Genomic DNA, 72,089 nt, shown 5'->3' with positions numbered 1-72,089 from the left:
TTGAAAATCACTACGGATTTGAGTTGAGAAAAATGTTGTGTTGAGAAATATGTTGGAGTTGAGATTTGCAAATACATATTAAAGTGCTTTTTACAGGTTTTCTAAAAAACTGTTTTATCCAAAATACAGAGGGCACTCTGCCAAAATTTTTACAGAAATTCCAAATAATTCAAATGTGTCAATTCTATCACTTCAGTTCAGAAAGGTTTTAACACCTGTAAATAGTGCTCACCACTGTAAAAGAAGTAAGAAAAGTTTTGAAAATCCCTTGTAGTGTATTTAATGGGTTATCAGTAGACGGAGTTGGTAATTCATTAGGTATACTACGGGATCATGTTATGCCTTACAGAGGGGTAGGGTGTGACAAGAATTGTGATCATAGAAATGATCAAATGAATGTATAAATTATAATTGAAATTTATCATGAAATAATGAAGTCATAAAACACAATATATTAATATTTAATGATATTATGTGCCCTTGTATTGCCTAGACATGTGTGTCAGATTGGATAGTTTAGCATGCCAATAGGGTATTGTTTTAGCAGTACTGCGAAAGGCTTTATGCTTGTATTCATGGTTTTATGCTCGTATTCATGGCTTTATGCTCGCACTCATGGCTTAATGCCCGATTATGTGATATCATGGCTTTTTAGCCATATTGACTGCATACGTGGTTGACGTTCTGTGTCCCATGGTATGACTGCCTGAGGCACCGTAGTGTCCAGTGCCAACGAACCATTATCCAGTTCAGTCAGCCTATCGTAGGTTACTTGAGCAGTCTAATTTATTAAAATAAGTTACGAATATTAGCAAATAAAAATGCTAGAAAGTAAATAAATGAGTAGAAGTTCTAAAATAAATTAGATTAGCTCCAAAAATTTGTTCTTTAGAATGATCTGAATAAAATTAAATTAGTTCTAAAAATTTTAAATATTACAAAATGATTGTAAATAACTTAGAAAGTATAAAGGAAGTGATAAAAAGACTAGTAGAAGAATTATAACTTAAATAATATTACAAATGTGACTTTCATAAGAATATAAGTATAAGTATAAATTTTAGATTTATTTGTACATTATATAAATGATTATAGTAAACTTATGACAAAAGAGATTCTAGAGAGCAACATAAATGACAAAAAATATACTGTATGGCAAATTTCATATGAACCCAGTAAAATTCTTGAGTATAAAAAATATGCTCCAATTATTTTTATTTGTATACATTATTTCTTGTTATATTATTGCACCACTAAGCAGCAATCCTTAGCGCGATGGATTTGTTTCCTCGCACAGGTACTGAAGTTAAAGCCCAGCGAATACTAACCAGAGATTTTGGAGTTTTGATCTGTAGAGTGTTCAAGGTTGTCGCCTCCTTAGCAATGCATGTAGATAGGGCCCATATATATCATATTATATATTTTGTACATTATAATTAGTTATTATTTGTAATATAAACTATGAATTGTATGTTGAAATATAGATTATGGAACTGTAATTAATTTGTAGATCATGTAAATTATGAATTTATGTAATCATTATGTAAATCATGTAAATTAATGAAACTTGAGAATTTATATATATAAATTGTGCATGAATGGAAATGCATGGAAATGAATATGAAATTGAGATATATGAATGCGATGGGAATTATGAGATGATTATAAGAATAATTGATGAGATTTTTATTATAAAATATTATTGAAAATTTCAAGCAGGTGAATAGTAAAGTACGCCAACTAATAATAAAAAAGGAGAAACTCTGCTGGTTTCTCCGTCTAAAAATAATTGACATTAAAATATAACAAGAACAAAATTTTTAAAGAAATAAAGTAAGATAAGTTAGGGTGCTCCGGCACCGAATATAGCACACTTTGCTCGGTTACACTGTAGTCGGGTGAGGAGTGTTACAGTAAAAGGTTTTAAAATTGGTCAAAAGTGCTCACTACTGTAAAAAGACATATGAAATTGTTTAAAATCCCTTGTAGTGTATTTAATGGGTTATCAGTAGGTGAAGTTTGATAATTCATTATGTATACTATGGGAACATGTTATGCCTTACGGAGGGGTAAGGTGTAACACCAGCGCCAAATGTGGCACTTCTTGCTCGGCTATACAGTAGACGGGTAAGGGGCGTCATAAGACTCCTGATTACTGCACATCAGATTACTGATTTCTCTCGGCTAATGGCAGCGGTTCTGAATGTGGAGAGAGTTAGGGAAAGTGAGCATACCAGGAGAAATAGGCAACATAAGAGAGGACTTAGATAGGGATAGTCTAGTATGCCAGTTTTTAGTATTAAGAAGCCCAAGGGTTCTCAGAGCCAGACGCAAGACCAGGGCTGGGGACAGAGCTTTCGGTCTACTTCTAGGGGAGGCTAGTCTGGGGTGTCTGCGGCCAGTTCTTCAGGCACAGCAGTAAGGGGATCAACCTCAGTGCCAACCTGTACACATTGTGGTAGGAGTCATAGAGGAGAATGTTGATTATTGACTGGAGGCCGTTTCCGTTATGGAGCTACAGACCACCAATTGCAGGATTATCCATAGAAGAATGCTTCCACTGCTCCACTATAGATTGAGAGGACTGCCCCAACAGCCTAGAGGGGTAGAAGACCTGCTAGGCTAAAGGCAGCTGGTACATCACAAAAGGGTGCTTCAAAGACAGCTGAGAGACCTGAAGCCAGAGTAGCACCACATGCATATGCCATGTAGGCTCGGAAGGAGCCAGATCCAGCAGATGTCATCAGGGGTACGTTTTCTCTCTATGACATGTCTGTATATGCATTAATAGTGTTAATAGTATGCCCTAGAGCATATCATTTTGTATGTATCATGTACATGTTTTATTAATAAAAAGGTATTTTCACTTTTCTGTTTACATAATATATTTATGTGTAATAGAAAAGGTCCATTGATATTTTCTTAGAAATTCTATTCTTAAGTTGTTAAGAATATGAGTGATAGTATTTCTAGCACAAAATATCATAAATTGGTTCACAATAGAGGATACTTCACAATAAGGACATGACTTATCTAGAAAGGTTGTAATCATGTTTGTTCCCAAGTTATTTATATGAGAAGTAAATAAGATGGAATGGTGAGTCTCATGCCATATAACAAACATGATAGGCACTTATGCATGATAAGTAGGCCGAACCAGTGACACTTATGACAAGCATGTGGAGTTTACTTTTGTCAATGCATTGCCATAAATCATATCAGTGCATATAATCTTTAGACCTGAGATAGTATAGTTATCTTATATACAGGTGGTTTGAGTTTGATATTGCTTTCATACTTGTACTGTGTATGGGTATATGGGCATGTGTTGGCTCCTACTAGTTATATATGGAGGTAGCTATTGATCAAGATAGAATCTATTACCCTAAGTAAATAGGGATAAAATCCTATGTTCATTTAATTGTTCTTGATGTTTCAAGTTCCTGGCTAGGATAGATAAATTTAATCAGAAAAGAGTTTCTGATGAGAAAATCTTTTTAGTCAAGAATTATAATTAAAAAAGAACATAATATTCATAGCAAATGAAGTTTGACATAAACCATGACTCCAGCTCAAATTGGGATTTTGTAACAGAGAGAATCTAGTGCATGGTAACATATGATTAAAGGTTCATTTAAGGTATTCCTTATTACTGAATGGGTGGCCATGGCATGCTATGCTAGGTGTTAACCATGGTCTATGAGGTGTCTAAAATGATTTAGAGAAATCATTTATGGTAAGGAAGAGTTCTGATTATATTAAGAATTAATATCATATCTCATTGCCAATTAGTGATGAGCTAAGTGAGTCACACACATACACAAGTAATCGCCAAGTTAAATGTGATTTAATTAATTAGTTAAAGAGTTTAATTGATTAATTAAATAGATTTGGTTTGCAATTAGATTGCAAAGTCCCTAGCATGGCTTGAAAGCAAATCTAGATTATTGGATGTATAGTATAAGTTAAATTTATATTTAAAGTGTTTAAATATGAATTTAATTATGAGAAATTAATTAATATAGATTAATTAATTAATTTATATTTGATATAAATTGATTAGAAGAGGATAAATAATTATTTTAGGTTGAGAACTCAAAATTACAGCACAAGGGTAATTTGGTCATTTCATAGGGTGACATGTGGCACCATGAGATGGTGACACATGGCACCATATAAGCTTGCCATTTGTCTTCCAATCATTTAAGATGATCAAAGTCAAGATTAAATCTAGCTTTAACACTTGGCTTAATGTGATTAGGTCAATTAAAATTATGAACCAATCAGAAGGTGACATATGGCAAGGGTTTTAAGTGATGACCTAATTATATAATGTGATGTTATGAAAGAATGAAAGAACATTCCGATTTTATCAAAAGTGTACCACCACCCTTCAAGCCTTCTTCCTCTCTTCTTCTTCTTCTTTCATCAATTCAATGAGAATTGCCCATATTCTCTTGAATTAAAATTGCTAGAAATCATTTATAGTGTCCTGTATAAATATACAACCTCTCTAAAGGTAAATCCCTATTTTCTAATTTGTTGGCAAGGCTTTAGAAGCTGTTCAAGGGGCTTCCATTGGTGATCTTGGTGTGGACAATCTAGAGGGACAACATTTGGGGTCCTAGGTGCTTCCCAATGGTACCAAACACATCTACAATGCATCAAAAGGCTAGTGCACATGTTCTTGAATTAATCTAGGGTTCTAATGAATTAATATGTTAATTCAAAAATCTTAAATGGCAAATGTAGATCCAAATACATATTAAAATTGTTTTAATATGCTATTGAACATTGAAATCAATAAGTAAATAATGAATCTTGCATGATGCATGAGTCCCTAGAAGAAAATTTTTGAATTCAATGTTCTAATCTAATAATTTTCATACTTCTGTTTCTTCAATTGGCATCAGAGCCACTATATTTGCCATTTAAATTGTTTAATATCTGATTTAATTGTGTGATTTGATCAAAAGTTGATTGATTCATTGCTGGTTGCAAAGAATAGGTGGCGGTATAATGATGAGCACCATTGGTGCGCATGGTTTGGTTCATTCAACCATGCGCATGGATGTTGGGCTTGAATGTGGGCTTGTTTTCAAGGCCCATAATTAGGGCCATAACTAATTAAAATGTTTAATTAGGAGTTTTAATCACACAATTAAATTTTGATTGAAATCTGAATTTTTAAATTTGTTTGAATGTGATTCAAATATGAATTTTTAAAATTGTTTGAATCATATTCAAATCTGGATTTTTAAGTTGAATATGAGATATTCAATTTCATTTTAGTATGTATATTTTATTTAATTGTTAAATGGTGATATGCATGATAGATGATCATGGACAACAAAAGACCAATGTGATTGGATTTATTTCTTTTATGTTTCTTTGGGTTGTAAATTAATTAATTTATTTTAGTGGCATGTATTATAAATGTTGTAATATTTTTGGGTTGTAATTTCATTTATTTGGCTCTTTTAAATTCGCCTTGGTATGCCAAAGATTACTATGTAATTGGATTACAAGCAGATCAAGGAGGTCAAGAGCATTAGTGGGACTAGTGGGAGGAATTCAAGATCAAGTATTGATTATGTACTCCTTCAGCAACTCTTGTAATATGAATGAATGAAATGCACCTAGGAATATCCTGATTCAATTCTTGGTGGCTTAGAATTAAATCCCTTAGAAAGTCCACGATCATACCATATTTATATGTTTATCCATGAATGCATGAGATGTATAGGAATGTATGCAAGTAAATGATATATGCATGCTAATTAGATAATGTGCAAAGTGAGACCATAATAGTAATTAGGCCAACCAAAAAATCTTTCAAACAAATGATTAAGTTGGAAATGGTATAATTAAAGGTAATTATATCATGGGCCCTCCATTGAGGCAATTATTTTATGAAATTTTAAATACTTGCATATGATGCAATTAATTTAAGAGATTTACTTAAGAAAAATTGTTAAGCATGAGATGTTTTAAATATGTAAATGGTTTGGTGGCCAATAATGGATGTGCCTGAGGACATTAAAATTATTTCCACGTTTATTGGCTCAATGGGATCAACTTAACTAATGCAAGATAAGTCAATAATGGATGTGCCTGAGATTTTGAGTATTAGGGGCTAGGTAATAGGATTGAACCTCACATGAGATGTAATGGGCAAGGAGTTGCTCACTTACAGTTTATTGTAATTCCAATAATAGATGTGCCTGAGGACGATCAATAAGACTATAAGAATTCAATCACCTCCTAGAAATCCATCCAACTAGGATTTTCGTTTTCTACTTTGGAAGTGTAGGATTCGCTAAGTTAGTGGGAAGACCAATTTGATTAAAAGACCATAATCATTTTGGTTAAATACATGATACATTTACTAATTAATCTAGTTATTTTTTGCAGTTAATTTTCTGATAATAATGAGCACACCACAACCACCATCATCCAATATCCTTGCGTGCATACTTGATCACAATAGGTTGACAGGACCTAATCTTTCTGATTGGCTAAGAAAATTGAAACTTATCCTTAACCTTGAACATATAATATATGTTCTAGACTCACAGGTTCCTTGTCCCTTACCTCTAGAGGCCACTCAAGAGGAACATGAAACTTTGGACAAGTGGAAGGAGCATGATATGAGAGCTAAGGGTTACATGCTTGCTTCTATGAGTAATGAGTTATAGAAGCAACATGAGAACATGCAATATGCAAGTGAGATCCTCCTTCACCTACAAGAGTTATATGGTGAACATAGCACAAATGTCAGGTATGAGATATCTAGACAGTTATTTTGCATGAGGATGCCTGAGGGACAAAATGTTAGGGATCATGTCCACAAGATGATTTGGCTGATTGAGCAGTTGGAACATCTTGACTTTCACATGGGTTTCCAACTACAGACAGATTTGATCCTTCACTCCCTTCCTGAGTCATTTGGGAAAATTGTGACAAATTTCCATATGACTAAGCAGGAATACACGTTGGCTGGTTAACTTAATATGCCAGTTATTGCCCCAAAGAATATGCCGGGTAATAAAGGAAAAGAGGTAGCTTTGATTGCATCTTTTTCTGTTGGAAGGTCCAATAAGAATAAGGGCAATAAGAAAAAGAAACCTCAAATTCATGGTCCTAATAAGATAACTAAACAAAAAAGGGAAGATCAAAGCTGACAAAGGCAAAGAAAAGCGTTTTCACTGCTAGAAGGATGGGCACTGGAATAGAAACTGCCTAGTGTATAGTAAGTAGTAGCAGTTTGCAGTAACGAGATATTAGACTCCGGGTTGGCAATGGCTCAACTGTTGAAGCTTTAGCCATAGGATCTAAATCTTTATATATGTTTGGACATGTTTTGTGTTTAAATAAGGTTTTGCATGTACCTGATGCTTTTAAGAACATCATTTCTATATCTAGTTTGACAGGTTATGAATTTCAGTTCATAAATGATGTTTTCAATATTTATTTTGGAAATAAATATATTAGTTCGGGCTATATGCATGATGGACTTTATTATTTAGATAATAATGTTAAATACAAATCTAATGCAAGCAATCTAAAATAATGCAATTCCATGGTGAAAATCAACTCAAGTTCAAAATATATTTGGCACTTAAGATTAGGTCATGTTACAGAAGATAGGATTGCAAAATTGGAGAAAATGGGGATTCTATCCTCATTGGGTTTTGAACCTACTCCAACTTGTGAATCCTGCCTTCAGGGCAAAATTATCAGATCACCCTTTGTTGGACAAAGGCTAAGAGCTGAAAATATTTTGGAGCTAATACATAGTAATGTATGTGGTCCATTTCAAGAAATGGCTAGAGGTGGTTTTCATTACTTTATTACCTTTATTGATGATAAATCAAAGTTTAGGTATTTGTATTTGATGAAATACAAACATGAATCCTTTGAGAAGTTCAATGAATTTAAATCTGAAGTAGAAAATCAAACAGGAAAAAATATTAAAGCTCTTCGATCAGATAGTGGAGGTGAATACTTGAGTACTAAATTTGATAACTACTTGTGTGACACCCCTTATCCGTCTACAATGTAGCCGAGCAAGATATGCCACCCAGTGTGCCAAAGCAGCATATCTTATTTCATAACAATTTACCCTCCTTAATTTATTTATTTATTATTTACCAAGTGTAAAAATTCACCATTATATCATTTATTTGCAAATTGATTAATCTTAATTTTCTATAAATTTTTATAGAAAATCCGGTAGAGTGCCGACTGTAAATTGAAAAATAGTTCTTCTAAACCTGTTTAAAAGACACTTCTAAAATAGTTCTTCTATGAATATTTCCCAACATTTCATTTTTTAACATAACATACAGAAAATTTCAATAACATGAAATTTCATATATTTACATTATCACATAATTTCAAGAGTTTGTAATTACAACCAAAACTAATACAAAATGCAAAATACAAAATACAACCCAGAATCCTAATGTCCTACCAAGCGCAATACAGATATGAGGTGACTCTAGACTCTTTGCAGAATGATACTTCACCCAGTCTGAGGTCTATTGGACTCCCCAGCTATGTCTCCAGTACCTGCACATGGCAAAAGCGACGCATTAAGCAATTTTGCTTAGTGGTGCCAATATAAAATAAAATAACTAAAATAAAATAAATATGTATAATGTATGTTTACTTTTTATGTAGACTTAATTTCTGGCATTTATTGCAGTATTATTCGATTAAAATTTGGTAAGATTTATTTTAATTGCCCAAGTAACCTATACTAATCGACTGGACTGGATAAATGGATAAACTGGCACTAGGTATGTGACACCCCTTACCCGACTACAATGTAGCCGAACAAGTTATGCCACTCAGTGTGCCGGAGCACTCTATTTTATCTTAATTCATTTTTATCATAGTTTTGAAAATAACTTGTGAAATATAATTCATTTATTGAAATTGTAATTTATTTGAGGTTCCGAAAATTTTATAGAAAATCCGGCGGAGTACCGGCTAAAAATGGAGAAAATAGTTCTTCGGAACCTGTGAAAAACACTTCCTATGATCATATTCAATCATCTCATCCCTCTCAAACTTCAATATCAAAATCTCAACATTTTTCACCATTCATTTCTCAATCATTCATCTCATGTGATAATCATGTACAAGTCACAGTTATGTATTCACTTTTCCTTTCACAAACACAATTTTCTTAACAATTCCTCTATTTGTCATTCATTCATTTCACATCATCATTAGACTCAAATCATAAATAAATTCTCACATGTGATTTATAATCACAATTTACAAGTACTTATATTAATACAAAATTATATTACATTTGTTTCAAATACACATGATAAAATAAGAGTTTAATTACAAAATTTACAAAAACCTCAAAATACAAAATGGGACCTAGTGTCCTACCAATGCACTGTGGATGGTGAGGTGACACGGACACTATGCGAGCGTGAACCGCCTTATCGAATCTGTGGTCTCTGGGCCTCTGTCCAAATCTTCAGTACCTACGCGTTGCAAAAGCGACGCGCTAAGCATAAAGCTTAGTGGTACCAATAATACAAGAAAATATAATATGCAAATAAAATAATAATTTCCTTGCTATTGTGTTCATAAGAAATGAATAATTACTAACTTATTGTTTAGTCGAGGGCTAATCATGTTTTATGATATTAACTTCTTCATGCATTTCGTTAATTATTTTCTTCATGATCTTGAGCTTCTTTGTATTTTTGCAATCATTCCTGATACTTAATTTTCGTATTTTCTTTAATAATCAGTTCAATCACAGTTATACTTTTCCATGCCCAAGTAATCTATCTTTGGGCCTGGATCGGATAACGGTCGTTAACCGACACCGCGGTGCCTCGGGCAGTCATACCATGGGACGCAGAACGTCAACCATGTATGCAGTCAGTATGGCTAAAAAGCCATGATAACAAATAATCGGGCATAAAAGCTATGCATACGGGCATAAAAGCCATGAATATGGGCATAAAGCCATGAATATAGGCATAAAGCCTTTTGCAGTACTGCTAAAACAATACCCTATTGGCATGCCAATCTATCCAAACCAATCACATTAGGCCTACTAGGGCATTTTGCACTTTTAAGTTTCACAATTTTTGAATTTCAAGTCTTGGTGTCACTATTCACTTCATTGGTCAACAAAAAGTTGACTTTAGCATAGAAAATAGTTGCATTGGTTTTAACACTTCCAATGTACCACATTTTGCATTTTAAACTTGTTGGCATTAAGCATTAATACCATTTCTAAGCTTAAACCAAGAGAAGCAAAATTTTCAGTTTTTGAAGCTTAAATTTACTATTCCATTAAGCACTGTTACAGTGGGAATTTGAGGAAATGGTAAACATGAAACTTGTTCCTTATTTTGTCTAGTTGAATTTCCTTTTTTGAATCACTCCATTTGGAGTTTTGTAGCTCAAGTTATGGCCAAAATAAGTTTACTGTTCACGCAATCGCTCATGCCTTGAGATTTTGGGTCTGGCAGATTTTTGGTCCAACTTTGGTCAGTAATTTGATCAAGTTAAGTTCATAATTTGGTCTAACTTTCTTCCTATGAAATGTTCTACCATACCTTAGGTTTCCATCGGTTCAAGAATCGCCTAAATCCGAGTTTTCTACAGAGAGTTATAGCCATCCAAACATTACTGCTCAAGTGAAAATCTGCAGAGTTGCAGGTTTGATAACTTAACTTTGACCAATAATTTGAATGGGTTAATGGCATAATTTGGGGTGATGTTCTTCATGAAAGTTGTTTGTCTATATCATGTCTTGTTGCTGTAAAAATTGCAGGTCAATTTGACCATTCTACAGTGAGTTATGGCCAAATGAACAGTTACTGTTTATTTGGTCATTCTACAGGGGCTGTTTGCAGGGTATCCAGATTGGGACCAACTTTTGGTCCTCTTGCTTTGGTCTTTTGGGCATGGTTTCTTCAGCAAAAATGTGCCATTATAAGCCTAGTTTCATATACAATTGGCCAAACACCAATTGGACCAACACAGCCCAAGATATGGCAGTCCAAGTGGACTGAAATTTCAGTCACTCTGCTGCTGTCCTTAGGCAGCCTACACATTCACTTTGCCATGCTATATTTCAGTCCAAATTGTGGTCAACTTACCTAAAATGGTCACTAATTGACCCTTATAATCTTCTTTCACAATTTCATAAGCTAAATCCAAGTTTCACACCTCAAAACCCTAATTTCCATTATAAATTTTCACAACTACCTTAATTAATCACTTTCATTCCTTACATATATATATATATATATATATATATATTTTTTAAACATACTCTCTAGTTCACTCTAAGTCCATCAAGACACTCAATCATGTTCCTTCTTTAGGGCTGCCAAAAATCATGGTGGACATACACATAACTTTTATTCATTTAAGTTACAAATTCATACTTGTTTCAAGTCTCTAGCATGGGATTAAAGAGTTTTAAGTATATATGTGCACTAACCTCTTGTAGGGCAGAATTTTCCCAAGTTAATCTTCACTTTCTTTCCCTTTCTAGGCTGCCAAACACTTCCCAAGAGGTAGAGACAAGTTTTTAGTGAAGGGACTTAGGGTTTTATAGTGCAAATTCATGGGAAAATGGAAGTAATTAAAGAAAACTTCCATGGAGGGTTATGGAGGAGAGGATCACGTTTTGAAGAAGAAGATGGCTGCTTGTTTTTGGTCTTCCTTGGTCTTTATTTATCTCTTTTATTAATTAGTCAAATGGTTACTTAATTGTGATTGGTTATGGCTTTTAAATGACATCATCAAGATATCATAAATTGCTTTTTATTTCATTTTCCTTTTCTTTTATCCACTACTCATTTCCAATTTCATTTTTAGTAATGTTTATTCATATTTTATGTCATATTAATTATTTACTTAACTGGACAAGTCGGCCAAAAATCACCTCTGAAGGCGAAATGACCAAAATGCCCTCCGTTTGGCTTAACGGGTCAAAATTGTCTGTACCGATTGAAAAATTTTTCTAGGTATTTTCTTGGCATTCTAATGCCATAGGAACCTCAATGACCCTTCTCTGAAGTCCCAAAAATTATTTTATGAATTTTTTCCCGGGTCTAGGGCTCCTCGTTGAGAGAACCGCAACTTACCTCTGGTTACCCATCGCTTGGGCACCGGCTCGTTTGACTTAGTTGCATTTTATTTCTAAAATTTTTACTAAATTTTTCTTGTCAATATTTGAGTTATTTATGGTTTCTCGCTTTAGTTTAAATATTTTTCCGGACGTTCTAGCTGTCCGGACCGACACCGATCACCGGAACAGTAGAATGTACGGAGTGCTACCGGGAGGATGTTACAACTCTTCCCCTCTTATTTAAATTTCGTCCTCGAAATTTACCCAGGGTAAATAGCCGAGGAGCTACTACCTCTTTATTTCTTCATCTTTCCGTGTTATCCTACTTCACTTTCTCCTTAGTCTCAATCCTATCCTCAAACAGTTATGTACTCATCCTTTTTCATCTTAAATACAGTCTCCTTCTCATCTCCATTCGCTATCTCATTGTCTCTTTACTCTCTTATTCCATACCTTAACTTAAAATAAACAGGAAATACAGATCTGCAATAGTGTCACCTCGACTCTTATGAATGCAATGCATGATATGCAGTCTATCTAGGTCCAGAAACGCCTAAACCGCTCTCTGATACCACTAAATGTGACACCCCTTACCCGACTACAGTGTAGCCGAGCAAGTTATGCCACTCAGTGTGCCGGAGCACTCTATTTTATCTTAATTCATTTTTATCATAGTTTTGAAAATAACTTGTGAAATATAATTCATTTATTGAAATTGTAATTTATTTGAGGTTCCGAAAATTTTATAGAAAATTCGGCGGAGTACCGACTAAAAATGGAGAAAACAGTTCTTCGGAACCTGTGAAAAACACTTCCTATGATCATATTCAATCATCTCATCACTCTCAAACTTCAATATCAAAATCTCAACATTTTTCACCATTCATTTCTCAATCATTCATCTCATGTGATAATCATGTATAAGTCACAGTTATGTATTCACTTTTCCTTTCACAAACACAATTTTCTTAACAATTCCTCTATTTGTCATTCATTCATTTCACATCATCATTAGACTCAAATCATAAATAAATTCTCACATGTGATTTATAATCACAATTTACAAGTACTTACATTAATACAAAATTATATTACATTTGTTTCAAATACACATGATAAAATAAGAGTTTAATTACAAAATTTACAAAAACCTCAAAATACAAAATGGGACCTAGTGTCCTACCAATGCACTGTGGATGGTGAGGTGACACGGACACTATGCAGAACTGTGAACTGCCTTATCGAATCTGTGGTCTACTGGGCCCTCTGTCCAAATCTTCAGTACCTACGCGTTGCAAAAGCGACGCGCTAAGCATAAAGCTTAGTGGTACCAATAATACAAGAAAATATAATATGCAAATAAAATAATAATTTCCTTGCTATTGTGTTCATAAGAAATGAATAATTACTAACTTATTGTTTAGTCGAGGGCTAATCATGTTTTATGATATTAACTTCTTCATGCATTTCGTTAATTATTTTCTTCATGATCTTGAGCTTCTTTGTATTTTTGTAATAATTCCTTATACTTAATTTTCGTATTTTCTTTAATAATCAGTTCAATCACAGTTATACTTTTCCATGCCCAAGTAACCTATACTGGATGACTGGACTGGATAACGGGTCGTTGGCACTGGACACCGCGGTGCCTCGGGCCGTCATACCATGGGACGCAGAACGTCAACCATGTATGCAGTCAGTATGGCTAAAAAGCCATGATATCACATAATCGGGCATAAAAGCCATGCATACGGGCATAAAAGCCATGAATACGGGCATAAAGCCATGAATACAGGCATAAAGTCTTTCGCAGTACTGCTAAAACAATACCCTATTGGCATGCCAATCTATCCAAACCAATCACATTAGGCCTACTAGGGCATTTTGCACTTTTAAGTTTCACAATTTTTGAATTTCAAGTCTTGGTGTCACTATTCACTTCATTGGTCAACAAAAAGTTGACTTTTGCTTAGAAAATAGTTTCATTGGTTTTAACACTTCCAATGTACCACATTTTGCATTTAAAACTTGTTGGCATTAAGCATTAATACCATTTCTAAGCTTAAACCAAGAGAAGCAAAATTTTCAGTTTTTGAAGCTTAAATTTACTATTCCATTAAGCACTGTTACAGTGGGAATTTGAGGAAATGGTAAACATGAAAGTTGGTCCTTATTTTGTCTAGTTGAATTTTCTTTTTTGAATCACTCCATTTGGAGTTTTGTAGCTCAAGTTATGGCCAAAATAATTTTACTGTTCACGCAATCGCTCATGCCTTGAGATTTTGGGTCCGCGATTTTTGGTCCAACTTTGGTCAGTAATTTGATCAAGTTAAGTTCATAATTTGGTCTAACTTTCTTCTTATGAAATGTTCTACCATACCTTAGGTTTCCATCGGTTCAAGAATCGCCTAAATCCGAGTTTTCTACAGAGAGTTATAGCCATCCAAACATTACTGCTCAAGTGAAAATCTGCAGAGTTGCAGGTTTGATAACTTAACTTTGCCCAATAATTTGAATGGGTTAATGGCATAATTTGGGGTGTTGTTCTTCATAAAAGTTGTTTTTCTATATCATATCTTGTTGCTGTCAAAATTTCAGGTCAATTTGACCATTCTACAGTGAGTTATGGCCAAATGAACAGTTACTGTTCATTTGGCCATTCTACAGGGGCTGTTTGCACGGTATCCGGATTGGGACCAACTTTTGGTCCTCTTGCTTTGGTCTTTTGGGCATGGTTTCTTCAGCAAAAATGTGCCATTATAAGCCTAGTTTCATGTCCAATTGGCCAAACACCAATTGGACCAACACAGCCCAAGATATGGCAGTCCAAGTGGACTGAAATTTCAGTCACTCTGCTGCTGTCCTTAGGCAGCCTACACATTCACTTTGCCATGCTATATTTCAGTCCAAATTGTGGTCAACTTACCTAAAATGGTCACTAATTGATCCTTATAATCTTCTTTCACAATTTCATAAGCTAAATCCAAGTTTCACACCTCAAAACCCTAATTTCCATTATAAATTTTCACAACTACCTTAATTAATCACTTTCATTCCTTACATATATATATATATATATATATTTTTTAAACATACTCTCTAGTTCACTCTAAGTCCATCAAGACACTCAATCATGTTCCTTCTTTAGGGCTGCCAAAAATCATGGTGGACATACACATAACTTTTATTCATTTAAGTTACAAATTCATACTTGTTTCAAGTCTCTAGCATGGGATTAAAGAGTTTTAAGTATATATGTGCACTAACCTCTTGTAGGGCAGAATTTTCCCAAGTTAATCTTCACTTTCTTTCCCTTTCTAGGCTGCCAAACACTTCCCAAGAGGTAGAGACAAGTTTTTAGTGAAGGGACTTAGGGTTTTATAGTGCAAATTCATGGGAAAATGGAAGTAATTAAAGAAAACTTCCATGGAGGGTTATGGAGGAGAGGATCACGTTTTGAAGAAGAAGATGGCTGCTTGTTTTTGGTCTTCCTTGGTCTTTATTTATCTCTGTTATTAATTAGTCAAATGGTTACTTAATTGTGATTGGTTATGGCTTTTAAATGACATCATCAAGATGTCATAAATTGCTTTTTATTTCATTTTCCTTTTCTTTTATCCACTACTCATTTCCAATTTCATTTTTAGTAATGTTTATTCATATTTTATGTCATATTAATTATTTACTTAACTGGACAAGTCGGCCAAAAATCACCTCTGAAGGCGAAATGACCAAAATGCCCTCCGTTTGGCTTAACGGGTCAAAATTGTCTGTACCGATTGAAAAATTTTTCTAGGTATTTTCTTGGCATTCTAATGCCATAGGAACCTCAATGACCCTTCTCTGAAGTCCCAAAAATTATTTTATGAATTTTTTCCCGGGTCTAGGGCTCCTCGTTGAGAGAACCGCAACTTACCTCTGGTTACCCATCGCTTGGGCACCGGCTCGTTTGACTTAGTTGCATTTTATTTCTAAAATTTTTACTAAATTTTTCTTGTCAATATTTGAGTTATTTATGGTTTCTCGCTTTAGTTTAAATATTTTTCCGGACGTTCTAGCTGTCCGGACCGACACCGGTCACCGGAATAGTAGAATGTACAGAGTGCTACCGGGAGGATGTTACAAGGTACTAAGTACCTCGAGCCATCACACCATTAGTCACATTGTGTCTCCCGGTGTGCAACAGAACAACTAATAAGCTGTAATAAACATTGGGCATAAGGCTAAGTATCACACAGATATCAGAATGGATAAAAGCCATAAAATCACAGAATGGCATAATGTCATGTGCAGTACTACTAACTGAACCCTATTGGCATGCCAACCTATCCAAACCAATCTTACTAGGTGTACTAGGGCATGTTATACTTTTAAATTTTACAATTCTTGAAATTGAAGTTTAAGTGTTACTGTTCATTTCATTAGTCAACTAAAATATTGACTGTAGCATAGACAATAGGTACATTGGTTCTAATATTTCCAACATCCCACATTTTGCATTCTAATATTGTTGGTATTGGTTGCTAATACCATTTCTAAGCTTAGTGTTAGTTATTCACAATTTTTAGATTTCAAGCATTATGTTTACTATTCCATTAGTCATTTGTAAAATAGGAATTTGGCAAAGTTGTCTTCATGAAAATTGTTCCTTATTGTGTCTAGTTACATTTCTTTTTTTGAATCGCTCCATTTGGAGTTTTTTAGCTCATGTTATAGCCGAAACACCATAACTGGCCGGATTGCAAACTTTCCAGATTTTCTGGACAGAACCAAATCTACAATGTTTGTACAATGAATGCAGGTCTATTTTTGAACATGTTATGATCAGATTTTGCGTTTGGTTTCTTCATAAAAGTTGTAGGTCTATGTCTCAGCTTTCTGTTGGTAAAATTTTAGGTCAATTGGACCTTTCTACACTGAGTTATGACTAATTGAATAAATACTATTCATTTGATCATTTTGCCCAGGTAGAATGCAGGTCACCCAGATTAGAACAATCTTTAGGTCAACTTAGTTTGGTTTTCTGAGCAGGGTTTCTTCACCAAAGTTGTGCCATTTTGTGTATAGTTTCATGTCTAATTATCCTTGCACCAATTGAACCTACACAACTCCAGTTATACTGCCCAAACCTGCTAGACTCAAACCCAATCCTGCAGGTCACCAAGGGCAGCATACCTAGCTTCAATTCTCATGACACAAACCACTTCATTTCTTAATCACACATAGCCAAATGGTCAGTAATTGACCATTAAAACTCTCTTTCACCAAATACATGAACAAAGTCTCAAATTTGGGTCCAAACCCTAGCCCTACCATTTTAGATTTTTGCATTCACTTGCACTTCACTATCTTAATCAATAGATTAGTGTTAAGGGCAGCTAGAGCACCACTTTCATTCAAAGAAATCTTCAAAACCCTACCTATCCAAAAGTTATCGAAATTTTAAGAAAGGCATACACATGATATTTTTTCAATTTCTTTGTAAATTTGCATTCCACTCCACTCCTTCAACATTAATTAAAAGAGAAAGAGTAAGTTTGGTCACTAACTTCTAATGGAGTCGCTTCCAAACTTGTAAGAACTCTTCCTTTTTACTTCTTTTTGCTCCCAAAAGCTTCACTAGGATGAAAGAATAAGATTTTGTGTTGACAACTTAGGATTTAGTTGGTGAAAAACCAAGGAATTCAAGCTTTGGTAAGCTTGGCTATGGAGGAGAAGGAAGATGAAGTGGTGCGGCTTGGAGAGGTGAATGAGGGCTACTAGTTCTTTCTAGATTTTTTACTTCTTTTCTTTATTTTTAATGTATTTTAATTGTGTTTCTTCATTTTGGTTGGCCAAAAGATTTAATTAGCTCATGCTTGCATAAGCATTATGTAATAATTCCAATTTATTTTTATTTTCTTTTCTTCCTCTTGCTATCCTTTTTTAATAAAATTTTCATCAATATTTGTTCATATTTTATGTCATATAATTCATTTACATAAATGGACAAGTTCGTTAAAAATCATCTATGAAGACGAAACTGTTAGTAGTATGCCCTAGAGCATATCATTTAGCATGTATCTTGTACATGTTTTATTAATAAAAGGCATTTTCACTTTTCCATTTATATAATATATTTATGTGTGATAGAAAGGTCCATTGATATTTTGTTAGAAATTCTATTCTTAAGTTGTTAAGAATATGAATGATAGTTTTTCTAGCACAAAGTATTATAAATAGGTTCACAATCTAGGATACTTCACAATAAGGACATGACTTATCCAGAAAGATTATAATCATGTTTGTTCCCAAGTTATTTATATGAGATGTAAATAAGATGGAATGGTGAGTCTTATGCCATATAACAAACATGATAGGCACTTATACATGATAAGTAGGTCGAACTAGTGACATTTATGACAAGTACATGGTGTTTACTCTTATCAACATATTGTCATAAATCATATCAATGCATATAATCTTTAGACCTGAGATAGCCCAATTATCTTGTATATAGGTAGTTTGAGTTTAATACTGCTTTCATACTTGTATTGTGTATGGGTATATGGGCATGCATTGGCTCTTACTAGTTATATATGGAGGTAGGTGTTGATCAAGATGGAATCTGTTCCTCTAAGTAAATAGGGATAAAATCCTATGTTCATTTAATTATTCTTGATGTTTCAAGTTACTGGCCAAGACTGATAGATTTAATCAGAAAACAGTTTCTGATGAGAAAATCCTTTCAATCAATAACTAGAATTAAAAGAGAACATAATATTCATAGCAAATAGGGTTTGACATAAACCATGACTCCAGCTCAAATTGGGATTTTATAACAGAGAGATTCTAATACATGGTAACATATGATTATAGGTTCATTTAAGGTAAACCTTATTATTGATTGGGTGGCCATGGCATGCTATGCTAGGTGTTAACCATGGTCTATGAGGTGCATAAAATGATTTAGAGAAATCATTTATGGTAAGAAAGAGTTCTAATGATATTAAGAGTTGATATCATGTCTCATTGGCAATTAGTGATGAGCCTAGTAAGTCACACACATACACAAGTAATCACCAAATTAAATATGATTTAATTAATTAATTAAAGAGTTTAATTGATTAATTAAATAGGTTTGGCTTTCAATTAGATTGCAAAGTCTCTAGCATGGCTTGAAACCAAATCTAGGTTATTGGATGTATAGTATAAGTTAAATTTATATTTAAAGTGTTTAAATATAAATTTAATTAATGAGAAATTAATTAAAGAGATTAATTAATTAATTTATATTTGATATAAATTGATTAGAAGAAGAGAAACAATTATTTTTGGTTGAGAACTCAAAATTAAGACACAGGGGTATTTTGGTCATTTCACAATATGAGGTACCATGAGATGGTGACACATGGCGCTACACATAAGCTTGCCATATGTCTTTTAATCATGTAAGATGATTAAAATCAAGATTAAATATAGGTTTGACACTTGGCACAATGCGATTGGGTCAATTAAACCTAGAGCCAATCAGAAGGTGACATGTGGCAAGGATTTTAAGTGATGACCTAGCTATATATGTGTTGTTATAAAAGAGTAAAAGGTGTGGGCTATTATTCTCTCTTTGTGCCGCCACCCTTGGCTGCCCTCTCCCCTCTTCTTCTTCATCTCTCATCAATTCAAAGAGATTTGCAAACAATCTCTAGAATTAAAAATACTAGAAATTGTTTCTAGTGTCCTGTTTACATTTGTAATCGCTCAAAAGGCAAAACTTGATTTTCTAATTCATAGAAAAAGCTTTAGAAGTTGTTCAAGGGCTGCCATAGGTGATCTTGGTGTAGACAAGCTAGAGGGACAACATCTGGTGTCCTAAAGACGCATCTCAAAGGTGCCAAACACACTGCAGTGCATCAAAAGGTTAGTGCACTTGTTCTTGATCTAATCTAGGGCTTTAATGGATTAATCTGTTAATTCTAAAATCATAAATGGCAAATATAGATCCAAAAATATATTAAAAGAGTTTTAATATGCTATTTATCATTGAAATCAAATAGATAAAAATAAATCTTGCATGATGCATATGACCCTAGATGAAAATTTTGAATTTCAATGATCTAAATTTATGTTTTTCATGCTTCTGCTCCTTCAGAAATGACCAAAATGCCCTCCGTTAGGCTTAACGAGCTAAAATTGTGTGTACCGATTGATTAAATTTTCCGTGTATTTTCTTAACATTTTATTATCATTGGAACCCCAATAATCCTTCCCTAAGGTCCCAAAAATTATTATATGAAGTTTTCCCTGGGTCTAGGGTTGCTAATGGCCTTCACCGTCACTTCCCCTCGGGTTACTCATCACTGCGGTTGTGGCTCACTTAACCTTAGTGCATTTCACTCATAAAAATTTTCTTTGATTTTTCTGATCATTATTTGGTTTATTTATAACTCCTCACTCTAGTCTAATTATGATTCTAAATATTCTAGCTGCCCGGATTGACATTGCTCAACGGAACAGTAGAACATACGGATTAGCTAAAGTGAGGATGTTACAGCTCTTCCCCTCTAATAAAAAAATTCAACCTTGAAATTTACCTAATGCAAATAGTTGAGCGATGTAACACCCCTAAGTTCGGTAGTGCGTTCTACTGCTCCGGTGACCAGTGTTGTCCGGACAGCTAGGATGCCTAGAACTACACTTTGACATGAGGAAGGAGACATAAAATAATGAAATACAAGAAAAGAAAATACAAGAAAAACAAAGGAAAAATAATAGCAAAGAAATGTGATCAAGTTAAGCGAGCCGGGAAACCTAACGATGGGTGACCGCACCGGGAAGTCACGGCGTGGACCGTTGACTAGCCTTGGACTGCGGGGAACCCTGGAAAACATTTTTAGAACTTAAATAGACCCTTATTGAAGAATAAATATCATTAGAAAGATCAAAGAAAAATTAAATAATTAGTACAAAGAAAAGTGAGAAATCGAAAAACAGACAAAACCCGGTGTTACCGAAAAATCGGGAATGCAACCCGAACAGGGGCATTATGGTCATTTGACATCCCGAATTGTCTTTTGACCTAAATGTACATTAAAAATAAATAATATTACACTTAGAAAATAAAATGAAAAATTAAATTGGGGGTACCTAATACAAATAACCAAAAATGGAGTGAAAAATGTGTAAATAACACATTTAGGCTTATTATATGATTAAATGGAGTGAGTGGGCCACTAAAAGAATAAATTAAACACAAAATGAGGCTAATGTAAGTCCACTATATCCAGCAGCAACTTCATCTTCTTCATTTATCATCCAAGCCGAATTGAAGGAGAAGAGAAAACCTCCATTTCCATTTTCATGCAAGCTCCATCAACCCCTCCATTTCAACTCCATTCACTTAGGTTCCTTCATGAAAAATGGTCTACACATCACAAGGAAGAGTTTGATACCAAATTTGAGAAGTTTAATCAAGGTTTGGCAAGTTCCAACCATAAGGTAAGTTTACATTTTTGAACTTTGCTTTGTTAAACCTTGTGTACATGTTATGGGTGTTGGATTTATGAAGAAAATTTGCAAGTTTGAAGAGTTATTGAAATGTCCATTTTGGACAGCCATGGAGTCATGTATTTAATGATTTATTATACATATATTTGATGAGAAATGATGTTGGTTATGGTGATTTAATATCCTAGTAAAATATTTCATATGTATAAGGTGATTTTTGTACTTGGATGAAAATTGATGATTGTAGGACACTTGGGTATTGAGGAAGATTTTCGGCAGCCTTGGAACTCTTGGATAAGTTTATGTGTTCATGAAGATATAGGCAGAATTGTAGTATTAAGGATTGATGGATATGTATATGAAATTATTGTGTAAAGTGTATGTAAAAACTAGTAATGTTTATGTGTATGTGTAATTGTATTTGGACTTTGGAAATTAGAATTTTATTTGGTGTGTTGAGGATAATTGTAATCTGCCCAAAGTAATGTTAATGTAAAGTGGAATATGTTTTTGGTAATGTACCAAAACAGATTTGGTAGGGAAGTAAACATATTGCAAGGTAAGTGTGTGATTGATGTGTGTTTAAGCAAGGTAACTAAGGGCAGTGTACATTTTAGCCAATAAGTTTAAATGTGTAACCTCAATTGGTATGAGACCAATTGGAGGTGAAACTAGGCACAAAATGTGCCAACTTTCATTGAGAAAGCATACCAAAATTCTGCTTGCAAGGTGACCTAAGAAAATGACCAATTCGGATTAGGTACAATTAGGACCTGAAAAATGTCCAATTGGGCAGCAGTGAGTGTTTAGGCCATAACTCACTCAAAACAGGTCCAATTGACCTGAAATTTTAACCATGAATAGTTAAGACCCATACCTACAAGTCTTATGAAGACAACAAAGCCCAGAAATGACCATAAGTAAGTCAAAAAGCTTGCAAAAGTTCGGGTCCAAAAACTGGCCGAACCAAAGTTGACCAAATTGACCTAAAATTGACCTAATTTGATGCCATTTGACCAGCAATAGTATAATGACCATAACTTGGTCTACTTAACTCGGATTGACCTGAAATTTTGTCCCGCGTGCAATAAGACATAGATCTACAAGTTTTTAGTTTTGACCGAAACCCGAAAACCGAGGGAACTAGGTCGTCCGGTTAGGTCAAACTAGTATCCCGAAATCCAGCAATTTGCAATGAATTGCAAGAAAATGCACTAAACAAGGAAATGAGTTTGGTAAAACGTACCAACCCTAAAACCCTATCGAATGTGACATATTAAGGACACCAAAACCTAATTTACCTTAAACGCATCGAGGGTCGATATATTAGGTGATTAAGCAAATAAAGGTATTCAGTGAATAATTGAGTTCAGTGGATTACTTATCGAACATTATCGTTAGAGACAGTTTAATTTAGTACTGAAACACTTCAAATTGTGTTTCTCAGTTACCAAAGACTCAGGAAAAGGGAAGGAAACACTGAGTCCAGACCAGGAGACAATTATCAGAGGTTTGTGCACAACTAGTTTTCAACTGATTTTACTCTGAATAAGATTTCATATGATTAATTGTATGTTATTGATTTAAATTGTGTTTGTGCACAACAACTATTTCTTTTGAATTATTTTCAATTGAAATAATTATTGACTATTTGTATATTATTGTTTTAAATTGTGGAAATGGGTTTGAATGGATATTTATTGCTTGAAAAGCATTGTAAATGATTTGATGGATACTATTGATTGAAAAGCACTGTAAATGGTTTTTGTGCAAATTAAAGATAATTATGAATTGTGTTGCCATTTTGTGAATGAAATTATAACTTTGGAAATTTATTGGATTCTCACGAATCATTTGAATAAAATGTTTGGAATTGATTTTGTGTTCACACTTAGCATGACAGTATCATATCATTCCTTCTCCATTTATGGGGTTGTGATCGTTTATTTTCCTTCTCCATTTATGGAGTCATGATCGTTTATTTTTCTCCCTCTCTGGTTTACCAGTTGAGGTGATCGGATGAGTGCTCATTATACAGCTAGCTCCCTTCCTCATTGATTTCGATTAGTGGGGTTGTGATTGCTTTGTCGTGGTGTACAATGCGGCATTGATCGGAAATTTGTGTCATGGCTTAAGTTGTGAATGAATTGGCAACACTGTATTCTTAACTTATTCGATTAAATTGTGTTGTTATGCGATTTGATAATTTGTGAAATGAAGTTAAATTCTTATTGACATTTACTGTCTTTCGAATTTAACTGTGTTCTGATTATTGAGATTTATTGTGAGATTGTGAAATGAATTTAAACTCTTATGGACATATACTGTCTTTTGAATTCAACCATGATCTGACTTACTGAAATTTATTGTGATATTGAGAAATAGAGTTTCAATTCTGGTTGACAATTATTGTCTTGAAATTAACTATGGTTTTAAGTATCCACTATTTATTTGAATTATGAATTGTGATTTAAATTGTATTTGGTTAATGTTGTGCACCACTGAGACATTGTCTCAGCGATAGCTTTATTCTTTGCCGCAGTAGACAGACAGAGCAGTCTGAGACTAGGCTGCTAGTACCTCCAGCGAGAGACTACCGGGTATAATGAGTATACCAATATTTTGTATTTTGTAATGTAATGTATGTTCACTGTATGTACATATTGTTGTTGGTTTTGAGCAGTTGTAAATTAAAATTGTACATTGAAGTTGTAAAGTAAATTATGAGTTATTTTGACTTGTAAAAATTGTATTATATTTCTTTTATCTCAGTCTTTGAAAAATCATTGTGGATTTGAGTTGAGAAATATGTTGTGTTGAGAAAATATGTTGGAGTTGAGATTTGGGAATCTATTGAAGTGCTTTTTACAGGTTTTCTGAAGAACTGTTTTATCCAAAATACAGATGGCACTCTGCCAAAATTTTTACAGAAATTCCAAATAAGTCAAATGTGTTAGTTCTATCACTTCAGTTCACAAAGTTTTTAATACCTGTAAATAGTGCTCACCACTGTGAAAGAAGTAAGAAAAGTTTTTAAAATCCCTTGTAGTGTATTTAGTGGATTATCAGTAGACGGAGTTGATAATTCATTAGGTATACTACGGGATCATGTAATGCCCTACAGAGGGGTAGGGTGTGACAAGCGAACTGTTGCCTCATCATCTCTTCCCTTTCCCAAGTTACCTCCTTAGTATTATGGTGCCTCCAAAGTACTTTCACCAGTGGAATTTGTTTATTTCTCAGTTCCTTCACTTCCCGAGCCAGTATCTGTATAGGTTCTTCTACATATGTCAAGTCCGGTTGGATTTTAATCTCTTCCATAGAGATGACATGTGAAGGGTCCGAGCGGTATCTTCTTAGCATAGACACATGGAATACATTATGGATATTATCCAGTTCTGGTGGTAAAGCTAGCCGATAGGCCAGTGGTCTGACACGTTCAATAACTTCATATGGGCCAATGAACCTAGGGCTTAACTTGCCCTTTCTTCCAAACCTCAGTACCTTCTTCCATGGTGAGACTTTGAGAACCACTTTGTTGCCAACTGCATACTCTATCTCTTTTATCTTCAAGTCGACATAAGATTTTTATCTATCTGAGGCAACCTTTAAATTTGCTTTGATTTTTTTTACTTTCTCCTCAGTCTGTTTCACCAGGTCTGGTCCTACCAGCTTATCTTCGCCTAATTTAGTTCAGCATACTGGGGTTATACACTTCCTCCCATACAGTGCTTCATACGGGGCCATTTGAATGCTAGCCTGGTAGCTATTGTTATATGCGAATTCTGCCAGTGGGAGATATCTATCCTAACTCCCCTCAAACTCAATGACACAACTCCTCAGCATATCCTCCAGGATCTATCACCTAATTCACATTGTTACTATCATTTCAATTTATTAGTTGTAAAAATTCAATTAGTTTTTAGGTTTACCTAGATTACTCATTCTAACTGTCCATCCGTCTAAGGATGAAAAGCAGTGCTAAAGTGGAGTTGTGTGCCCAAGGCTTCTTGCAGTTTTTTTCTAAAATCTCGATGTAAACCTTGGGTCTCGATCAGATATGATGGAAAGTGGGATTCCATGCAGTTTAACTATCTCACTGACATGCAACTCTACTAGCTTCTCCAGTGAGTAGTCAGTCCTAACTAGCAGAAAATGCGCTGACTTCGTCAATCTATCCACTATCTGTCACACCCTACCCCTCTGTAAGGCATAACATGATCCCGTAGTATATCTAATGAATTACCAACTCCGTCTACTGATAACCTATTAAATACACTACAAGGGATTTTAAAAACTTTTCTTACTTCTTTTACAGTGGTGAGCACTATTTACAGGTGTTAAAAACCTTTTTGAATTGAAGTGATAGAACAAACATATTTGAATTATTTGGAATTTCTGTAAAAATTTTGGCAGAGTGCTATCTGTATTTTGGATAAAACAGTTCTTCAGAAAACCTGAAAAAAAAAAAACACTTCAATAAATTTCCAAATCTCAACTCCAACATATTTCTCAACTCAAATCCACAGTGATTTTTCAAAGTCTGAGATACAAGAAATATAATACAATTTTTACAAGCCAAAATAACTCATAATTATTTTACAACTTCAAGGTACAATTTGAATTTACAACTGCTCAAAATCAAAAACAATATGTACATACAGTGGTCATACATTATAGTACAAAATGCAAAATGTTGATATACTCATTATACCCGGTAATCTCTCGCTGGAGGTACTAGCAGCCTAGTCTGCTGCCCTGTCTGTGTAACACCCTCCCGGTAGCAACTCCGTACATTCTACTATTCCGGTGACCGGTGTCGGTCCGGACAGCTAGAACATCCAGAAAAATATTTAAACTAAATTCAGGAACCACAATTAACTCAAATATTAATAAGAAAAATTTAGGAAAAATTTTAGAAATAAAATACAACCAAGTTAAACGAACCGGTGCCCAAGAGATGGGTAACCAGAGGGAAGTTGCGGTTCTCGCAACGAGGAGCCCTAGACCCGGGGAAAAATTCATAAAATAATTTTTGGGACTCCAGAGAAGGGTCATTGAGGTTCCTATGGCATTAGAATGCCAAGAAAATATTTAGAAAAATTTTTCAATCGGTACAGACAATTTTGACCCGTTAAGCCAAATGGAGGGCATTTTGGTCATTTTGCCTTCAGAGACGATTTTTGGCCGACTTGTTCAGTTGAGTAAATAATTATTATGACATAAAATATGAATTAATGTTGATGAAAAATTAATTTGAAGTTAGTAGAAAAGAAAAGAAAAGAAAATAAAGAAAATTAAAGATAATGACATCACATGATATCACTCACTTACTCCCAACCAATCACAAGTTAACAAGCATTCTTAAAACACTTAAAAGAGTCAAAAATAGACCAAAAATTTCTGGTCTCCTTCTTCATCTTCAACCAGCCGAAAATCGATTCCTCTTCCTCCATAGCTTTTATTTTTTTTATACCTTCCAATCTTTGATTTCTTACCCTAAAACCCTTAGGTCTCTTCATTAAAACTTGTCCACTCATCTTGGGAAAGTGATTGGCAGCCTAGAAAAGGAAAGAAAGTGAAGAATTTGAGCTCTTGAAAAGCTCTTAAGTGAGGTTAGTGCTTATTTATATAAGTATTTCTTTTATTTCATGTTAGGGACTTGAAATTGTTATGAAATGGTAGATTAAATGAACTAACTCATGTATATGTACTCTATGAATTTTGGCTGCCCTAAGGAAGGAATAGGATTGAGTGTTTTTGATGGACTTGGAGTGAACTAGAAATCATGTTTAAAGTATATAAACATAAGGATATTGATTTAGTTAGTTAACTAGGGTAGTTTGTACAAAACCATGAATTTGAGCTAGGGTTTGGGAGTGAAAATTTGACTTTGCTTATGAAATTGTTAAAGAACATTCTAATGGTCAATTAGTGACCATTTGAGGTAAGTTGACCATAATTAGGAGTGAACTATTGCATGGCAAAGTGAAATGGGCAGGCTGCCTAGTGACAGCAGCAGGGAGGCTGTGAGTCCAGCCTGTTTGGACTGCCATATCTTTGGCTGTGTAGGTTCAATTGGTGTTTGGCCATTTAGACGTGAAACTAGACTTATAATGGCACAATTTTACTGAAGAATTCATGCCCAAAAGACCAAAGCAAGAGGACCAAAAGTTGGCCCCAATCCGGATACCCTGCAATCAGCTTCCGCAGAATGACCAAATGAACAGTAACTGTTCATTTGGCCATAACTCACTGTAGAATGGGTCAATTGACCTGAAATTTTTACAAAAACAATCTAAGACATAGACAAACAACTTTCATGAAGAAACCTACCCCAAAATATGACCAGAACCTATTCAACAAGGCAGTGGAATTCACTGTTTATGGTACTGTAGATTTGGTAAATTCTGCAGTTCTCTAATCCGGCCAGCTGTGGTTTTTGGACCATATCTGGAGCTACAAAACTCCAAATGGAGTGATTCAAAAAACGAAATTCAACTAGACAAAATAATGAACAACTTTCATGTTTACCATTTCCTCAAATTCTTAATGTAACAGTCCCTAATGGAAAAGTGAAGTTAGGGCACAAAATCTGAAATTTCTGCCCCCTTAGTGCTAAGCTTGGAAATGGATTTGGAGATTAATTCCAACAAATTTTGAATGCAAAATGTGGTATCTTTGAGAACTTAGGTTCAATAAATTTATTATGTATGAAAAAGTCAACATTTTGGTTGACTAGTAAGGTGAATAGTAATCAAAATAATTAGCAAATTAAGATGAAGACCTAGAACCAATTCTAAGCTTAAATGCTTAGAATGGTATGACAAATGTGGACTATGCATCTTAGTCAAAATTGTTAAAAGGAAATTAAGAGCTTAAATTTGAAGTCCATGAAATTTTCATGGATTACTGGAAACATGAAAAATAAGTCATCTAATTGATGTAAATAGATAGTTAGGGCTTATATGCCCATTACAAATGGAATTCATAAAATATTAGTAACTCAACTTGAAATATAAAAATTTGTAATTACATAAGTAGATTTTTGAATGTATAAATGAGAAAGGAATGTATGAATCATAATTGAAATTTATCATGAAATAACAAAGTCATAAAACACAACATATTAATATTTAATGATATTATGTGCCCTTGTTTTGCCTGGACATGTGTGTCAGATTGGATAGTTTGGCATGCCAATAGGGTATTGTTTTAGCAGTACTGCGAAACGCTTTATGCCTGTATTCATGGCTTTATGCCTGCATTCATGGCTTTATGCCTGTATTCATGGCTTTTATGCTTGATTATGTGTTATTATGGCTTTTTAGCCATACTGACTGCATACGTGGTTGACGTTCTGCGTCCCATGGTATGACGGCCCGAGGCACCGCGGTGTCCAGTGCCAACGACCCGCTATCCAGTTTAGTCAGCCTGTCGTAGGTTACTTGGGCAGTGTAATTTATTGAACTAAATTAAGACTATTAGTAATTAAAAATATTAGAAATCAAATAAATGAGTTAATAAGACTTTAAAAGAATTAGTTACAATTATGAAATGATCCAAACCACATAAAAATTGTTAAGTAAATATTTTAAATGTACCTTCTCTTGCCATATGAATATAAATTGAGTATTTTTATTAATTCTGTATATCGTACATTATTACTGTGAATTTCGGAATTAAACGCTTCCAAAGCGAAACAAATGAGAACAAAAGATAATTAATATTAGACACATTGTATTAAATTAAATTGATTCTTAAATATTCAAATTATGCTTCGTTCTTTCTTTATTTGTATATTTTATTTTCTTGTTCTATTATTGCACCACTAAGCAGCAATGCTTAGCGCGATAGATTTGTTTCCTCGCGCAGGTACTTTGACTAAAATTTTTGGAGTCCAGATCTGCAGAAATGCCTGAAGTATTCAAGGTTGTCACCTCCTCAGTAATGCATGTAGATAGGGCCCATATAGATCATATTTTGTATTTAGTATAAAATGCTAGATATTGTATTATAATGTAGATTATGAGCAGGTAATTAATAGAAATGTAATGTAATTTAATAAATTAGCTTTTTCATATGTAATTAATTTATATATCATGTAAATTATGAAATTATGTAAATTAAAGAAATTTGAAAATTTTACTTATGTGATTTGAGCATGAATGAGATTGTATGGATTCGAAGACAGATTTGAAATATATAGATAATGCATGGAAATGAATATGAAATTGAGATATATGAATGAGATGGTTATGAAAATAATTGATGAGATTTTATTTGTAAAATATTATTGAAATTTTCAAACAGGTAAATAGTAAAATACGTCAACTGGTAATAAAATAGGGGAAACTCTGCTGGTTTCTCCGTCAAAAAATAATTAATATTAAAATATAATGAGATCAAATTATGAAAGGAATAAAGTAAGATAAGATAGGGTGCTCCGGCACCGAATGTAGCACACTTTGCTCGGCTATACTGTAGTCGGGTGAGGGGTGTTACATTTATTGGTATCAGAGCGCGGTTTAGGCGTTCCTAGGCATAGATAGATAGAATAAGATTGTGTGCATAACATGCATTGCATTTATATGAGTTGAGGTGACACTAATGCAGATCTGTTTTCTTGGTTATTTTAGGTTAAGGTATGGACTTAGAATCGCAAAGGGCAGTAGAAGAAGAAGTAGTAAGTCGTATCCCGACTGGGAGTGATATTGGAAATCAGGGAGATCCTGCTCCACCAGTGCAAGAGGTGCCTGTACAACCCCAACAGGCCTTGTTTGAGCAGATGACTGAATTCTTCGGACAGATGACTGGGGTTATTCCACCACCGCTTCAGCGGAAATCACCTCTAGGAAAAATTAGGAAATATGGAGCTGTAGATTTCAATGGTAGAAAGGAAGACGATTCTGCAGTGGCTGAGTATTGGTTAGAAAGGACTGAAAGAGTCTTGCAGCAGCTCCATTGCACACCAGAACAGAGTTTGGAGTGTGCAGTTTCATTGTTACAAGAAGCTGCATATCGATGATGGGATGTCGTAACCAAGATAGTGCCACCAGCCAACGTAACTTGGGAATTCTTTCTGATAGAGTTCAGAAAGAAATATATTAGCTGTGTTCATAAAGAGGAACAAAAGAGGAGTGGTGATCAGCAAAAGAGGAAATTTGGACAATCTAGTAATAAGAGGCCGAGAGAATAGTTAAGTCAGACATCTGATCAAAGTAGGAGATCTAGACCCAGAAGAGATCAACCAGAAACACAAGTAGTGAGTGTGCCAGGATTAGCAAGAAAATGTGGCCATTGTAACAAGTGGCATAAAGGTGAATGTAGGAGATTGACTAGAGCCTGTTATAGATGTGGGGCCATAGACCATCGTCTGAAAGATTGTCCTAAGAAGAATTTACCACGGACCCAGACAGAGGTCGTGGAAGGACCAAGTATAACAGTAACACCACTTCCAAATGTTACCCAAGTCGGAGAGGAACAAGAAGCCCCATATGTGAATTTGAGGTAAAGTATTTCCTTTATGATATGCCTAAGTGTATAATAATAGATTCAAAAAAAAAAAAAAAACTAAATAGTACCATATATACAAAAGAAGTAGACAGATGGAGTAATAGAAATGTAAAAGAATTATCTCAGAACCTAAAACACCCAGTAAATTTCGAGGATGAAATTTAAATTAGAGGGGAAGAGTTGTAACACCCTCCCGGTAGCAACTCCGTACATTCTACTGTTCTGGTGACCGGTGTCGGTCCGGACAGCTAGAACGTCCAGAAAAATATTTAAACTAAAGTCAGGAACCATAATTAACTCAAATATTAATAAGAAAAATTTAGGAAAAATTTTAGAAATAAAATACAACCAAGTTAAACGAGCCGGTGCCCAAGCGATGGGTAACTAGAGGAAAGTTGCGGTTCTCGCAACGAGGAGCCCTAGACCGGGGGAAAAATTCATAAAATAATTTTTGGGACTCCAGAGAAAGGTCATTGAGGTTCCTATGGCATTAGAATGCCAAGAAAATATTTAGAAAAATTTTCCAATCGGTACAGACAATTTTGACCCGTTAAGCCAAATGGAGGGCATTTTGGTCATTTCGCCTTCAGAGACGATTTTTGGCCGACTTGTCCAGTTGAGTAAATAATTATTATGACATAAAATATGAATTAATGTTGATGAAAAATTAATTTGAAGTTAGTAGAAAAGAAAAGAAAAGAAAATAAAGAAAATTAAAGATAATGACATCACATGATGTCACTCACTTACTCCCAACCAATCACAAGTTAACAAGCATTCTTAAAACACTTAAAAGAATCAAAAATAGACCAAAAATTTCTGGTCTCCTTCTTCATCTTCAACCAGCCGAAAATCCATTCCTCTTGCTCCATAGCTTTTAATTTTTTTTTTTATACCTTCCAATCTTTGATTTCTTACTCTAAAACCCTTAGGTCTCTTCATTAAAACTTGTCCACTCATCTTGGGAAAGTGATTGGCAGCCTAGAAAAGGAAAGAAAGTGAAGAATTTGAGCTCCTGAAAAGCTCTCAAGTGAGGTTAGTGCTTATTTATATAAGTATTTCTTTTATTTCATGTTAGGAACTTGAAATTGTTATGAAATGGTAGACTAAATGAACTAAACTCATGTATATGTACTCTATGAATTTCGGCTGCCCTAAGGAAGGAATAGGATTGAGTGTTTTTGATGGACTTGGAGTGAACTAGAAATCATGTTTAAAGTATATAAACATAAGGATATTGATTTAGTTAGTTAACTAGGGTAGTTTGTACAAAACCATGAATTTGAGCTAGGGTTTGGGAGTGAAAATTTGACTTTGCTTATGAAATTGTTAAAGAAAATTCTAATGGTCAATTAGTGACCATTTGAGGTAAGTTGACCATAATTAGGAGTGAACTATTGCATGGCAAAGTGAAATGGGCAGGCTGCCTAGTGACAGCAGTAGGGAGGCTGTGAGTCCAGCCTATTTGGACTGCCATATCTTTGGCTGTGTAGGTTCAATTGGTGTTTGGCCAATTGGACATGAAACTAGACTTATAATGGCACAATTTTGCTGAAGAATTCATGCCCAAAAGACCAAAGCAAGAGGACCAAAAGTTGGCCCCAATCCGGATACCCTGCAATCAGCTTCTGCAGAATGACCAAATGAACAATAATTGTTCATTTGGCTATAACTCACTGTAGAATGGGTCACTTGACCTGAAATTTTTACAGCAACAATCTAAGACATAGACAAACAACTTTCATGAAGAAACGTACCCCAAAATATGACCAGAACCTATTCAACAAGGCAGTGGCAGTCACTGTTCATGGTACTATAGATTTGGTAAATTCTGCAGTTCTCTAATCCGGCTAGCTGTGGCTTTTGGACCATATCTGGAGCTACAAAACTCCAAATGGAGTGATTCAAAAAAAAGAAATTCAACTAGACAAAATAAGGAACAACTTTCATGTTTACCATTTCCTCAAATTCTTAATGTAACAGTCCCTAATAGAACAGTGATGTTAGGGCACAAAATCTGAAATTTCTGCCCCCTTAGTGCTAAGCTTGGAAATGGATTTGGAGATTAATTCCAACAAATTTTGAATGCAAAATGTGGTATCTTTGAGAACTTAGGTTCAATAAATTTATTATGTATGAAAAAGTCAACATTTTGGTTGACTAGTAAGGTGAATAGTAATCAAAATAATTAGCAAATTAAGATGAAGACCTAGAACCAATTCTAAGCTTAAATGCTTAGAATGGTATGACAAATGTGGACTATGCATCTTAGTCAAAATTGTTAAAAGGAAATTAAGAGCATAAATTTGAAGTCCATGAAATTTTCATGGATTACTGGAAACGTGAAAAATAAGTCATCTAATTGATGTAAATAGATAGTTAGGGCTTATATGCCCATTACAAATGGAATTCATAAAATATTAGTAACTCAACTTGAAATATAAAAATTTGTAATTACATAAGTAGATTTTTGAATGTATAAATGAGAAAGGAATGTATGAATCATACTTGAAATTTATCATGAAATAATGAAGTCATAAAACACAACATATTAATATTTAATGATATTATGTGCCCTTGTATTGCCTAAACATGTGTGTCAGATTGGATAGTTTGGCATGCCAATAGGGTATTGTTTTAGCAGTACTGCGAAAGGCTTTATGCCTGTATTCATGGCTTTATGCCTGTATTCATGGCTTTATGCCTGCATTCATGGCTTTATGCCTGTATTCATGGCTTTTATGCCTGATTATGTGTTATCATGGCCTTTTAGCCATACTGACTGCATACGTGGTTGACGTTCTGCGTCCCATGGTATGACGGCCCGAGGCACCGCGGTGTCCAGTGCCAACGACCCGCTATCCAGTTTAGTCAGCCTGTCGTAAGTTACTTGGGCAGTGTAATTTATTGAACTAAATTAAGACTATTGGTAATTAAAAATATTAGGAATCAAATAAATGAGTTAATAAGACTTTAAAAGAATTAGTTACAATTATAAAATGATCCAAACCACATAAAAATTGTTAAGTAAAATGACAAAAGAGTTGCAAAAATAGGTATAACTTAACTAAATATTTTAAATGTACCTTCTCTTGCCATATGAATATAAATTGAGTATTTTTATTAATTCTGTATATCGTACATTATTACTGTGAATTTCGAAATTAAACGCTTCGAAAGCGAAACAAATGAGAACAAAATATAATTAATATTAGACACATTGTATTAAATTAAATTGATTCTTAAATATTCAAATTATGCTTCGTTCTTTCTTTATTTGTATATTTTATTTTCTTGTTCTATTATTGCACCACTAAGTAGCAATGCTTAGCGCGATGGATTTATTTCCTCGCGCAGGTACTTTGACTAAAATTTTTGGAGTCCAGATCTGCAGAAGTGCTTGAAGTATTCAAGGCTGTCACCTCCTCAGTAATGCATGTAGATAGGGCCCATATAGATCATATTTTGTATTTAGTATAAAATGCTAGATATTGTATTATAATGTAGATTATAAGCAGGTAATTAATAGAAATGTAGTGTAATTTAATAAATTAGCTTTTTCATATGTAATTAATTTATATATCATGTAAATTATGAAATTATGTAAATTAAAGAAATTTGAAAATTTTACTTATGTGATTTGAGCATGAATGAGATTGTATGAATTCGAAGACAGATTTGAAATATATAGATAATGCATGGAAATGAATATGAAATTGAGATATATGAATGAGATGGTTATGAAAATAATTGATGAGATTTTATTTGTAAAATATTATTGAAATTTTCAAACAGGTAAATAGTAAAATACGTCAACTAGTAATAAAATAGGGGAAACTCCGCTGGTTTCTCCGTCGAAAAATAATTAATATTAAAATATAATGAGATCAAATTATGAAAGGAATAAAGTAAGATAAGATAGGGTGCTCCGGCACCGAATGTAGCACACTTTGCTCGGCTATACTGTAATCGGGTGAGGGGTGTTACAGTCTGTCTGTCTACCTGTGACAGCAATAAAAAGCTATCGCTGAGACAATGTCTCAGTGGTGCACAACATTAACCAAATACATCTTTAAATCACAATTCATAAATCATACAATAGTGGATACTTAAAACCATAATTAATTTCAAGACAGTAATTGTCAACAAGAATTTAAACTCCATTTCTCAATATCACAATAATTTCAATAAGTCAGATCATGGTTGAATTCAAAAGACAGTATATGTCAATAAGAGTTTAAATTCATTTCACAATCTCACAATACATATCAATAAATCACACACAGCTTAATCATGTTCCAAAGTTCAATTCGTCCCAAAAGTCGATGGCTAATGAGGTATTCAATTCGTCCCAAAAGTCAATGACCAATGAGGAATAACATAGCTAGCTAGCAAAAATATGAGTACTCATCTAATTCGTCCTCAACAGGCACACACCTCAACACTTCAGCCAGAGAGGAAATTCAATTCGTCCCACTAGACAAGCTAGCGAGGAATACAATCAATATACATGATAGCTGTGGTTTCAAACCATTTCCAATATTTTTCAATCAATAAGTATCCATCAAAATCATTCAAACAATTTCTCACAGTTCAAAACCATTTACAATGCTTTTCAAGCTATAAATATCCATTCAAACACATTTTCACAATTTAAAATAATAATGTACAAATAGTCATAATTCATTTCAATTGAAAAATTCAAAAGAAATAGTTGTTGTGCACAAACCTCTGATAATCGTCTCTGTCCGGACTCAGTGTTTCCTTCCCTTTCCCTGAGTCTTTACTAACTGAGAAACACAATTTGAAGTGTTTCAGTACTAAATTAAACTGTCTTTATCGATAATGCTTGATAAGTAATTCACTGAAAGCTATTATTTGCTTAATCACCTAATATATCGACCCTCGATGCGTTCTAGGTAAATTAGGTTTTAACGTTACTAATATGTCACATTCGATAGTATTTTAGGGTTGGTACATGTTACCGATTTCATTTCCTTGTTTAGTGCATTTTATTGCAACTTGCTGGATTTCGGGATACTAGTTTGACCTAGCCGGAAGACCTAGTTCCCTCGGTGTTCGGGTTTCGGTCAAAACTACAAACTTGTAGATCTATGTCTTATGCAATGCGGGGCAAAATTTTAGGTCATTCTGAGTTATATAGACCAAGTTATGGTCATTTTACTATTGCTGGTCCAGTGGCATCCAATTAGATCATTTTAGGTCAATTTTGGTCAACTTTGGTTCGGCCAGTTTTTGGACCCGAACTTGTGCAAGCTGTTTGACTTCTTTATGGTCATTTCTGGGCTTTGGTGTCTTCATAAGACTTGTAGATATGGGTCTTAACTATTCATGGTTAAAATTTCAGGTCAATTGGACCTGTTTTGAGTGAGTTATGGCCTAAACACTAACTGCTGCCCAAATGGTCAGTTTTCAGGCCTCACTTGCACTTAATCCGGATTTGGTCATTTTTCAAGCTACCTTGCAAGCAGAATTTTGGTATGTTTCCTTCATGAAAGTTGGCACATTTTGTGCCTAGTTTCACCTCATATTGGTCTCATACCAATTGGAGTTACACATTTAAAGTTATGGCTAAAATGCATGCTGTCCTTAATTACATTGTTTATACATGTATCAATTACACATTTACCTTACTCTAAGTCCACTTCCCTTACCAATTCTGATTTGGTACATTACCAAAACTATTTACTACTTCACCTTAAAGTTACTTTGGGCAGAATACAAACATCCTTAATACACCAAATGAAGTCCTAACTCACAAAGTCCAAATACAACAATAGATACACATAAAACTCCTAATTATTACATACAATTTCCACAACCAATTTACATACATGTTCATCAACCCTCACTATCACAATTCATCCAACATCTTCATGAATTCAAACATTCATTAAGGAGTCCCAAGGCTGCCAAAATGCTCCACAATGCCAAAGTTTCCCACAATTCGTCAACTTCCATTTCAAGTGCACAATCACCATATACATGTGGAGTTAACTTACTAGGACATTAAATCACCCTACTCAACATGAATTCCCACCAAATATATGTAAAAATAATTCATCAAATATACAACTCCATGGCTGTCCAAAATTGGATATATCAAGAACTCCTCAAAACTTAAAAATTCTTTCACAAAGCACACACCCATAACATGTATACAAAGTTTAACAAAGCAATATTCAAAAATACAAACTTACCTATTGTTAGGACTTGTTAAACCTTCACTAAACTTCTTGATTTTGCTATCAAACTCTTCCTTATGATGAGGAGATAATCTTTAATGAAGCCACCAAGGTGTTTGGTGTTAGTAGTATGCCCTAGAGCATATCATTTAGTATGTATCTTGTACATAATTTTATTAATAAAAGGCATTTTCACTTTTCCGTTTACATAATATATTTATGTGTAATAGAAAAGGTCCATTGATATTTTGTTAGAAATATTATTCTTAAGTTGTTAAGAATATGAGTGACAATATTTCTAGCACAAAGTATCATAAATAGGTTCACAATCGAGGATACTTAGAAAGATTGTATTCATGTTTGTTCCCAAGTTATTTATATGAGATATAAATAAGATGGAATGGTGAGTCTCATGCCATATAACAAACATGATAGGCACTTATAAATGATAAGTAGGCCGAACCAGTGACACTTATGACAAGCACATGGAGTTTACTCTTGTCAATGTTTTGTCATAAATCATATCAGTGCATATAATCTTTAGACCTGAGATAGCACAGTTATCTTGTATATAGGTAGTTTGACTTTGATACTGCTTTCATACTTGTACTATGTAAGGGTATATGGGCATGTTTTGGCTCCTGCTAGTTATATATGGAGGTAGGTGTTGATCAAGATGGAATTTGTTCCTCTAAGTAAATAGAGATAAAATCCTATGTTCATTTAATTGTTCTTGATGTTTCAAGTTCCTGGCCAGGACAGATAGATTTATTCAGAAAAGAGTTTCTGATGAGAAAAATCTTTTTAATCAAGAACTGGAATTAAAAGAGAACATAATATTCATAGCAAAAGGAGTTTGACATAAACCATGACTCCAGCTTGAGTTGGGATTTTGTAACAGAGAGATTCTAATGCATGGTAACATATGATTATAGGTTCATTTAAGGTAAATCTTATTACTAATTGGGTGGCCATGACATGCTATGCTAGGTGTTAACCATGGTCTATGAGGTTCATAAAATGATTTAGAGAAATCATTTATGGTAAGAAAGAGTTCTAATGATATTAAGAGTTGATATCATGTCTCATTGCCAATTAGTGATGAGCCTAGTAAGTCACACACATACACAAGTTATCACCTATTTAAATATGATTTAATTAATTAATTAAAGAGTTTAATTGATTAATTAAATAGGTTTGGTTTGCAATTAAATTGCAAAGTCCCTAGCATGACTTGAAATCAAATCTAGATTATTGGATGTGTAGTATAAATTAAATTTATATTTAAAGTGTTTAAATATGAATTTAATTGATGAGAAATTAATTAATAGAGATTAATTAATTAATTTATATTTGATATAAATTAATTAGAAGAAGAAAATAATTATTTTGGGTTAAGAACTCAAAATTAAGACACAGGGGCATTTTGGTCATTTCACAGTGTGACACATGGCACCATGAGATGGTGACACATGGGATTACACATAAGCTTGCCAAATGTTTTTTTAATCATGTAAGATGATTAAAATCAATATTAAATATAGGTTTGATACTTGGCACAATGTGATTGGGTCACTTAAACCTAGAGCTAATCAAAAGGTGACATGTGGCTAGGGTTTAATGTGTTAACCTAGCTATTTAAGTGTGGTTATAAAAAGAAAAAATAACCAGCAGCCTCTCCTCTCATTTGTCACGCCACTTTGAGCCTCTCCAGCTATTTCTCTTCATCTCTCATCAATTCAAAGAGATTAGCCATCAATCTCTTGAATTAAGAACACTAGAAATTGTTTCTAGTGTCCTGTTTACATCTCCAATCTCTTAAAAGGCAGAACTTGAATTTCTAATTAATAGAAAAAGCTTTAGAGGCTGTTCAAGGGCTGCCATAGGTGTTCTTGGTGTGGACAAGCTAGAGGGACAACATTTGGTGTCCTGAAGATGAATCTCAAAGGCGCAAACACGCTGCAGTGCATCAAGAAGTTAGTGTAATCGTTCTTGATTTAATCTAGGGTTCTAAAATTAATCTGATTAATTTTAAAATCTTAAATGGAAAATACAGATCCAAAAACATATTAAAAGAGTTTTAATATGTTGTTTATCATTGAAATCAAATAGATAAAAATAAATCTTGCATAGTGCATGTGAACCTAGGCGAAATTTTTTTGAATTCAATGGTATAATCTTGTGTTTTTCACGCTTCCGTTCCTTCAATTGGCATCAGAGCCACTATATTTGCCATTTAGATTATTGATTATATGATTTAATTGTGTGATTTGATCATGAGATGATTGATTCATTGCTGGTTGGATCAAGAGGTGTGGTGGCACACATGGTGAAGCCACCATTGGTGGCGGCAACTATGGTTCCATGGGTGGTTCAAGGTTTGGCTTTTAATTCTGCAATTGTTGTATGATCTAAGGCCTATTCTTTGACTAATTAAAGTGTTTAATTAGTTGTTTTAATCACACAATTAAATTATGAATCAAATCAGAATTTTAAAAATTGTTTGAATGTGATTCAAATCTGAATTTTAAAAGTTGTTTGAATGTGATTCAAATCTGATTTTTTAAAAAATGTTTGAATGTGATTCAAATCTGAATTTTTGAAGTTGTTTGAATGTGATTCAAATCTGAATTTTTAAATTTGTTTGAATGAGATTCAAATCTGAATTTTTAAATTTATTTGAATCATATTCAAATCTGGATTTTTAAGTTGAATATGAGATATTCAATTTAATTTAAGTATGTATGTTTTATTTAATTGTTAAATAGTGATATGCATGATGGATGATCATGGACTATAAAAGACCAATGTGATTGGATTTATTTCTTTTATGTTTCTTTGGGATTGTAAATTAATTAATTTATTTTAATTTATTTTGGGCATGTATTATTAAGTTTGTAATAATTTTTGGGTTGTAATTTCATTTATTTAAGTTCTTGTAAATTCGCCTTGGTATGCCAAGGATTACTATGTAATATTGGATTGCAAGAAGTTCAAGGAGGTCAAGAGCATTGGTGGGACCAGTGGGAGGAATTCAATATCAAGTGTTGATTATGTACTCCTTCAGCAACTCTTGTAAAATGAATGAATGAAATGCACCTAGGAATGCCATGATTCAACTCTAGGTGGCTCAATTGAATCCCTTAGAAAGTCCATGATCATACCATATTTACTGCTTATCCATGAATGCATGAGATGTATGGGAATGTATGCAATTATATGATATATGCATGCTAAATGGATAATGTGCAAAGTGAGACCTTAATAGTAATAAGGATGGCTATAAAATCTTCCAAACAAATGATTAAGTTGGAAATGCTATAATTAAAGTAATTATAACATAAGCCCTCCATTGGGGCAATTATTTTAAGAAATTTTAAATAGTTGCATGAGATGCAATTAATTTAAGAGATTTTCTTAAGAATAATTATTAAGCATGAGATGTTGTAAATATGTAAATGGTTTGGTGGCCAATATTGGATGTACCTGAGGACATTAAAATTATTTGCATAATTACTGACTCAATGGGATCAACTTAACTAATGCAAGATAAGTCAATAATGGATGTACCTGAGATTTTGAGCATTAGGGGCTAGGTAAAGGATTGAACCTCACATGAGATGTGATGGGCAAGGAGTTGCTCACTTATAGTTTATTGTAATTCCAATAATGGATGTACCTGAGGATGATCAATAGAATTATAAGAATTCAATCACCCACTAGAAATTCATCCAACTAGGATTTCCGTTTTCTACTATGGAAGTGTAGGATTCGCTAAGTTAGTGGGAGGACCAATTTGATTAAAAGACCATAATCATTTTGGTTAATTACATGATACATTTACTAATTAATCTGGTTATTTTCTGCAGTTAATTTTCTGATAAAAATGAGCACAAAACAACCACCACCATCCAATATCCTTGCAAACATACTTGATCACAACAGGTTGACAGGATCTAATCTGTCCGATTGGCTAAGAAATTTGAAACTTGTCCTGAACCTTGAACATATAGGATATGTTATAGATTCAAATGTTCCTGGTCCCTTACCTCCAGAGGCCACACAAGAGGAACATGAAACTTTGGACAAGTGGAAGGAGCATGATATGAGAGCTAAGTGTTACGTGCTTGCTTCAATGAGTAATGAGTTACAGAAGCAACATGAGAACATGCAGAGTGCGAGTGAGATCCTCCTTCACCTACAAGAGTTGTATGGTGAGCACAGCAGGAATGCTAGGTATGAGATATCTTGACAGCTATTCCGTATGAGGATGTCTGAGGGACAGAATGTTGGGGATCATGTCCACAAGATGATTCGGCTGATTGAGCAGTTGGAACATCTTGACTTCAACATGCATTTCCAACTACAAACGGATTTGATCCTTCAGTCCCTTCCTGAGTCTTTTGGGAATTTTGTGACAAATTTCCATATGACTAAACAGGAATGCACCTTAGCTAGTTTACTCAACATGCTGGTTATTGCCCAAAAGAATATGCCAGGCAATAAAGGAAAAGAGGTAGCTTTGGTTGCATCTTCTTCTGCTGGAAAGTCCAACAAGAAGAAGGTCAATAAGAAAAAGAAACCTCAGATTCCTGGTCCTTCCAAGAAAATAGCTAAACAGAATGGGAAGACCAAAGCTGACAAAGGCAAAGGAAAGTGTTTCCACTGCCAACAGGAAAGTGTTTCCATTGCCAACAGGAAATTGTTTCCATTCCCAGTAAGAAAGTGTTTCCACTGGCCAGAGTATAGCAATCTAAATGAAAGCAATGTCGTGGTGAAAACCAACTCAAGTTCAAAATATATTTGGCACTTAAGGTTATGTCATGTTGCAGAAGATAGGATTGCAAAATTGGAGAAAATGGGGATTCTATCCTCATTGGGCTCTGAGCCTACTCCAACTTGTGAATCTTGCCTTCAAGGGAAAATGACTAGATCACCCTTTGTTGGACAAGGGCTAAGAGCTAAAAATATTTTGGAATTAATACATAGTGATGTATGTGGTCTGTTTAAAGAAATGGCTAGAGGGGGCTTTCATTATTTTATTACCTTTACTGATGATAAATCAAGGTTTGGGTATTTATATTTGATGAAATACAAACATGAATCCTTTGAAAAGTTTAAGAAATTTAAATCTGAAGTAGAAAATCAAACAGGAAAAAGTATTAAAGCTCTTCGATCAGATCGTGGAGGTGAATATTTGAGTAATGAATTTGATGAATACTTGAGAGAGCATGGCATTGTTTCTCAGCTGACTCCTCCAGGAACGCCACAACTGAATGGTGTATCTGAAAGGAGAAATCGTACCCTATTGGATATGGTACGTAGTATGATGAGCTATACTGATATGCCAATCTTCTTTTGGGGATTTGCATTAGAATCAGCTTTGTATATTCTGAATAGGATTCCATCAAAATCAGTTTCTTCCACACCTTATGAGATATGGCATGGAAGAAAACCAAGTCTAAAGCATGTTAAGATTTGGGGTTGTCCAGCTTGTATCAAAAAGCTGAACACTGATAAATTGGAGACCAGATCAGAAAAAGGTCGATTTGTTGGATATCCAAAAGATAGTTTTGGATATTATTTTTATTTGCCTACTTCACAAAAGGTTGTGATAAGTAGAGATGCCACATTTCTTGAACAACAGTTTGTTCAAGAAGGAGGCAAAGGAAGGCAAATAGAGTTAGAATTGGAGAATTCTGACCAACCAATAGATCAGATGGATATAAATTCATCTAGTCAACCTATACCCATTGATGAAACATCTACAGCTATTCCTCGTAGAACAACCAGGGTATCTCACCCACCAGTGAGATATGGTTTTTTTCATGAAGAAGAACAAGAGTTGTCTACTCATGAAGAAGTAGATCATGGAGATGATCCACTTACCTATGAAGAAGCTATATCAGATATAGACTCTTCAAAATGGATTGATGCTATGAAATCCGAGATTGATTCCATGTATAAGAATCAAGTTTGGGATCTTGTTGACCCACCTGAAGGTATTGTACCTATAGGGAACAAATGGGTTTTCAAGAAGAAAATTGGTTCTGATGGAAAGGTAGAGACCTATAAGGCAAGGCTAGTAGCGAAAGGGTTTCGCCAAAGGCAAGGACTAGACTATGAGGAGACTTTCTACTTTGTTGCCATGCTTAAATCAATTAGGATTTTATTAGCAATATTGCATACTATGATTATGAGATTTGGCAGATGGATGTCAAAACAGCTTTTCTCAATGGATACATTGAAGAAAACATTTTCATGGAACAACCTAGGGGATTTGAATCCCAAGATGGTTCCAAGGTATGCAAGCTAAAGCGATCTATTTATGGGTTGAAACAAGCTTCGAGGAGTTGGAACATCCGTTTTGATGAAGCCATTAAATCCTTTGGTTTTATCAAAAATGAGGATGAGCCATGTGTATATAAGAAGGTTAGTGACAGAGCTATCACTTTCCTTGTCATATATGTGGATGACATACTGTTGATAGGTAATGACACGGGTATGTTGACAACTATAAAGGTATGGTTGTCAAATACATTCTCCATGAAAGACTTAGGGGAGGCAACCTATATTCTTGGGATTCACATCTATAGAGATAGAGCGAAAAGAATAATAGGTTTATCCCAAAGTCTATACTTGGAAAAGGTGTTAAAGAGGTTTAACAAGCTTGATTCCAAGAGAGGATTGTTACCAGTAAGACATGGTATCCATCTTTCTAAAGAGATGTCTCCAAAGACACCCGAAGAAAGAGATAAGATGGCCAGGATTCCATATGCTTCGGCTATTGGAAGTTTAATGTATGCAATGTTGTGTACTAGGCCAGATATCGCATATCTTTATTAGTTTGACTAGCGGTATCAATCCAATCAGGTTTAGAACATTTGGATAGCGATCAAGAATATCCTTAAGTACTTGAGAAGAACTAAGGATTTATTCTTGATTTATGGAGTGGAGACTTACAATTAGATGGTTATCACGATTACGATTTCCAATTAGATATCGATGATAGAAAGTCTACCTGCGGATATGTGTTCATTTGTAATGGAGGTGCGATCGGTTGGAAGAGTTCCAAGCGAGCACATTTGCAGATTCCACTCACGAGGTGAGTATATTCTTTGCATCGAATCTTGCAAAAGAAGTCGCTTTGGATAAAGAAGTTTGTGTGAGAACTTACGATAGTTCCTTCCATTGAGTCAGCGGTTCCACTACTGTGACAATAATGGAGCGATCATCTGAGCTAAGGAACCAAGGTCTCACCAGAAATCCAAACACATAGAAAGGCGCTACCACATTATCAGAGAAATAGTTGGGCGAGGCGATGTAGCCATGCAGAAAATAGCATCAGCTGAAAATCCAGCTGATCCATTCACTAAGCCTATGTCACAGACTCAGTTAGACCGACATCCTGAGAAGATAGGTCTAAGATATTGTAATGAATGGCTCTAGTGCAAGTGGGAGATTGTTAGTAGTATGCCCTAGAGCATATCATTTAGTACGTATCTTGTACACAATTTTATTAATAAAAGGCATTTCCACTTTTCTGTTTACATAATATATTTATGTGTAATAGAAAAGGTCCATTGATATTTTGTTAGAAATATTATTCTTAAGTTGTTAAGAATATGAGTGACAATATTTCTAGCACAAAGTATCATAAATAGGTTCACAATCGAGGATACTTCATAATAAGGACATGACTTATCTAGAAAGATTGTATTCATGTTTGTTCCCAAGTTATTTATATGAGATATAAATAAGATGGAATGGTGAGTCTCATGCCATATAACAAACATGATAGGCACTTATAAATGATAAGTAGGCCGAACCAGTGACACTTATGACAAGCACATGGAGTTTACTCTTGTCAATGTTTTGTCATAAATCATATCGATGCATATAATCTTTAGACACGAGATAGCACGATTATCTTGTATATAGGTAGTTTGAGTTTGATCTCGCTTTCATACTTGTACTATGTATGGGTATATGGGCATGTGTTGGCTCCTGCTAGTTATATATGGAGGTAGGTGTTGATCAAGATGGAATCTGTTCCTCTAAGTAAATAGAGATAAAATCCTATGTTCATTTAATTGTTCTTGATGTTTCAAGTTCTGGCAGAGACAGATAGATTTATTCGTAAAAGAGTTTCGATGAGAAAAATCTTTTAATCAAGAACTGGAATTAAAAGAGAATATAATATTCATAGCAAAAGGAGTTTGACAAAACCATGACTCGGCTTGAGTTGGGATTTTGTATGCAGAGATTCTAGTGCATGGTAACATATGATTATAGGTTCATTTAAGGTAAATCTTATTACTAATTGGGTGGCCATGGCATGCTATGCTAGGTGTTAACCATGGTCTATGAGGTTCATAAAATGATTTAGAGAAATCAGTTATGGTAAGAAAGAGTTCGATGATATTAAGAGGCGATATCATGTCTCATTGCCAATTAGTGATGAGCCTAGTAAGTCACACACATACACAAGTTATCACCTCTTTAAATATGATTTAATTAATTAATTAAAGAGTTTAATTGATTAATTAAATAGGTTTGGTTTGCAATTGAATTGCAAAGTCCTAGCATGACTTGAAACCAAATCTAGATTATTGGATGTGTAGTATAAATTAAATTTATATTTAAAGTGTTTAAATATGAATTTAATTGATGAGAAATTAATTAATTAATTTATATTTGATATAAATTAATTAGAAGAAGAAAATAATTATTTTGGGTTAAGAACTCAAAATTAAGATCTGAGGGCATTTTGGTCATTTCACGATTGTGACACGTGGCACCATGAGATGGTGACACATGGGATTACACATAAGCTTGCCAAATGTTTTTAATCATGTAAGATGATTAAAATCAAGATTAAATATAGGTTTGACACTTGGCACAATGTGATTGGGTCACTTAAACCTAGAGCTAATCAAAGGTGACATGTGGCTAGGGTTTAATGTGTTAACTTAGCTATTTAAGTGTGGTTATGAAAAGAAAAAATAACCAGCAGCCTCTCCTCTCATTTGTCATGCCACTTTGAGCCTCTCCAGCTATTTCTCTTCATCTCTCATCAATTCAAAGAGATTAGCCATCAATCTCTTGAATTAAGAACACTAGAAATTGTTTCTAGTGTCCTGTTTACATCTCTAATCTCTTAAAAGGCAGAACTTAAATTTCTAATTAATAGAAAAAGCTTTAGAGGCTGTTCAAGGGCTGCCATAGGTGTTCTTGGTGTGGACAAGCTAGAGGGACAACATTTGGTGTCCTGAAGACGAATCTCAAAGGCGCAGACATTGCGATTGCATCAAGAGGTTAGTGTAATCGTTCTTGATTTAATCTAGGGTTCTAAAATTAATCTGATTAATTTTAAAATCTTAAATGGCAAATATAGATCCAAAAACATATTAAAAGAGTTTTAATATGTTGTTTATCATTGAAATCAAATAGATAAAAATAAATCTTGCATGGTGCATGTGACCCTAGGCAAAATTTTTTTGAATTCAATGGTATAATCTTGTGTTTTTCACGCTTCCATTCCTTCATTTGGAAGTGAAATGAGGAGGTTAATGGAGCTTGAAGGCAAAACGGCAATGGAGGTTTTCATCTTTTCATTTCGGCATGGTTTAGGGAATTGGAGAAGATGGAGCTTCAGAATATGTACTGGACTTACACCTGTCCAATTAGCTTTTAATTTATTCCTTGGTGGTCCACTTACACAATTTAAATCATATAATAAGTTTAATGTGCTAATTACACAATTTTCACTCCACTTTTGGCTATTTACATTAGGTACCACCAAACTAATTTTTCATTTTATTTTCTAAGTGTAATATTATTTATTTTTAATGGACATTTAGGTCAAAAGACAATTCGGAATGTTAAATGACCACAATGCCCCTGTTCGGGTTACATTCTCGATTTTTCGGTGACACCGGGTTTTGTCTTTTTTTGATTTCTCACTTTTCTTTGTACTAATTATTTAATTTTTCTTTGATATTTCTAATGATATTTATACTTCAATTGATGTCTCTTTAAGTCCTATAAATATTTTCTAGGGTTCCCCGCAGTCCAAGGCTAGTCAACGGTCCACGCCGTGACTGCCCGGTGCGATCACCCATCGCTAGGGTTCTCGGCTCGCTTAACTTGGTTACATTTCTTTGCTATTATTTTTCCTTTATTTTTCTTTTATTTTCTTTTCTTGTATTTCATTATTTTATCTTTCCTTCTCTTGTATCAAAGTGTAGTTCTAGGCATCCTAGCTGTCCGGACAACACTGGTCACCGGAACAGTAGAACGCACTACCGAACATAGGGGTGTTACAATTCTCCCCCCCTTAAAATAAATTTCGTCTCGAAATTTTACCTGGCATTAGTCTCTGAACAGCTGTGGGTGCTGTCTCCTCATATCCTCTTCACGTTCCCAAGTAGCTTCCTGGCTTGAATGATGGTTCCACAGTACTTTAACCAGGTGTATCTGTTTGTTCCTCAGCTGCTTCACCTCATAAGCCAAAATTTTTATGGGTTCTTCCTCATATGAGAGGTCTGGATTTACCTCAATCTCTTCAACTGATAGTACATGAGATGGGTCAGATCTGTACCTCCTTAACATGGACACATGGAAGACACTGTGTATCCTTGCTAGCTCTGGAGGTAATGCCAACCGATATGCCAAAGGACCCACTCTTTCCAGAACCTCATATGGTCCGATGAAACGAGGACTCAGTTTCCCTTTTCTGCCAAATCTCATAATCCTCTTCCAAGGAGAAACTTTGAGGAATACCTTATCACCCACTGCATATTCAATATCTCTTCTTTTCAAATCAACATAGGACTTCTGACGGTCTGATGCAGCCTTGAGTTTATCTCTAATCAATTTGATCTTTTCCTCTGTCTGCTGAACAATTTCTGGTCCAATCATCTTCCTCTCACCTACTTCATCCCAGCATAAGGGAGTTCTGCACTTCCTGCCTTACAATGCTTCATATGGAGGCATCCCAATGCTTGATTGGTAGCTGTTGTTATAAGCAAACTCAATCAAAGGCAAGTGTGTATCCCAACTACCATCAAACTCAATCACACAAGCCCGTAGCATATCCTCCAATATCTGAATAACCCTTTCAGACTGGCCATCTGTCTGTGGGTGGAATGCTGTGCTGAAGCTCAATCTAGTTCCTAGGGCTCTCTAAAGACTACCCCAGAATCTAGAAGTGAACCTAGGATCTCTGTCAGATACAATTGATACTGGCACTCCATGCAATTTTACAATCTCATATGTGTACAATCTGGCCAATCTTTCCAGGCTATAGTCCATCCGAATTGGCAAAAAGTGAGCAGACTTGGTCAATCTGTCAACTATAATCCATACTGCATCATGACTACTCTGTGTCCTTGGAAGTCCTGTAACAAAATCCATAATTATCCATTCCCATTTCCACTCTGGTACTAACAAAGGATGTAACAAACCAGCTGGAACTTGATGTTCTGCCTTTACTTGCTGACAAGTTAGGCATTTGGAAACAAATTCAGCTATATCTCTCTTCATACCCATCCACCAGTAATGCTCTTTCAGCCCTCTGTACATTTTAGTTCCACCAGGGTGCATAGCAAATGGAGAATCATGTGCTTCCTTCATAATGATTTGTCTCAATTCCACATCACTAGGAATGCACATTCTGCCCTGATGTAGCAATAAACCATCATTTCTCACAGAGAATTCAGGTTTCTTGCCCTGCTGGACTTCTTTCAGTAGCTTCTGATATTTTTCATCACTCTGAGCAGCCATTCTGATCTGATCAATCAACACTGGTTGTACATGCCATGCAACTGAAGGAACGGAAGCGTGAAAAACACAAGTTTATACCATTGAATTCAAAAATTTTCACCTAGGGTCAGATGCATCATGCAAGATTTATTTTTATCTATTTGATTTCAATGATAAACAACATATTAAAACTCTTTTAATATGTTTTTGGATCTGTATTTGCCATTTAAGATTTTAAAATTAATCAGATTAATTTTAGAACCCTAGATTAAATCAAGAACGATTACACTAACCTCTTGATGAACTGCAGCGTGTCTGCGCCTTTGAGATTCATCTTCAGGACACCAGATGTTGTCCCTCTAGCTTGTCCACACCAAGAAAACCTATGGCAGCCCTTGAATAGCTTCTAAAGCTTTTTCTATTAATTAGAAAATCAAATTCTACCTTTTAAGGGATTAAAGATGTAAACAGGACACTAGAAACAATTTCTAGTGTTCTTAATTCAAGAGATTGATGGCTAATCTCTTTGAATTGATGAGAGATGAAGAAGAAGAGAAGAAAACCCTCAAAGTGGCGTGACAAAGGAGTGTGGCTGCTGGTTGTGTTTTATTTTCTCATAACAACACTTAAATAGCTAGGTTAACACATTAAACCCTTGCCACATGTCACCCTTTGATTAGCTCTAGGTTTAAGTGACCCAATCACACTGTGCCAAGTGTCAAACCTATATTTAATATTGATTTTAATCATCTTACATGATTAAAAAAACACTTGGCAAGCTTATGTGTAATCCCATGTGTTACCATCTCATGGTGCCACGTGTCACACTGTGAAATGACCAAAATGCCCCTGTGTCTTAATTTTGAGTTCTTAACCCAAAATAATTATTTTCTTCTTCTAATTAATTTATATCAAATATAAATTAATTAATTAATCTCTATTAATTAATTTCTCATTAATTAAATTCATATTTAAACACTTTAAATATAAATTTAACTTATATTATACATCCAATAATCTAGATTTGGTTTCAAGTCATGCTAGGGACTTTGCAATCTAATTGCAAACCAAACCTATTTAATTAATCAATTTAAACTCTTTCATTAATTAATTAAATCATATTTAATTAGGTGATAACTTGTGTATGTGTGTGACTTACTAGGCTCATCACTAATTGGCAAAGAGACATGATATCAACTCTTAATATCATCAGAACTCTTTCTTACCATAAATGATTTCTCTAAATCATTTTATGAACCTCATAGACCATGGTTAACACCTAGCATAGCATGCCATGGCCACCCAATTAGTAATAAGGTTTACCTTAAATGAACCTATAATCATATGTTACCATGCACTAGAATCTCTCTGTTACAAAATCCCAACTCAATTTGAGTCATGGTTTATGTCAAACTCCATTTGCTATGAATATTATGTTCTCTTTTAATTTCAGTTCTTGATTAAAAGATTTTCTCATCAGAAACTCTTTTCTGAATAAATCTATCTGTCCTGGCCAGGAACTTGAAACATCAAGAACAATTAAATGAACATAGGATTTTATCTTTATTTACTTAGAGGAATAGATTCCATCTTGATCAACACCTACCTCCATATATAACTAGTATGAGCCAACACATGCCCATATACCCATACACAGTACAAGTATGAAAGCAGTATCAAACTCAAACTACCTATATACAAGATAATTGTGCTATCTCAGGTCTAAAGATTATATGCACTGATATGATTTATGACAAAACATTGACAAGAGTAAACTCCATGTGCTTGTCATAAGTGTCACTGGTTCGGCCTACTTATCATTTATAAGTGCCTATCATGTTTGTTATATGGCATGAGACTCACCATTCCATCTTATTTATATCTCATATAAATAACTTGGGAACAAACATGAATATAATCTTTCTGGATAAGTCATGTCCTTATTATGAAGTATCCTCGATTGTGAACCTATTTATGATACTTTGTGCTAGAAATATTGTCACTCATATTCTTAACAACTTAAGAATGATATTTCTAACAAAATATCAATGGACCTTTTCTATTACACATAAATATATTATGTAAACGGAAAAGTGGAAATGCCTTTTATTAATAAAAATATGTACAAGATACATACTAAATGATATGCTCTAGGGCATATTACTAACAATCTCCCACTAGCACTAGAGCCATTCATTACAATATCTTAGACCTATCTTCTCAAGATGTCGGTCTAACTGAGTCTGTGACATAGGCTTAGTGAATGGATTGGCTAGATTTTCAGCTGATGCTATTTTCTGCATGGCTACATCGCTTCGCCCAACTATTTCTCTGATAATGTGGTAGCGCCTTTCTATGTGTTTGGATTTCTGGTGAGACCTTGGTTCCTTAGCCTGTATGACTGGTCCATTATTGTCACAGTGTAGTGGAACTGCTGACTCAATGGAAGGAACTACTGTAAGTTCTGTCGTGAACTTCTTTATCCAAACAGCTTCTTTTGTAGCATCTGATGCAGCAATATACTCAGCCTCTGTAGTGGAATCTGCAGTCGTTCTCTGTTTGGAACTCTTCCAACTGACTGCACCTCCATTACAAATGAACACATATCCAGAGGTAGATTTTCTATCTGCGATATCTGATTGGAAATCAGAATCAGTATAACCATCCAATTGTAAGTCTCCACCTCCATAAATCAAGAATAAATCCTTAGTTCTTCTCAAGTACTTAAGAATATTCTTGACAGCTATCCAGTGTTCCAAACCTGGATTGGATTGATACCTGCTAGTCAAACTAACAGCATATGCGATATCCGGCCTAGTACACAACATTGCATATATTAAACTTCCAATAGCCGAAGCATATGGAATCCTGGCCATCTTATCTCTTTCTTTAAGTGTCTTTAGAGACATCTCTTTAGAAATATGGATACCATGTCTCACTGGTAACAATCCTCTCTTGGAATCAAGCATGTTAAACCTCTTTAACACCTTTTCCAAGTATAGACTTTGGGATAAACCAATTATTCTTTTCGCTCTATCTCTATAGATGCGAATCCCAAGAATATAGGTTGCCTCCCCTAAGTCTTTCATGGAGAATGTATTTGACAACCATACCTTTATAGTCGTCAACATACTTGTGTCATTACCCATCAATAGTATGTCATCCACATATAAGACAAGGAAAGTGATAGCACTGTCACTAACCTTCTTATATACACATGGCTCATCCTCATTTTTGATAAAACCAAAGGATTTAATGGCTTCATCAAAACGGATGTTCCAACTCCTCGAAGCTTGTTTCAACCCATAAATGGATCGCTTTAGCTTGCATACTTTGGAACCATCTTGGGATTCAAATCCCCTAGGTTGTTCCATGAAAATGTTTTCTTCAATGTATCCATTGAGAAAAGTCGCTTTGACATCCATCCGCCAAATCTCATAATCATAGTATGCACTATTGCTAATAAAATCCTAATTGATTTAAGCATGGCAACAAAGCAGAAAGTCTCCTCATAGTCGATTCCTTGCCTTTGGCGAAACCCTTTCGCTACTAGCCTTGCCTTATAGGTCTCTACCTTTCCATCAGAACCAATTTTCTTCTTGAAAACCCATTTGTTCCCTATAGGTATAATACCTTCAGGTGGGTCAACAAGATCCCAAACTTGATTCTTATACATGGAATCAATCTCGGATTTCATAGCTTCAATCCATTTTGAAGAGTCTATATCTGATATAGCTTCTTCATAGGTAAGTGGATCATCTCCATGATCTACTTCTTCATGAGTAGACAACTCTAGTTCTTCTTCATGAAGAAAACCATATCTCACTGGTGGGTGAGATACCCTGGTTGTTCTACGAGGAACAGCTGTAGATGTTTCATCAACGGGTATTGGTTGACTAGATAGATCTATATCCATCTGATCTGTTGGTTGGTCAGAATTCTCCAATTCTAACTCTATTTGCCTTCCTTTGCCTCCTTCTTGAACAAACTGTTGTTCAAGAAATGTGGCATCTCTACTTATCACAACCTTTTGTGAAGTAGGCAAATAAAAATAATATCCAAAACTATCTTTTGGATATCCAATAAATCGACCTTTTTCTGATCTGGTCTCCAATTTATCAGTGTTCAGCTTTTTGATATAAGCTGGACAACCCCAAATCTTAACATGCTTAAGACTTGGTTTTCTTTCATGCCATATCTCATAAGGTGTGGAAGAAACTAATTTTGATGGAATCCTATTCAGAATATACAAAGCTGATTCTAATGCAAATCCCCAAAAGAAGATTGGCATATCAGTATAGCTCATCATACTACGTACCATATCCAATAGGGTACGATTTCTCCTTTCAGATACACCATTCAGCTGTGGCATTCTTGGAGGAGTCAGCTGAGAAACAATGCCATGCTCTCTCAAGTATTCATCAAATTCAGTACTCAAATATTCACCTCCACGATCTCATCGAAGAGCTATAATATTCTTTCCTGTTTGATTTTCTACTTCAGATTTAAATTCTTTGAACTTTTCAAAAGATTCATGTTTGTATTTCATCAAATACAAATACCCAAACCTTGATTTATCATCAGTAAAGGTAATAAAATAATGAAAACCCCCTCTAGCCATTTCTTTAAATGGACCACATACATCACTATGTATTAGCTCTAAAATATTTTCAGCTCTTAGCCCCTGTCCAACAAAAGGTGATCTAGTCATTTTGCCCTGAAGGCAAGATTCACAAGTTGGAGCAGGCTCAGAGCCCAATGAGGATAGAATTCCCATTTTCTCCAGTTCTGCAATCCTATCTTCTACAACATGCCATAACCTTAAGTGCCAAATATATTTTGAACTTGAGTTGGTTTTCACCATGGCATTGCATTCTTTTAGATTGCTATACTCTAGCCAGTGGAAACACATTCTTACTGGCAACGGAAACACTTTCCTATTGGCAATGGAAACACTTTCCTTTGCCTTTGTCAGCTTTGGTCTTCCCTTTCTGTTTAGCTATTTTCTTGGAAGGACCAGGAATCTAAAGTTTCTTTTTCTTATTGCCCTTCTTCTTCCTTCTTCTTGTTGGACTTTCCAGCAGAAGAAGATGCAACCAAAGCTACCTCTTTTCCTTTATTGCCTGGCATATTCTTTTGGGCAATAACCAGCATGTTGAGTAAACCAGCTAAGGTACATTCATGTTTAGTCATATGGAAATTTGTCACAAAATTTCCAAAAGACTCAGGAAGTGACTGAAGGATCAAATCTGTCTGTAGTTGGAAATCCATGTTGAAGTCAAGATGTTCAAACTGCTCAATCATCCGAATCATCTTGTGGACATGATCCCCAACATTCTGTCCCTCAGACATCCTCATATGGAATAGCTGTCTAGATATCTCATACCTAGCATTCCTGCTGTGCTCACCATACAACTCTTGTAGGTGAAGGAGGATCTCACTCGCACTTTGCATGTTCTCATGTTGCTTTTGTAACTCATTACTCATGGAAGCAAGCATGTAACACTTAGCTCTCATATCATGCTCCTTCCACTTATCCAAAGTTTCATGTTCCTCTTGTGTGGCCTCTGGAGGTAAGGGACCAGGAACATTTGAATCTAGAACATATCCTATATGTTCATGGTTCAGGACAAGTTTCAAATTTCTTAGCCAATCGCATGATTAGGTCTGTCAACCTATTGTGATCAAGTATGCTTGCAAGGATATTGGATGGTGGTGGTTGTTTTGTGCTCATTTTTATCGTAAAATTAATCGCAGAAAATAACTGCATTAATTAGTAAATGTATCATGTAATTAACCAAAATGATTATGGTCTTTTAATCAAATTGGTCCTCCCACTAACTTAGCGAATCCTACACTTCCAAAGTAGAAAACGGAAATCCTAGTTGGATGGATTGCTAGTGGGTGATTGAATTCTTATAATTCTATTGATCATCCTCAGGTACATCCATTATTGGAATTACAATAAACTATAAGTGAGCAACTCTTTGCCCATCACATCTCATGTGAGGTTCAATCCTTTACCTAGCCCCTAATGCTCAAAATCTTAGGTACATCCATTATTGACTTATCTTGCATTAGTTAAGTTGATCCCATTGAGCCAGTAATTATGCGAATAATTTTAATGTCCTCAGGTACATCCAATATTGGCCACTAAACCATTTACATATTTACAACATCTCATGCTTAACAATTATTCTTAAGAAAATATCTTAAATAAATTGCATCTTATGCAACTATTTAAAATTTCTTAAAATAATTGCCCCAATGGAGGGCCTATGTTATAATTACTTTAATTATAGCATTTCCAACTTAATCATTGGTTTGGAAGATTTTATGGTCATTCTATTTACTATTAAGGTCTCACTTTGCACATTATCCATTTAGCATGCATATATCAAATAATTGCATACATTCCCATACATCTCATGCATTCATGGATAAGCAATAAATATGGTATGATCATGGACTTTCTAAGGGATTCAATTCTGAGCCACCAAGAATTGAATCAGGGCATTCCTAGGTGCATTTCATTCATTCATTTTACAAGAGTTGCTGAAGGAGTACATAATCAACACTTGATCTTGAATTCCTCCCACTGGTCCCACCAATGCTCTTGACCTCCTTGAACTTCTTGCAATCCAATATTACATAGTAATCCTTGGCATACCAAGGCGAATTTACAAGAACTTAAATAAATGAAATTACAACCCAAAAATTATTGCAAACTTAATAATACATGCCCAAAATAAATTAAAATAAATTAATTAATTTACAATCCCAAAGAAACATAAAAGAAATAAATCCAATCACATTGGTCTTTTATAGTCCATGATCATCCATCATGCATATCACTATTTAACAATTAAATAAAACATACATACTTAAATTAAATTGAATATCTCATATTCAACTTAAAAATCCAGATTTGAATATGATTCAAATAAATTTAAAAATTCAGATTTGAATCTCATTCAAACAAATTTAAAAATTCAGATTTGAATCACATTCAAACAACTTCAAAAATTCAGATTTGAATCACATTCAAACATTTTTTAAAAAATCAGATTTGAATCACATTCAAACATTTTTTAATTAATCAGTTCTGATTTTTATTCTATCAATTTTAAAAAATCAGATTTAAATATGATTCAAACAACTTTAAAAATTCAGATTTGAATCACATTCAAACAACTTTTAAAATTCAGATTTGAATCACATTCAAACAATTTTTAAAAATTCTGATTTGAATCATAATTTAATTGTGTGATAAAAACTACTAATTAAACACTTTAATTAGTCAAAGAATAGGCCTTAGATCATACAACAATTGCAGAATTAAAAGCCAAACCTTAAACCACCCATGGAAGCCAAACCATGCGCACCATTGATGGTGTTTTTTTAAGCATGCCGCCAACTTGCTTTGCAACCAGCAATGAACTTTTCATCTCATGATCAAACACACAATTAAATCATATAATCAACAATCTAAATGGCAAATATAGTGGCTCTGATACTAATTGAAGGAACGGAAGCGTGAAAAACACAAGTTTATACCATTGAATTCAAAAATTTTCACCTAGGGTCACATGCATCATGCAAGATTTATTTTTATCTATTTGATTTCAATGATAAACAACATATTAAAACTCTTTTAATATATTTTTGGATCTGTATTTGCCATTTAAGATTTTAAAATTAATCAGATTAATTTTAGAACCCTAGATTAAATCAAGAACGATTACACTAACCTCTTGATGAACTGCAGCGTGTCTGCGCCTTTGAGATTCATCTTCAGGACACCAGATGTTGTCCCTCTAGCTTGTCCACACCAAGAAAACCTATGGCAGCTCTTGAATAGCTTCTAAAGCTTTTTCTATTAATTAGAAAATCAAGTTCTACCTTTTAAGAGATTAAAGATGTAAACAGGACACTAGAAACAATTTCTAGTGTTCTTAATTCAAGAGATTGATGGCTAATCTCTTTGAATTGATGAGAGATGAAGAAGAAGAGAAGAAAACCCTCAAAGTGGCGTGACAAAGGAGTGTGGCTGCTGGTTGCGTTTTATTTTCTCATAACAACACTTAAATAGCTAGGTTAACACATTAAACCCTTGCCACATGTCACCCTTTGATTAGCTCTAGGTTTAAGTGACCCAATCACATTGTGCCAAGTGTCAAACCTATATTTAATCTTATTTTAATCATCTTACATGATTAAAAAAACATTTGGCAAGCTTATGTGTAATCCCATGTGTCACCATCTCATGGTGCCACGTGTCACACTGTGAAATGACCAAAATGCCCCTGTGTCTTAATTTTGAGTTCTTAACCCAAAATAATTATTTTCTTCTTCTAATTAATTTATATCAAATATAAATTAATTAATTAATCTCTATTAATTAATTTTTCATTAATTAAATTCATATTTAAACACTTTAAATATAAATTTAACTTATATTATACATCCAATAATCTAGATTTGGTTTCCAGTCATGCTAGGGACTTTGCAATCTAATTGCAAACCAAACCTATTTAATTAATCAATTTAAACTCTTTAATTAATTAATTAAATCATATTTAATTAGGTGTTAACTTGTGTATGTGTGTGACTTACTAGGCTCATCACTAATTAGCAATGAGACATGATATCAACTCTTAATATCATCAGAACTCTTTCTTACCATAAATGATTTCTCTAAATCATTTTATGAACCTCATAGACCATGGTTAACACCTAGCATAGCATGCCATGGCCACCCAATTAGTAATAAGGTTTACCTTAAATGAACTTATAATCATATGTTACCATGCACTAGAATCGCTCTGTTACAAAATCTCAACTCAAGCTGGAGTCATGGTTTATGTCAAACTCCATTCGCTATGAATATTATGTTCTCTTTTAATTCCAGTTCTTGATTAAAAAGATTTTCTCATCAGAAACTCTTTTCTGAATAAATCTATCTGTCCTGGCTAGGAACTTAAAACATCAAGAACAATTAAATGAACATAGGATTTTATCTCTATTTACTTAGAGGAACAGATTCCATCTTGATCAACACCTACCTCCATATATAACTAGTATGAGCCAACACATGCCCATATACCCATACACAGTACAAGTATGAAAGCAGTATCAAACTCAAACTACCTATATACAAGATAACTGTGCTATCTTAGGTCTAAAGATTATATGTACTGATATGATTTATGACAAAACATTGACAAGAGTAAACTCCATGTGCTTGTCATAAGTGTCACTGGTTCGGCCTACTTATCATTTATAAATGCCTATCATGTTTGTTATATGGCATGAGACTCACCATTCCATCTTATTTATATCTCATATAAATAACTTGGGAACAAACATGAATATAATCTTTCTGGATAAGTCATGTCCTTATTATGAAGTATCCTCGATTGTGAACCTATTTATGATACTTTGTGCTAGAAATATTGTCACTCATATTCTTAACAACTTAAGAATAATATTTCTAACAAAATATCAATGGACCTTTTCTATTACACATAAATATATTATGTAAACAGAAAAGTGGAAATGCCTTTTATTAATAAAAATATGTACAAGATACATACTAAATGATATGTTCTAGGGCATATTACTAACAACAACTACTGTCTGTCCCTCATCATCAATCTCTAAACTGGCATGCTGTGCTTTCAATTCACATACAATGGACAAAGGAGAAACTCTGAGACTTGCCATAGTCTTGCGACTTAAGGCGTCAGCCACCACATTTGCTTTCCCTGGCTGATAGTGTATTAAGCAATCATAGTCTTTAATGAGTTCTAACCATCTCCTCTGCCTCAAATTCAATTCCTTCTGGGTGCCTAAGTACTTCAAGCTCTTGTGATCTGTGTAAATGTAGCATTTCTCTCCATAGAAATAGTGTCTCCAGATCTTCAGAGCAAAAACAATAGCTACTAGCTCCAGATCATGTGTTGGGTAGTTCCTCTCATGCGGTTTCAGCTGGCGTGATGCATAAGCAATGATATTACGATCTTGCATCAGTACACAGCCTAACCCATTGTGAGAAGCATCACTATAAACTGTGTATTCTTTACCCGAAGTAGGTAAAGTGAGAATTGGAGCTTCAGTCAAACACCTCTTCAACACATCAAAACTTTGCTGACATTTATCTGTCCACTGAAATTTTACATCTTTCCGAAGCAGTTTGGTCAGTGGAGAAGATAACATAGAAAACCCCTTCACAAACCGATGGTAATATCCAGCTAAACCCAGAAAACTGCGAATTTTTGTGATGTTCCTGGGCGGATTCCAATTAAGGATAGCTTCTATCTTGCTGGAATCTACCTTGATCCCTTCAGCTGACACAACATGTCCCAAAAAGGAGATTTCTTTCAGCCAAAATTCACACTTCGACAATTAGGCGTATAGTTGTTTCTCCCTTAAAGTCTGCAGTACAATCCGCAGATGTCGGTCATGCTCCTCTACATTCCTTGAATATATCAAAATGTCATCAATAAACACTACCACAAATTGATCGAGATATGGTCTGAAGATAGTGTTCATCAGATCCATAAAAGCAGCTGGAGCATTTGTTAACCCGAATGGCATTACTAGAAACTCATAGTGGCCATACCGAGTTCTGAAAGTAGTTTTTGGAATACTCTGCTCTTGCACCTTCAACTGATAATAACCAGATCGCAAATCAATTTTGGAGAATATAGCTACACCCTTCAACTGATCAAACAGATCATCAATGCGAGGCAATGGATTTCTGTTCTTTATTGTCACCTTATTCAACTGTCGGTAGTCAATGCATAAGCGGAGAGTACCATCCTTCTTCTTAACAAACAACACTAGTGCTCCCCAAGGTGACACACTAGGGTAGATGAAGCCCTTTTCAAGTAATTCTTGCAATTGTATCTTCAACTCCTTCAACTCTACTGGGTGGTTGTGAACTTCTAGTGACAGGGCTCTGAACTGACCCTTCTGCAGTAGTAGGAGGTGGTCCAACTCTACGACTACTGGTGCAGTCCTTGGCAAAGTGTCCTGTGCCTCCACAGTTATAACAGGCTCCAATAGCCTTGTAGCATATCCCACCATGATTTCTTCCACAAGTTTCACATTGGCGGGGAGGATAGGAACCTCTGGTACTCTGCTGACCAGATAGGGGAGGTCTCTGTCCTGAATATCTTCCCCTACCAGACTTCTTGCCACCTCTGCCATGTCCCCCATGATTCTTCCTCTTTCCAGTAGGACCACTGGAACTCTGTTCTGCAGATTTTCCCTCTTTCTCTGTCTTCTCTGATTTCTTTTTCTCAGGAGCAGCTTCAGACTCAATTCTTTCTAACTCTAGAGCTTGAGAAATAAGTTCGGAGAATTTAGTGTGTTTGAAGCCGACTACTTGTAATCTGATACTGGGCTTCAAGCCGGTTTTAAACCTCTTGCATCTCTCCCTGCTGGTAGAAAGTAAACTCACTGCATAATGGCTCAGGCGAGAAAATTCTCTTTCATTCTCAGCCACTGATTTGCCCCCCTGTTTCAGACTTAAGAATTCTTGTAACTTCTGGTCTACATAAGCATCAGGGACATATTTCTGTCTGAATTCCCTGAGAAAGTCATTCCATGTTAGCATTGCAGGTTCTAGCAGACTGTGGGGAATGGTTTTCCACCAGTCATAAGCATCTCCCTGTAACAAAGATACAGAGTATTCAAATCTGAGCTCCTCTGTGCAATGCAGTTTCTTGAATACCCTATCCATCCTTTCTAACCACTGTTCAGCCTCTAGAGGATCTACTGTCCCCTTGAACTCTGTAGCCCCATACTTCATCAATTTGTCATACTGCCTAGTAGGAGATTGTGGTTGTACCACTGGTGTCTGTATTGGGACTTGAGTAGGCACATTACCAACCATTTGTTGGAACATTGCAGCCATCTGCTGAGCGAATTGAGCAGGAAACTGCGGTACTGCAGGGGCTGGTCCTGCTGAACCACTGACATTGTGTAGGCCTGGGGCATCAGCCTCAATAGATTGATCAACTGAACGATCACCCTCTTCCATAGTCAATGCGAGGATTCTAGATCTCCTGAACCAATAACACAAGGAGATTTCCTCCCGTTAGTGCATATTTATAATGTAATGTACTGTATGTATCAAACAATGATATTGAGCAGTTTTACTATGAAGAAAGAATATTCAAGTAACATGTGAAAATGGAATTTAAAAACTGTGCTCTGATACCACTAAAACATGTCACACCCTACCCCTCTGTAAGGCATAACATGATCCTGTAGTATATCTAATGAATTACCAACTTCGTCTACTGATAACCCATTAAATACACTACAAGGGATTTTAAAAACTTTTCTTACTTCTTTTACAGTGGTGAGCACTATTTACAGGTGTTAAAAACCTTTTTGAATTGAAGTGATAGAACTAACATATTTGAATTATTTAGAATTTCTGTAAAAATTTTGGCAGACTGCCATCTGTATTTTGGATAAAACTGTTCTTCAGAAAACCTGAAAAAAAAAAACACTTCAATAAATTTTCAAATCTCAACTCCAACATATTTCTTAACACAACATATTTCTCAACTCAAATCCATAGTGATTTTTCAAAGTCTAAGATACAAGAAATATAATACAATTTTTATAAGCCAAAATAACTCATAATTATTTTACAACTTCAAGGTACAATTTGAATTTACAACTGCTCAAAATCAAAAACAATATGTACATACAGTGCTCATACATTACAGTACAAAATGCAAAATGTTAGTATACTCATTATACCCGGTAATCTCTCGCTGGAGGTACTAGCAGCCTAGTCTGCTGCCCTGTCTGTCTATTTACCTGCGACAGCAATAAAAAGCTATCGTTGAGACAATGTCTCAGTGGTGCACAACATTAACCAAATACATCTTTAAATCACAATTCATAAATCATACAATAGTGGATACTTAAAACCATAATTAATTTCAAGACAGTAATTGTTAACAAGAATTTAAACTCCATTTCTCAATATCACAATAATTTCAATAAGTCAGATCATGGTTGAATTCAAAAGACAGTATATGTCAATAAGAGTTTAAATTCATTTCACAATCTCACAATACATATCAATAAATCACACACAGCTTAATCATGTTCCAAAGTTCAATTCGTCCCAAAAGCCGATGGCTAATGAGGTATTCAATTCGTCCCAAAAGTCAATGACCAATGAGGAATAACATAGCTAGCTAGCAAAAATATGAGTACTCATCCAATTCGTCCTCAACAGGCACACACCTCAACACTTCAGCTAGAGAGGGAATTCAATTCGTCCCACTAGACAAGCTAGCGAGGAGTACAATCAATATACATGATAGCTGTGGTTTCAAACCATTTCCAATATTTTTCAATCAATAAGTATCCATCAATATCATTCAAACAATTTCTCACAGTTCAAAACCATTTACAATGATTTTCAAGCTATAAATATCCATTCAAACACATTTCCACAATTTAAAACAATAATGTACAAATAGTCATAATTCATTTCAATTGAAAAATTCAAAAGAAATAGTTATTGTGCACAAACCTCTGATAACTGTCTCCTGGTCTGCACTCAGTGTTTCCTTCCCTTTCCTTGAGTCTTTACTAACTGAGAAACACAATTTAAAGTGTTTCAGTACTAAATTAAACTATCTCTATCGATAATGCTTGATAAGTAATTCACTAAAAGCTATTATTTGCTTAATCACCTAATATATCGACCCTCGATGCGTTCTAGGTAAATTAGGTTTTAACGTTACTAATATGTCACATTCGATAGTATTTTAGGGTTGGTACATGTTACCGATTTCATTTCCTTGTTTAGTGCATTTTATTGCAACTTGCTGGATTTCAGGATACTAGTTTGACCTAGCCGGAAGACCTAGTTCCCTCGGTGTTCGGGTTTCGGTCAAAACTACAAACTTGTAGATCTATGTCTTATGGAACGCGGGACAAAATTTTAGGTCATTATGAGTTATGTAGACCAAGTTATGGTCATTTTACTATTGCTGGTCCAGTGGCATCCAATTAGGTCATTTTAGGTCAATTTTGGTCAACTTTGGTTCGGCTATTTTTTGGACCCGAACTTGTGCAAGCTGTTTGACTTCCTTATGGTCATTTCTGGGCTTTGGTGTCTTCATAAGACTTGTATATATGGGTCTTAACTATTCATGGTTAAAATTTCAGGTCAATTGGACCTGTTTTGAGTGAGTTATGGCTTAAACACTAACTGCTGCCCAAATGATCAGTTTTCAGGCCTCACTTACACTTAATCCGGATTTGGTCATTTTTCAAGCTACCTTCCAAGCAGAATTTTGGTATGTTTCCTTCATGAAAGTTGGCACATTTTGTGCCTAGTTTCACCTCCAATTGGTCTCATACCAATTGGAGTTACACATTTAAAGTTATGGCTAAAATGCATGCTGTCCTTAATTACATTGCTTATACATGTATCAATTACACATTTACCTTACTCTAAGTCCACTTCCCTTACCAATTCTGATTTGGTACATTACCAAAACTATTTACTACTTCACCTTAAAGTTACTTTGGGCAGAATACAAACATCCTTAATACACCAAATGAAGTCCTAACTCACAAAGTCCAAACACAACAATAGATACACATAAAACTCCTAATTATTACATACAATTTCCACAACCAATTTACATACATGTTCATCAACCCTCAATATCACAATTCATCCAACATCTTTATGAATTCAAACATTCATTAAGGAGTCCCAAGGTTGCCAAAATGCTCCACAATGCCAAAGTTTCCCACAATTCATCAACTTCCATTTCAAGTGCACAATCACCATATACATGTGGAATTAACTTACTAGGACATTAAATCACCCTACTCAACATGAATTCCCACCAAATATATGTAAAAATAAATCATCAAATATACAACTCCATGGCTGTCCAAAATTGGATATATCAAGAACTCCTCAAAACTTAAAAATTCCTTCACAAAGCACACACCCATAACATGTATACAAAGTTTAACAAAGCAATATTCAAAAATACAAACTTACCTATTGTTAGGACTTGTTAAACCTTCACTAAACTTCTTGATTTTGCTATCAAACTCTTTCTTATGATGTGGAGATAATCTTTAATGAAGCCACCTAGGTGTTTGGAAGTGAAATGAGGAGGTTAATGGAGCTTGAAGGCAAAACGGCAATGGAGGTTTTCATCTTTTCATTTCTGCATGGTTGAGGGAATTGGAGAAGATGGAGCTGCAGAATGTGTAATGGACTTACACCTGCCCAATTAGCTTTTAATTTATTCCTTAGTGGTCCACTTACACAATTTAAATCATATAATAAGTTTAATGTGCTAATTACACAATTTTCACTCCACTTTTGGCTATTTACATTAGGTACCACCAAACTAATTTTTCATTTTATTTTCTAAGTGTAATATTATTTATTTTTAATGGAAATTTAGGTCAAAAGACAATTCAGGATGTTAAATGACCACAATGCCCCTGTTCGGGTTACATTCCCGATTTTTCTGTAACGCCGGGTTTTGTCTGTTTTTCGATTTCTCACTTTTCTTTGTACTAATTATTTAATTTTTCTTTGATATTTCTAATGATATTTATACTTCAATTGATGTCTCTTTAAGTCCTATAAATATTTTCCAAGGTTCCCCGTAGTCCAGGGCCAGTCAACGGTCCACGCCGTGACTTTCTGGTGCGGTCACCCATCGCTAGGGTTCTTGGCTCGCTTAACTTGGTTACATTTCTTTGCTATTATTTTTCCTTTGTTTTTCTTGTATTTTCTTTTCTTGTATTTCATTATTTTATGTCTCCTCCCTCATATCAAAGTGTAGTTCTAGGCATCCTAGCTGTCCGGACAACACTGGTCACCGGAACAGTAGAACGTACTACCGAACATAAGGGTGTTACACTATCACCCACACTGCATCATGCTTCTTTTGGGTGAGAGGTAGACCATTCAGGTATGCTTATAGGCTGTAGCAACCCTGATGGAACTTGATGTTCTACTTTAACTTGTTGACATGTCAAGCACTTAGTAACATAGTCAGCTATATCCTTCTCATACCAGGCTACCAATAATGAGGCTTCAAATCATTATATATTTTTATGCTTCCTGGGTGCATAGCATAAATACTAGTGTGTGCTTCTTTCAGAATACTAGTCTTCAGTTCCACATCATCTGGTACACACACTCTTCATCTATAGAACAGACACCTATCTGATTTCACCTCATAATTAGTTTCCTTCCCTTCTGGAATTTTACCCATACTAGCCATTAATTTTTCATCTGCCTTCTGCCCATCTTGTATCTGCTGTAGCAGGTATGGCCTCACTTGTAACTCAGCCAAAATAGCTCCATTTTGAGCTAAAGACATACGGGTATTTAGTGATCTTAAAGCTATGATGGACTTTCTGCTCAAGGCATCATCAACTACATTTGCCTTCCCAAGATGGTAATCTATCACACAATCATAGTCCTTTAGGAATTCAATCCATCGCCTATGTCTAAGATTAAGCTCCTTCTGGGTTGGCAAATATTTTAGACTTTTGTGGTCTATATAGATGTAACATTTTTCACCATATAAATAATGCCTCCAAATCTTCAGTGCGAAGATAATTGCTGCTAACTCCAGGTCATGAGGAGGGTAGTTTTGTTCATGTGGCCTTAACTTCCTGGAAGCATAGGCGACCACTTTCCCCTCTGGCATCAATACACACCCTAACCCATTATGTGAGGCATCACTGTAGACCATAAAGTCTTTTCCCGATATTGGCTGTGTTAACATTGGTGCTTCTGTTAACATAGCCTTCAACCTCTCAAAACTAGCTTGGCACTTGTCGTTCTAGCCAAATTTCACATTTTTGTGCAAGAACTTGGTCATTGGAGAAATTATGAGAGAAAACCCCTTAACAAATCTTCTGTAATACCCAGCTAGCCCCAAGAAACTTCTGGCCTCACTTGTATTTTTGGGAGGCTTCTATTCCATCACTGCTTTTATCTTTTTGGGATCCACTCTAATCCCCTCAACTGATACTATGTGTCCAAGGAAGGAGATTTCACTCATCCAAAATTCACACTTGGACAGCTTAGCACACAACTTCTTTTCTTGCAGGGTTTGCAGAACAATCCTCAAATGTTCATCATGTTCTTCCCTGATCTTGGAATACACTAGAATATCATCAATAAAGACCACTACAAACCGATCTAAATATGAATCGAAGATATGGTTCATAAGGTCCATAAATGCTGCTGGTGCATTTGTTAACCCAAACTGCATCACTAGAAATTCATAATGCCCATACCAGGTTCTGAATGCAGTTTTTGACACATCTGCACCCTTTACCCTTAACTGATGATACCCTGATCTGAGATTAATTTTTGAAAATACACCGGCTCTCTTTAACTGATCAAACAGATCATCAATTCTGGGCAATGGATATTTATTCTTCACAATCATTTTGTTCAACTATCGGTAATCAATGCATAATCTTAAAGGTCCATCCTTTTTCTTCACAAACAACAATGAAGCTCCCTATGGTGACACACTGAGGCGTATGAACCCCTTATCGAGTAACTCCTACAACTGAATTTTCAACTCTCTTAATTCAGTGGGTGCCAACCTATAAGGAGCAATAGAAATTGGTGCTGTACCCAGCATTACCTCAATAGCAAATTCGACTTCCCTTTCTGGTGGTAAACTAGGCAATTCTTCAGGAAACACATCTGGGAAGTCTCTTACTGTGGGTATATCACACAGGTTCGGCTTAGCCTACCTAGTATCAACCACATGTGCTAGGTAAGCATCACAGCCTTTTGTCATCAATCTTCTTACAACTGTGGCTGAGAAAACATTGGACAGGAAATCTATCCTTTCACCTACAATTGTAATCTCATTACCCTTAGGAGTTTTCAGAGAAATCCTCTTCAATTTGCAATCAACTATTGCCTGATGACGTGATAACTAGTCCATTCCCAAAATCACGTTAAATTTGTGGAAGGATAATTCAATTAGGTCTGTCGAGAATTCATACTCTTGAATCCTCAATGACCACCTTTATACACCTTATTCACTACCACACTGTGGCCTATTGGATTTGTGACCAAAATGTCTTGATCACTCTTTTCTATTGAAACTCCACTCTCTATGGGTAGTTTGATCCAAATGTATGAATGAGTGGATCGTGGATCCACCAATGCATGCACAGATGTATTGTAGAGGGAAAACGTACCCCTGATGAAGTCCAGGGCATCTTGTTCCTCCTGAGCTTTTACGGCATAGGCTCTGGTAGGTGCTCTAGCCTCTGGCCTCTCAGCTGACTCAGATGCAGGCCTCAGTGATGGACCAGCTACCTCAAATTTATTGAGCTTCCTACCCCTTTAAGGTGCAGGGGCAGGCCTATCTGCTTGTGTTGGGTCACTGTAGTAGTCCTCTTCGGACAATTTTTGATCTGATGTTCTGTAGATTCACACTGTAAGCATGCACCAGTCACTCACCAATAGTCCCCCTTATGCCATTTCTAGCAGTATGGATAGGCAGAAGATGTTGGGGCTGGTCCTCTGAACACCGTCCCTAGAGAGCTGCCCATTGATGGTGTGGATTGGCCTCTCCTAGGTGTGAACTATGGTCTGGGCCCCTGGGACTGACCCTGACCTTGTGGTTGTCCCGAACCCTGAGCAGGAGGACCCTTGCTGTTCTTACTGGGAATAGAGAATGAATTGGACTGACTTGAACCCCTCTTCTGCTGTATTTCCCTTCTATTTTGCTCATTTATTCGAAGTCTTTCTACTTTCGATGCAGCATCTACTAATTTGCAAAATCTGTGATCTCCAATGCTGTTATTATGAGTTTGATATTGTCATTTAGCCCTTTTTTGAACCTTTTGCACCTCTCTGTCTCTGTAGGGACTATCTCCCTCCCATACCGGCTTAGTCTGACGAATTCACACTCATACTCTACCACTGATAATTGCCTCTGTCTCAGACTGATAAATTCTCTTCTTCTCTCTTCTAAATACACTTTACTGACACACTTCTTCCTGAACTCTATGAGGAAGAAATCCCAGGTGATCTGGTTCGATTGCACCTCACTGGATACTGTGTCCCACTACTGGCATGCATCATCTTGATGTAGGGACACAACACCCTCCAGGTTCTGCTCGGAGGTGCAATGAAGCTGTTTTAACACTCTTACAGTTCTATACAACCAGTTTTCAGCTGTCATGGGGTCATCCTCCTTATTCCCAAAGAAATCCACAGCCCCATATCTTCGTAGTTTTTCCAGATGGGACTTCTGTGGTGTTGGTGGAGGTTGTGGCTATGGTTGTGGTGGTGGAATTGTCCCCATCATTTATCGGTAAAATTCAGTCATTTGCTGGAATAATGCAAACTGAGGTTGGGCAGGTACCTTAGCTATTGGTGGGGTAGATTCTCCCCTACCTCCAGATTCAGCCCTTGGTGGAGCACGACTCTCCACCTCTTCATCAACTGCTCATTGAGAAGCAGGATCCATATCCTAATCAAAATAAGAAAACAAATGGATCTGCATCAGTGTCACCTCAACACTTACAAATACAATGCAATGGTATGCACTCTACCTAGGACCAGAAACGCTTAAACCGATGCTCTAATACCATTAAATGTGACATCTCTTATCCGTCTACAGTATAGCTGAGCAAGATATGCCATCCAGTGTGCCAAAGCACCATATCTTATTTCATAATAATTTACCCTCCTTATTTATTTATTTATTATTTACCAAGTGCAAAAATTCACCACTATATCGTTTATTTGCAAATTGATTAATCTGAATTTTCCATAAAATTTTATCAAAAATCCGGTAGAGTGCCAACTGTAAATTGGAAAATAGTTCTTCTGAACCTGTTTTAAAGAGACTTCCAATATAGTTTTCAAATCCAGAACTCTAATATATACACATATCAACTCAATCCCCAATCTCAACACCATTTTCAAAATTTTTGTTCACATCACAATTCAAATCACATTTATGAATATTTCCCAATATTTCATTTTTCCACATAATATACAGAAAATTTCAATAACATGAAATTTCATATATTTACATTATCACATAATTTCAAGAGTTTGTAATTACAACCAAAACTAATACCAAATGCAAAATACAAAATACAACCCAGAATCCTAATGTCCTACCAAGTGCACTGCAGATATGAGGCGACTCTAGACTCTGTGCAGATCTGACACTTCACCCAGTCTGAGATCTGCTGGACTCCCCAGCTATGTCTCCAGTACCTACGCATGGCAAAAGCGACGCGCTAAGCAATTCTGCTTAATGGTGCCAATATAAAATAAAATGACTAAAATAAAATAAATATGCAGAATGTATGTTTATTTTTTATGTAGACTTAATTTCTGGCATTTATTGCAGTATTATTCGATTAAAATTTGGTAAGATTTATTTTAATTGCCCGAGGAACCTATACTAGTCGACTGGACTGGATAAACTGGTAAACTGGCACTGGGTACCAAGTACCTCGGGCCATCATGCCATTAGTCACATTGTGTCTCCCGGTGTGTAACAGAACAGCTAATAAGCTGTAATAAACAATGGGCAGAAGGCCAAGTATCACACTGATATCAGAATAGCTAAAAGCCATAAAATCACAGAATGGCATAATGCCATGTGCAGTACTGCTAACTGAACCCTATTGGCATGCCGACCTATCCAAACCAATCTTACTAGGTGTACTAGGGCATGTTATACTTTTAAATTTTACAATTCTTGAAATTGAAGTTTAAGTGTTACTATTTATTTCATTAGTCAACAAAAATGTTAACTTTAGCATAGACAATAGGTACATTGGTTCTAATATTCTCAACATACCACATTTTGCATTCTAAAGTTGTTGGTATTGGTTGCCAATACCATTTCTAAGCTTAGTGTTAGTTATTCACAATTTTCAGATTTCAAGCATTATGTTTATTGTTCCATTAGTCATTTGCACAGTAGGAATTTGGCAAAGTTGTCTTCATGAAAATTGTTCCTTATTGTGTCTAGTTATATTTCTTATTTTGAATCACTCTATTTGGAGTTTGTAGCTCAAGTTATGGCCTAAATACCATAACTGGCCGAATTGCAAACTTTTCAGATTTTCTGGACAGAACTAAATCTATAGTGTTTGTACATTGACTGCAGGTCTATTTTTGAACATGTTATGATCAGATTTTGGGTTTGGTTTCCCCATTAAAGTTTTATGTCTATGTCTCAGCTTTCTGCTGGTAAAATTTTAGGTCAATTGAACATTTCTACACTGAGTTATGACCAAATGAATAAACACTGTTTATTTGGTCATTTTGCCTAGGTAGAATACAGGTCACTTGGATTAGGACAACTTTAAGTGAACTTGGTTTAGTTTTCTGGGCAGGGTTTTTTCACCAAAGTTGTGCCATTATGTGTTTAGTTTCATATCCAATTGGCCTTGCATCAATTGAACCTACACAAGACCAGTTATAGCTGCCCAAACCTACTGGACTCACACCCAGTCCTGCAGGTCACTAAGGGCAGCATACCTAGCTTCAATTCTCATGACACAAACTACTTCATTTCTTAATCACACCTAGCCAAATGGTTAGTAATAGACCATTAAAACTCTCTTTCACTAAATACATGAACAAAGTCTCAAATTTGGGTCCAAACCCAAGCCCTACCATTTCAGATTTTTGCATTCATTTGCACTGCACTATCTTAATCAATAGATTAGTGTTATGGGCAGCTAGAGTACCACTTTCATTCAAAGAAATCGTCAAAACCCTACCTATACCAAAGCTGCCAAAATTTTAAGAAAGGAATACACATGATATTTTTTCAATTTCCTTGTAAATTTGCATTGCATTCCACTCCTTCAATATGAATTAAAAGAGAAAGAGAAAGTTTGGTCACTAACCTCTAATGGAGTCACTTCCAAACTTGTAAGAACTCTTCCTTTTTACTTCTTTTTGCTCCCAAAAGCTTCACTAGGATGAAAGAACAAGATTTTGTATTGCCAACTTAGGTTTTAGTTGGTGAAAAACCAAGGAATTCAAGCTTTGGTAAGCTTGGCTATGGAGGAGAGGGAAGATGAAGTGGTGCGGCTTGGAGAGGTGAATGGGCGCTGCTGGTTCTTTCTAGATTTTTGACATATTTTCTTTATTTTTAATGTATTTTAATTGTGTTTCTTTATTTTGGTTGGCCAAAAGATTTAATTAGCTCATGCTTACATAAGCATTATGTAATAATTCCAATTTACTTTCATTTTCTTTTCTTCCTCTTGCTATTCATTTTTAATAAATTTTTCATCAACATTTATTCATATTTTATGTCATATAATTCACTTATATAAATGGACAAGTTAGTCAAAAATCATCCTTGAAGACGAAATTGTTAGTAGTATACCCTAGAGCATATCATTTAGTATGTATCTTGTACATGTTTTATTAATAAAAGGCATTTTCACTTTTCCATTTATATAATATATTTATGTGTAATAGAAAAGGTTAATTGATATTTTGTTAGAAATTCTATTCTTAAGTTATTAAGAATATGAGTGATAGTATTTCTAGCACAAAGTATCATAAATAGGTTCACAATCGAGGATACTTCACAATAGGGATATGACTTATCCAGAAAGATTGTAATCATGTTTGCTCCCATGTTATTTATATGAGATGTAAATAAGATGGAATGGTGAGTCTCATGCAATATAAAAAACATGATAGGCATTTATACATGATAAGTAGGTCAAAACAGTGACATTTATGACAAGCACATAGAGTTTACTCTTATCAATATATTGTCATAAATCATATCAGTGCATATAATCTTTAGACTTGTGATAGCACAGTTATCTTGTATATAGGTGGTTTGAGTTTGATACTGCTTTCATACTTGTACTATGTATGGGTATAAGGGCATGTGTTAGCCCCTACGAGTTATATATGG

This window comes from Hevea brasiliensis, chromosome 9 (assembly GCF_030052815.1).
Source record: "Hevea brasiliensis isolate MT/VB/25A 57/8 chromosome 9, ASM3005281v1, whole genome shotgun sequence".
NCBI classification, from domain to species: Eukaryota; Viridiplantae; Streptophyta; class Magnoliopsida; order Malpighiales; family Euphorbiaceae; genus Hevea; species Hevea brasiliensis.
Note: the sequence above shows the minus strand (reverse complement) of the source record.